The sequence below is a fragment of the Clarias gariepinus genome, chromosome 15 (genome assembly GCF_024256425.1).
Source record: "Clarias gariepinus isolate MV-2021 ecotype Netherlands chromosome 15, CGAR_prim_01v2, whole genome shotgun sequence".
In the NCBI taxonomy this organism is placed as follows: domain Eukaryota; kingdom Metazoa; phylum Chordata; class Actinopteri; order Siluriformes; family Clariidae; genus Clarias; species Clarias gariepinus.
Window position 1 is genome coordinate 5,670,115 of NC_071114.1, and position 61,677 is coordinate 5,731,791.

General features: G+C 41.1%; 1 protein-coding gene and 1 long non-coding RNA gene across 5 annotated transcripts; both read right to left on the reverse strand.

The window, feature by feature from the left end:
- Positions 1-236: 236 nt before the first annotated feature.
- LOC128543459 (uncharacterized) lies at positions 237-1,644 on the reverse strand. Its single transcript, XR_008365721.1, has 4 exons — positions 1,347-1,644; positions 1,062-1,159; positions 830-976; positions 237-695 (listed from the first exon to the last, which is right to left on the reverse strand). It is a non-coding gene; the product is annotated as an uncharacterized LOC128543459 (long non-coding RNA).
- Positions 1,645-10,730: 9,086 nt separating this feature from the next.
- Positions 10,731-51,183, reverse strand: LOC128542565 (serine/threonine-protein kinase Nek7-like). 4 transcript variants are annotated; one of them, XM_053512476.1, is made up of 11 exons: positions 51,018-51,183; positions 50,022-50,083; positions 41,625-41,706; positions 38,849-38,980; positions 37,407-37,469; positions 34,442-34,552; positions 31,660-31,768; positions 29,843-29,941; positions 26,061-26,155; positions 17,533-17,646; positions 10,731-10,858 (listed from the first exon to the last, which is right to left on the reverse strand). In XM_053512476.1, the coding sequence occupies exons 3-11, from the start codon at positions 41,676-41,678 to the stop codon at positions 10,748-10,750; spliced, it is 888 nt and encodes a 295-aa protein (XP_053368451.1). In that variant the 5' UTR covers positions 41,679-41,706; positions 50,022-50,083; positions 51,018-51,183; the 3' UTR covers positions 10,731-10,747. The 4 variants fall into 4 exon arrangements, with proteins under 4 accessions (XP_053368451.1, XP_053368450.1, XP_053368452.1 ...); XM_053512475.1 differs by lacking the exon at positions 50,022-50,083; XM_053512477.1 differs by lacking the exons at positions 50,022-50,083; positions 51,018-51,183 and adding an exon at positions 42,496-42,629.
- Positions 51,184-61,677: the final 10,494 nt, after the last annotated feature.

Below are 61,677 nucleotides of genomic sequence, written 5' to 3' on the forward strand. Positions count from 1 at the left end.
CAATAACCCCTGGTCTAGAGAACAAAATAGGTGAAGTAATATTTATTTTGGTAATATTTATGTTTTGTTAATGATAAATTCTTTGCACCCATCAATAATTTACAGAATTGTAAAGTAGTGTTTCATAATTTTTGTTAGAAATTAACAAATGATTTCCACAGAACATAAAATTTTAATTCAAAATTTATTTATTTCTAGTCTATATATATATATATATATATATATATATATATATATTAAAGGACAACAATTACAGTAAAGTAAAATATTTTTAACACAGTCTTCTGTTTTGGATGCATCTACTTCTATGGTTACTAAATCACCTACCTACAATAAATAAATAAAAAAAGAGGCCCTGAAAAACTGAAAATGCATAAATCAGGTGATCGTAAATAATAAAATAATAATAAAAAAAAGCAAATAGTTTTGGTTTTTAAAAAGGGTTGAAAAAATGAAACTTAGATGTTGCTGGTGTGCACTTCTCTGTGGTATGATGATCCAAGTGTCTGTCTCATCCCCGCTGTAAAGGCGTTCCGCATTCGTAGGGTTTTCACAGACGTCCACTCCTTCACTCTGTTCAGTCTATTGGGAGGAGCATCATCCTGATCTGCAACGGCAGGTGGAGGATCTTGCCATCGGCCTTGCTGGCTCCAATGCAGCAGAACTACTGCTCGACCAACACCATACAAAAACACCTGTAAAGGAATAAAAGATACAATTTGAAAATGATATTAGACATGATGACAGTGGGGTGGCACAAAAACTGGCATTAACGGTTGTCTGACAATCAGGATTTGCTTACAAAAGACAAAAAATTATAATTTCATACCAGGCTGAAGGGCACAAATAAAATAAGCACAGGTATCTGTAGTGTAATTGGCAGATCTTTCAGTAAGGCCCTGAGAAACGCGCTAATGCCTTGTCCTATATGCATCAGAGGATCTGTAAAAAGGGTGGTGAGGGTAACAGTGATAACCTGTCAAAACAAGAGTGAAACAGGTCAAGCAAGCCTACGAAAATTTGTCATGAGCTGATGATCGTAGCAGTAAGACATTATAAACCTTGGTCGGAGGCACTTGCAGAATTGGATGCACAGTCAGGAGCTCAAAGTATTCCTTACAAGGATCATCCTGTAAAGTCAATGTGGTCCGAAACTAGTCTGAAATGATATAGGGTTACTAAGTCTTTATACATTTAATTTCAATTTACTTTTCCAGGTAAGGATCATAGTGGCAGCAGGCTGAGAAGGTCAGTCCAGAGTCCAGACTGCTCACTAACTCCCAGCCACTGATGGAAAGTTGCAAACCAAATAAAGTTTTAACACATGGTGAGCTCCAAGACCTTACCTTTGAAATCATCCCACCAGCCATTTTTCTGCCCTCCAGTGCATTTATCCATCATATTTTCCCACTTAAGCATTTTGGCCTGGTGTTCAGCAAGGGCTGTCTATCGAGAACATCAAATCCACATAAAAAATTAGTGACACAGTTTTAAAGCACAGTTCAGTTTTACACCCCCTCACACCCTTCGCTTTTCCTCATTAAGGCTCCTCCACGCCCGCTTGACCACCATGGACTCTACAGCCTTTAGCCACATTGCTCCTCATCTCTGGAATTCCATAACTACAGGGGTGGGTGAAAAGTAACTAGGCATTAAAACTTGGTAATAAAGTATATATTTTTAAAATGTACTTTAATACATAGAAAAATGTAAGTAAATCTACATTTTAACATAGGTTTTGGTGGCATTAACCAGTTTCTTTAAACGGCCAGGGATGGAATGCATGGGGGGGGGTGCTCCAGAGATATTACAAGTTCAAAAGCCATTAAATATTGCACAGTAAATTTTTACTCACCATGGAGACTCTCCAACCACATTTAATTTATGTCTTAAAACACATTTATACAGAAGTATACCGTGGAACCTTGGATTACGAGTAACGTGATTTACTAGTGTTCCGCAAGACGAGCAAAATTTTGAAAAACATTTTAACTTGAAAAATGAGCATTGTCTTGGTTTACGAGTATCATGTATAATGTATGCGTTTCTTGTTTTGACGGCGAGCGTCACATGATCACAACTGAGCCAGTGGTTTTTCTCTCACTTGCGCTGCGAAATGTGGATAATCGCCTCCCCTGCTGGATCTTAGTGCTCCTCTCTTACAGGTATAATTAACATCCGTGCACACGTGTACTGTTTACTATAACACTGTGACCTTGTGTGTGTGAAACATATTTTATTTTGTGTTTGTAACCATGTTTGTACAGCGTGCGTGTGTGCTTACTAACGGAATTACTGCTGTAAGGTAAGGGGAAAAAATGAACCTGCACGTTACCTTTAAAAAGAATCGCGACAGAGCGGAGTTTCTGTGTAAGGCAGAGAGTGTTCGTCTGTATCTGTGTGTAAAGCCAAGAAGAGGAGGGTGTGTGAGGGTGGCTGTAAAGGCGAGTGTGTGTGTGTGTGTGTGTGCGTGCGTGCATAATGTAGTGTAATTTGACACTAGCTCCTTCACTGACAGTAACACACACACACACTCACCTTTAGAGACCCCCTCCCACCGGCTTCGCACCTATACTCACAAACACACACACACACACACACACACACACAAACTCTCTGCCTTACACAGAAACTCCGCTCTGTCATGATTCTTTTCAAAGGTAAAGTGGAGGTTTATTAATTTTTTTGGTTGCTTTTTTTGTTTTTTTTTACCTTACAGCAGTGATTTGGTTAGTATATCCTCGCGCGAGTGTGACTAGCTAATTTTTCCGATAAAACAGTTTCTCCGTTACTGTGTGTGTGCATGCACATTACACACATTTACATTTACATTTAGGCATTTGGCAGACGCTCTTATCCAGAGCGACTTACAAAAAGTGCTTTAATGTTTACAACATTGGATACATACTTACACTGGGTTAACTAGGTAAATAACTAAGTACCATTAGTCCAACACATCTGAGTTTTTTTTTTGTTTTTTTTTAGCGGGGGGGGGGGGGGGTGGGGTAGTCCAAGTACTGGAGAAACAGATGCGTCTTGAGTCGTCGTTTAAAGATAGTCAAAGTCTCTGATGTACGGACATCTAGAGGAAGTTCATTCAACCACCTAGGTGCCAGAACAGAAAAGAGCCTGGATGAATGCCGCCCTCGATCCCTGAGAGATGGTGGGATGAGGCGAGCAGTGCTGGAGGATCGGAGGGAACGTGGTGCAGTTCGTGGTGTAATTAGCGCAGAGAGGTAAGTGGGTGCTGGGCCATTTTTAGCTTTGTAGGCAAGCATCAGTGTTTTGAATTTGATGCGGGCAGCTACAGGAAGCCAGTGCAGGGAGGGGAGGAGTGGGGTGGTGTGGGAAAACTTGGGAAGGTTAAAAACGAGTCGTGCTGCTGCATTCTGGATCAGTTGCAGAGGACGAATCGTGGACAAAGGCAGGCCTGCCAGGAGTGAGTTGCAGTAGTCCAGTCTTGAAATAACAAGGGACTGAACAAGCACCTGAGTAGCCTGTGAAGAAAGAAATGGGCGAATTCTTCTGATATTGTAAAGAAGAAATCGACAAGAGCGAGTAAGGTTAGCGATGTGTGGGGAAAATGACAGATGATTGTCCACGGTTACCCCGAGATTGCGGACAGTGGTTGAGGGAGTGATTTGGTTGTTGTCCATGGATATCACAAGGTCTTGACCTGGAGATGAGTCACAAGGGATAAACAACAGTTCGGTTTCACTCACACACACACACACAATACGAGCCCGCTTCCGGAATGAATTATGCTTGTAATCCGAGGTTCCACTGTAAATGTATTTTTGATTTTAAAATGATTATAAATTAATTTTTGATTTTTAAATAATTTGATGTTCCATTTATACAGAAGTATAAATGTATATAAAAACAGTTTATCTGATTTTAGGTGATAGCTCTATGTCAACACTATGACATCAGCCCTATGTCGTCAGTGTGTGAGGGCCCTCTTGTTTTCCTATGGATTTTATTCCCCACCATTTGGGGCTTTTTGGGGTCGTAACATGATCAAAAACTCATGAAAATTGGCAGACAGGTTGGGATCTGCTGCCATTAGGATGCCTGAGAGTCAGTTATTTTGTGCAAATCATATTGTGTGACAGCATAGTATGATGCTTTTTTTCCCCAGCAACTGCAGCAGAGCTTTTTGAAGGTCTAAACATAAAATTCCCTTTTTTTTTAAATTATGTCATAATGGTATTGGGATATCCCATTTAAATGCATGTGCCCACTGTCTTTCTGGTGCGTCCAGGTGGCAATGGTGCAGGCTGCTTGGGCCCAATCATCATTGCAACCATATTCAAATTGTTTTACTTTTTACTACTTGGTGTCATAAATTTAGTTCTTGTTTGAATTTTGGACAGCAACTTTGGGTGATTATAAAGGCATCTATATACACTGGGGCAAAAAAAGTATTTAGTTAGCCACCAATTGTGCAAGTTCTCCAACTTAAAAAGATGAGAGAGGCCTGTAATTTTCATCATAGGTATACCTCAACTATGAGAAACACAGACTTGTAACAACGTCTTCAAGAGGCTCTTCTGTTCTCCACTCGTTACCTGTGTTAATGGCATCTGTTTGAATTCGTTATCAGTATAAAAGACACCTGTCCACAACCTCAAATGGCCAAGACCAAAGAGCCGTCAAAGGTCACCAGAAACAAAATCGAAGACCTGCACCAGGCTAAAAAGACTGAATCTGCAATAGGTGTGAAGAAATCAAATTCAAATTCAAATTCAAATGTTATTTGTCACATACACAAACATACACAGTACGAAATGTAGTGAAATGTATTATACGACTGCTATTGACCCTAAAAGAGAATTAAAGTTTACAAATAAAAAAATAAATATAAATAAAAGAATACGATAAAAAATTAAATAAAAAAATTAAATTAAACTAGGAAAAAATAGAACTAAAAATAAAAATAGAAATGTGCTAGAAAAAAATGGAACTAAAAATAAAAATAGAAATATGATATGCATAAAAATAGAAATATACTGTACATAGAAATATGATGTGCATAAAAATAGAAATATACTGTACAAATTGAAATATACTGTACTGGTGTGCAAATATGCATAGAAGAAAGTGTCTTTGTGCAGAGGTTATTAAAGTGTCTTTGTGCACTGGTCCAGGATGTAAACTTAAACATGTGGTGTAGTTGTGAAGGTAGGTGTGCAAAGTTATTAAAGTGTCTTTGTGCAATGGTCCAGGATGTATATGTACAAAATGTAGTGTAGATATGAAGGAAGGTGAGCGTGTAATTGTCCATAGTGTTCATGGATGTAAAAGGATTGATAGATTTGATCAATTATGGAAAGATTGTGTTAGTTCGTGGTTGTGGTTGAGAGACCTTATCGCCTGCGGGAAGAAGCTCCTCCTTAGTCTCTCTGTGTTGGCCTTCAAGGAGCGGAATCGCTTCCCAGACCGCAACAGAGTAAACAGTCCGTTATTGGGGTGGCTAAGGTCCTTCACGATCTTCCTGGCCTTGGTCAAGCACCGCTTGCTGTAGATCGAGTGCAGGTCAGGGAGCTCGATGCGGATGATGCGCTCAGCTGATCGCACCACCCTCTGTAGAGCTCGTCTGTCCTGCATGGTGCTGTTCCCGAACCAGGTCGTGATATTTCCCGTCAGGATGCTCTCTATGGTGCAGGAGTAGAAATTCCTGAGCACCTTGGAGGGCAGTCTAAAGTCTCTCAAGCGTCTGAGGTGGTAGAGACGCTGCCGGGCCTTTTTTACCACGGTGTTGATGTGACAGGACCATGCCAGGTCCTGCGTGATGTGAACACCGAGGTATCTGAAGCTGTCCACTCTCTCCACTGGGTTCCTGTTGATGACGGGGGTCTGGTAGTTCCTCACCTGCTTTGTACTGAAGTCCACTATCAGCTCCCTTGTCTTACTGACGTTCAGGAGAAGATTGTTCCTCTGGCACCAGTTCTCCAGATTTCCAACCTCCTCCAGGTAGGCCGTCTCATCGTTGTTCGTGATCAGGCCCACCACAACAGTGTCGTCAGCAAACTTGATGATGGTGGTGGAGTTGGTAGTGGCCACGCAGTCGTGGGTGTACAGAGAGTACAGCAGGGGGCTCAGAACACAACCCTGGGGGCTCCAGTGCTGAGAGTAAGGGAGGCTGAGACATGTCCGCCCATCCTTACTGCCTGTGGTCTGCCAGTCAGAAAATTGGAGATCCACTGACACATGGATGAGCTGAGTCCCAGGTGTTTCAACTTGGTGGTAAGTGTGGAGGGAATTATGGTATTAAATGCAGAGCTGTAGTCGATGAAGAGCATTTTCACATAATTCCCCCTCCGAGTGTCCAGGTGAGTGAGAGATGTATGGAGGAGATGAGAGATTGCATCATCCGTGGAACGGTTTGGACGATAAGCGAACAGTAGTGGGTCCAGTGTGTCTGGTAGTAAAGAAATGATGAAGTCTCTGACCAGGCGTTCAAAGCACTTCATCACTACTGAGGTGAGGGCTACAGGGCGATAATCATTGAGGGAAGCAGGATGAGGTTTCTTTGGGACAGGAACAATGATGGACTCTTTAAAGCATATGGGGATCACCGACTGAGATAAAGAGATGTTGAATATCTCGGTGAACACAGGTGCTAGCTGATCTGCGCAGACTCTGAGAATACGGCCTGAGATGCCGTCTGGTCCTGCTGCTTTCCTGGTGTTCACTCTCTTGAAGGCTCTCCTCACGTCATGCTCGGTGATGACGAACGCGCTTCCGGTGCTGGCAGTGACTTCCTGTCTGCAGCCGTTAGCGCCGCTAGCATTAGCATTGCTAGCGTCTTTAGCTGCAGCCTCGAAGCAAGCATAGAAAGTGTTCAGCTCGTCTGCCAGAGACACGTCTGCGTTCATCATACCGGATGTTGGTGCTTTATAATTTGTTATTGTCCTTAGTCCCTGCCCCTGCTCTGTTGGAGTTGTGACTCTAGTTTCCTCCCGTAGCGCAGATTCGCCTCTTTCACTGCCTTCCGGACGCTGTATGACGCAGCCTTGTACGGTTCCATGTCCACCGACGCGTAGGCAGCGATGTGAGATTTCAGAGCGTCGCGGATGGTTTTATCCACCCACGGCTTCTGGTTGGGAAACGTTCTAATAGTCTTTTTTTCCACGGTATCATCCGCTAGTTTTCCAATTAATCCCACAACCGCTTCCGTAAACACGCTGACGTCATCATCGGAGCTGTTTCTGAACATGTCCTAGTCTGTGTCCTTTCGCCCCTGGTGGGGCAAGTGATGTGCTGATAAAAGTTTGGCGCTGCGCGTTTGAGGTTGGCACTGTTAAAGTCCCCCGCTACAATAAGCGCAGCGTCCCGGTGTTGTGATTGTTGCCGTGTGAGTACCTCATACAGCTCGCATAAGGCAGTGTCTGTGTCCGCTTGTGGTGGAATATTACCGGCACTGATTATGACCGATGTAAACTCCCGAGGTAGATAAAAAGGACGACACATGATGGACAGTAGTTCCAGATTTGGTGTGCAGGAGCGTGTGAGAGGAACAACGCTCGCGCTGTTGCACCAGCTGCTGTTCACTATTAAATACACACCGCCTCCCCTTGACTTCCCCGAGTCCCGTGTCCTGTCCATGCGATGAACCGAGAACAACTTGGCCGGCTGGATGGCGTGGTCCGGCAACGCTGGGTTCAGCCATGTCTCGGTGAAGCAGAGGAGATTGCAGTCCCGAATGTCTCTCTGGAACTTTATCCTGGCCCTGAGGTCATCGAGCTTGTTTACCAGTGACTGGACGTTGGAGAGCAGGATGCTAGGCAGAGGTGTGTGGTGTGCATGGGCTCTCAGCCTGTTCCTGACGCCGGCTCGTTTTCCTCGGGGCCGCCGCTTTGCGTCGCGTCCTTTGTTGTCCCTCAGGATCTCACTCGGCCAGCTCGGATCCGGAGTTAAAAACGTCGAATTGTGAGTGCATTGTACACCAATAGAAACAAGAGTGTCTCTATCATAACTAATGTACTCCATGGTGGTAATTTTGCCGGTTTTAAAACGCTGTAAACTAACTTAAAAAACAAAAACAAAGAAAAGGTGGTCGGAGCAGTCGTGACGGCAGCCGACCTCACCGGCGTCATCTTGAAAATCTGATGTTAAGTATGTTTCCCTTTCTGTTGTTAAAGTCCCAAAGAAGAGGCTGGAGGAAGCTCCCTAACAAAGGCTAAACAACTTTAATCCTCTGATTATCAATCCTCTTGTTATAGCAGATACTTTATTATACAAAACAGGATAATATTATTAGTCACATGGATGTTTACTTTATTATACTCCAAGGGAAAATACAGGCAACAGCAGTGAATTGCATTAACGTAATTAGTTGATTAGTTTAAATATTTATAATGTGATCAAACTATAGTGGTAAAGAAATTTGCAATTAAGTAATTATGCAATTAAGTAACATTGCGGTATTCCTGTTGTTTGCCAAAACCAGGTTCGTAGCAATAAAACCAGCGCACCTTCATGTCTTACCACTAGATGGGTGTGTGTAACTTATCCGAGTAACAGTCTGAATGAAATTTCCTCCATAGCACCAGAGTCTGCTGAAAGTTTGCCAAACCATCATTGTACACAGCCAATATTCACTTTTAGCCCGTAGGAGGGAATAAATAACCTGGCGCAGCCCCCGACAAGCCCCATATCAATTCCCCCACTTAGGTTTTCCCCACTAAGGGAGCAAATTCCTGTGATGAAATTGAACTGTACTCCTCCTGGAATTCATTAGAATAAGAGAGCTGGGGTTCCACGCCTATAGAAGGCCAAAGGGGGAATTATCTAAACGAAGTCCCGCGGGCGTGGCGCAGAGCAAAGAGCCCAGGGATAACGCTCTGGGGCTAGCGGGTGGTGTTTGTCAAAAGGATACAAATGAACCCACCTGATTGCGGGATAACGTCAGCGCGGCACCAGGCGCGGTTGAAGTGAGGGCATGAGAAAGAAGTGTAAAGAAAAAAACACGTTTAATTTTCCACAAGCAAATTAAAAAGAACAGGAAATAATCCACCAGCTTCTTATGCCGTAAAAGAAGTTCCATTTTTATTTTGCTTTTTAGTTAACATAGAAAGAATTCATATGGAGTTAGACATCAAGAACAAAACAACTAAACAAAAGAAGATAAATAACAGGTGTTTTTTTTTTGGTCGCAATGTTTTTTTGTTTTTTTTTTAGTTTGTTTGTTTGCTTTATTTGGTGTACACAAACACTGAGGCGTGTCCGACAGCGCAGAATCCTGCGAAACCTTTTTTAAAACGGCCTTTGACAAAGGGTCGACGAAAAGTGCATCGAAAGCGCTCGCGAGACAGACAAACGTGACGTCGTGTAAAATGGCTGAAACGCTCGGGATTCCTGTAGGAACGACGAGTTTCGTACTAACCGAGACGCGCGAGTCGACTGATCTGCGAGTCTACCTCCTACTGAGCTGAATGGCTTTCAAGATGGAAATACCTGCTGCTTAGAAACGAGCCCAAACAAACCTCTGCGGGAAAAAAAACAAAACAACTAAACGAAACTAAAAAACAGTCGTCAACTAATTAGGCTGAAAACAGATCTCGCTCCTTATTAGGTACTGCAGGGCGAGCTCGGGGTCTCAGAAAAGGCACTTAAGGTTTACACTGAGGGTACGGTGCCTGAGATCAATGCACCGATCAAGTCGAAAGAAGAAAAAGAAGGTATTACAAAGAAAAAATAATAATAAAATGGTGCAATGTGCATTTGCATTGTGATCATTCACATAAAGATCGCCTAGCTGATAGACTTTTTTTTTTTATTATTATAATTTTTTAATTATATAAGTGTTCCTTCATCAGTCCTGGTCCATAACTGCATCGAAAAATATTCCATGGTTCAGCTTTAAGCTCTTCACTGAGACACAGGTTTTACTCGTAAACTATATACAAGGCTTGGATTTTTATGAGTCATAAAACGTATTCGGGAGGTTCGGGCAGGCAGAAGTGTTTTAAAAATGATGAACGACACCTAGATTGTTCCCTTGTTTCTTAAAAAAAAAAAAAAAAGTGCACGCTAAAGGCACACTGGATCAGATAGAAATGGCATGAATCCGCATGATGACTTCATTCTCTTTTAATAGAACGACTGTAGAAAAGATAATTCTCTAATTCTCAACTCACTCAGGGAAAAAGATTTTCTTTTTTAGGGGAACGTGAGATATACCAAGGGAGACTTCACATTCAGCAATCAGGGGTGTTGCAGCGTTTGTACCAAACCCCCCGCCCCCCCAAAAAAAGAGAGATTTAAGGCTTCGGGTTTGCTCTGTGTGTAAGGCGAATTCTGTTCGGAAATAAAATAAAAGCCACGTATATATCCCCTTTTTTATGCATAGTTAATCTTTACACTCTATTGTAGAAATCTTTGGTTGGAAAGTTGTGCATGTACAAGTGTGTGCGAAAGTGTGTGTGAGTAGCACTATAAGTACACCTACTGTGACTCGGCGCCGGCATCGCCGCCGCACAGAAGTCGAATTAACAGTCACTAATGACGTGAGGACTCGTTAAAGCCACCCTTTTGGATTAAAGCTCCTCGTAAAAAGTAAAGAAGCGATCGTGATCGTGATTGTGTAACATGAACCGATGGCGCCATCAAGGATTTCTTTATTCTTTCTTTCTTTTTTTTTCTTTTTTAAAAATCCCTTAAAATAAAAAATACAAAATGGCTGGCGAACACCATCCGAGAAGAGTGTGTTACAGACAGGAGGAGACGAGGGAGGATGGATTCAGTTGGTCAGAGTCAGATCGTGCATGTGCTTGGCGATCTCGTACACGTAGGTGATGTCAGGCCGCTTCTCCGGATCCAGATTGATGCACATATCTACCAGCTTCCTCAGCTGAGTCGGGAGGGGAAGAAAAAGAGGAGAAATGATATAAGTGAAGGATGACGATGCTGAGGTAAGGGTACACTTAAACATCGCACATGCGTCACATCCTGTCACATGACTGATTTAATTAAATGAAATGCAAAAACAACAGAAATACACACACACACACACACACACACACACACACACACACACACACACAACTGGCACACATATAAACTCACACCACACTGACCAGGCACACACACAAACACACAGACACTTTATATATACATATATACAAACGCACACACACATACACACATTATATATATATACCTCCTAGTGGCCTCTGATCAGGGTTGTGTCACTATACTTGTGTTACTCGACCTCAGTGCAGCTTTTGACACTACTGATCATGGTATTCTCCTTCACAGATTAGAAAATGTAGTAGGAATTAAGGGAACGGCCCTCTTATGGCTCAGATCCTATTTGACTGATCGTTATCAGTTTGTAGATTTAGATGGTGACCATTCCTCATGTTCTCAAGTTGAGTTTGGTGTTCCACAGGGTTCTGTTTTAGGCCCACTGCTTTTTTCCCTTTACATGCTTCCTCTAGGTAACATAATTCGTAAACATGGTATTAGTTTTCATTGTTATGCTGATGACACACAAGTATACGTTTCAGCAAAACCAGATGAGAAAAACCAGCTTACTAAAGTTGAGCAATGTGTGCAGGACATAAGAGATTGGATGTTAATTAATTTCCTTCTGCTTAATCCTGATAAAACAGAAGTTCTAGTTATACGACCACAAGCAGCTAGAAGTAAGCTTTCTGATCACACTGTGATTTTAAATGGCCTTTCTGTTACATCAAGTGCAACAGTAAAAGACCTCGGTGTGATTATAGATTCAAGCCTTTCATTTGAAGCACATGTAGATAATACTACCAGGATAGCATTCTTTCACCTCAGAAATATTGCCAAGATAAGAAATATATTGTTACTAAACGATGCAGAAAAACTAGTTCATGCTTTTATCACATCTAGGTTGGATTATTGTAACGCCTTACTGTCTGCTTGTTTTAACTAGGTGCTTAAACAAGCTTCAATTAGTCCAGAATGCAGCAGCGAGAGTCCTCACTCGAACCAGAAGATATGAGCACATCACCCCTATCTTATCTACATTGCATTGGCTTCCTGTGAAATTTCGCATTGATTTTAAAATACTACTCTTGACGTATAAAGCATTAAATGGTCTCGCGCCGCAGTATCTGAGTGAACTGCTAGTGTCTTACGATCCGCCACGCCTCCTTCGATCAAAGGATGCAGGCTGCTTGTCAGTACCGCGTATTATTAAAACTACAGCAGGGGGCAGAGCTTTTTCTTACAAAGCCCCAAAGTTATGGAATAGTCTTCCAAATAGTGTTCGGGACTCAGACACAGTCTCAGTGTTTAAGTCCAGGCTAAAAACCTATTTATTTAGCCAAGCATTTTTATAAATAGATTAGCCTTAGGTAAAGGAGCAGATCTGGGGGACTCATGGACGTAGAGTATTAGATAACCTGGTATGTTTGGATGCTGTCTTCCTCACTCTCATTGATCACTTAGGTTTGTTGACGGTAAGGTGATTGGTTGCCTTACATCTCTGGAAGCCCTCATGTTTGTGTTTCCTTCTGGCTCTCCCTTTTTAGTTATGCTGTCATAGTTAGTCCTGCCGGAGTCTCTGCTTGCACTCTGCACTAAATATAAATTCACTTTTTACATTGTTCGACTGTGACCATACCTAACTGTTATTTCTCCATCTCTTTGCTCTCTCCTTTTCTGCTCTCTCCTCTCTCTCTCTCTCTCCTTCTTCCTCTACCTATCTCTCTGTCGAGCTATACATGTCGCTCCTGAGCTGCCAGTGATCCAGACCCCCTCTGCCCGCTGGACCTCTCTAACTCATCCTGAAGTCCTGCTTCTGGTTGGAGATCTCATCACATGGATGCCCCCGTGTGGTCTGCCTGGAATGCGTGTGGTGACTGGGGTTGGTTCCACTTTTCCATGAAGGTGGTCCTGTCCTGTCCACTGATGCAGACAGCTGTTCTCTGAGGACCTGTGACTTCAGTCGCTCAATAGTTCAGGACTGGAATTTTTCACAGTCTACCTGAGCCTCCAGGAACAAACTGGACTTTAATCTTACACATCTCCTCCTATACTGAACTTTCAGTCTCGCATATTATTATGCACATCAATCCCTGCTATCTGTTTCACCCAGATGAGGATGGGTTCCCTGTTGAGTCTGGTTCCTCTCAAGGTTTCTTCCTATTACCATCTCAGGGAGTTTTTCCTTGCCACTGTCGCCGTCGTCCTAGGCTTGCTCATCAGGGACAATCATATAATTTTGATTCATACACATTCACATTTCATACAAACTTAATTCTTTTGATTGTGTAAAGCTGCTTTGTGATGATGTAAATCCTTAAAAGCGCTATACAAATAAAATTTAATTGAATTGAATTGAATAAAAAAACGTCACGGTATTTTTATTTCCAGACCACAGATCTGGTAGAAGCACACAATAACAGGTCAGCTAGACAAGCCTGAACGTCTGAGCAGACTGAACTACAGCACGGTGTGTTTGGTTACTCAGACTTCTTACTGTTATAGCCTTAAAGTACCCACAAAATCCGGCTCGCTTTATTTATTCAGGTATAAAAGAACTGACGCATAATTGACCGTCATGTAATTTAAAGGAACCCTATTATTTGCTAAATTTACGTCCGTTGTTTGGAAACTTTCATTTGGGTTTCCAGTGTGTGGACACAAAAATCCTGTTTATGTTCTTTTTTTTCATTTCTGTAATCAATGTAGTTTAAACAAGCCAATTAGATATCCCCCTATTGTGACATCATATAAGAAGATCCTCGCCCACTCATTTACATAGACACTGAAACAGCATATCTGGAAGAGGAGTAAAGCTGATGGATGGAAGAAATTAAAAGCTGCTTTATCTGAGAGCTTTATCTATGTCCGCTTGAGCATTAACACACACACACACACACACACACACACACACACACACACACACACACACACTTCGGAGAAGCTTTGAGACCTGGTTTAAGGAAACAGTAACCTTAAAAACAGCCGTCATCAACAATATTTTGCCATTTTTCATTTTGTAAACTACTGTGTATATACTGTAAAGAACGACTTTCTCATCTAAAGTAAATCAAATCATCATTCATAGTTTCTTACACTCAGTGTTATCAGTGTTATTAGAGATGGCGAAAGATCTATTGAGTGATATATCGTATTTCAGGTATCGTCACACAATCTTTTTTTTATTATTATTCATTTTTAACAACATGTACTCTATGTATAACATATACTCTATGTTCACATTTCAGGTGGTACAATGTTTCAGTTGCTCTATAATCCCCAAAACTATCCACACGTTGGCAGGCAGCATAGCGACTCTTGTGGTACGAGCTTACGAATTATCTATTTATTTTATAATTTAGATTGTTTAAAGTTGTAACAAAATGTAAAATAAATTAGGATATTTATAAAATCAGGATAGTTGATAAGGAACTTTAATCTTTGGTATACTTAAGCATAGAGCCAAAATGAAAAAAAAAATAATAATAATGATAATAATTATAATAATAATAATCACTGTTTTCATTAAACAGCTTCATATATTTGACTACAACATGAAATTAATTGAAGGATACTATTACTGTAATTATTTAGTATTTTTAACTTCTTCTTCTTCTTCTTCTTCTTTGTCTTTCGGCTGTTCCCGTTCAGGGGTCGCCACAGCGAATCATCTGCCTCCATCTAACCCTATCCTCTGCATCCTCTCCTCTCACACCAACTAACCTTATGTCCTCTCTCACTGCATCCATAAATCTCCTCTTTGGTCTTCCTCTAGACCTCCTGCCTGGCAGTTCCAACCTCAGCATCCTTCTACCGATATATTCACAATCTCTCCTCTGAACATGCCCAAACCACCTCAATCTGGCCTCTCTGACTTTATCTCCAAAACATCTAACGTGGGTTGCCCCTCTGATGAACTCATTCTTAATCCTATCCATCCTTGTCACTCCCAAAGAGAACCTCAACATCTTCAGCTCTGCTACCTCCAACTCTGCCTCCTGTCTTTTCTTCAGCGGCACTGTCTCTAAGCCGTAGAGCATCGCTGGTCTCACCACTGTCCTGTACACCTTTCCTTTCATTCTCGCTGATACTCTTTTATCGCACAACACACCTGACACTTTTCTCCACCCATTCCAACCTGCCTGTACCCGCCTCTTCACCTCCTTTCCACACTCTCCATTGCTCTGGACCGTTGACCCCAAGTACTTAAAATCCTGCACCTTCTTTACCTCTGCTCCCTGTAGCCTCACCGATCCTCCTGGGTCCCTCTCATTTACACACATGTATTCCGTCTTGCTGCGGCTAACCTTCATTCCTCTGCTTTCCAGAGCATACCTCCACCTCTCCAAATTTTCCTCCACCTGTTCCCTGCTCTCGCTACAGAGCACAATGTCATCTGCAAACATCATAGTCCATGGGGACTCCTGTCTTACCTCATCTGTCATCCTGTCCATCACCAGAGCAAACAAAAAGGGGCTTAGAGCCGATCCTTGATGCAGACCCACCTCCACCTTAAACTCTTCTGTCACACCTACAGCACATCTTACCACTGTCTTACAGCTCTCATACATGTCCTGCACCACTCTAACATACTTTAGTATTTAGTATTTTTAACTCACCATGCAATTACTAATTGCACAGATTATATTGCATTAAATGTGTGCTTTATTCTCCAAAATAATAAAAAAAAAATAATAATAACCATAATTCATAATCATTATCATCATCATCATAATAATACAATGCAATGATGATAATAATACGAGTGCTGCTGCTGCCCCTAGAGGCATCAAACCTGAACTACACCCCATCGACTAATAGAGAGCCGTGCACTCTTACATTCCCATTAACGTGTTTCTGTTAAACAACTTGTTAAATATATAGATCCAAATTGTTTTTTTTTTCCCATAATAAACGTAATTATTGGATAATGATTCGTTTACATTTTTTAACTATTCATTCTGGGTTTATGATTCCTATCCAATTATCAAAAGTCAAGAGTTCGCTTCCTGGTTGTTTCTACAAAAATCTGCAGTCAGGAGTCTAGAGAGCTCTGTCGGGGATGACTGATGGCACACTCGTACTTTTACATCAATCATGGGCATAACGCGAGTGGAAGGAGGCAGATAGCGCTTTTCTCCTAGCGTGTTATACACCAGCCCCCATATGAACTTTTTATTTAATCAAAAAGATGCGGTCGGCTGGAGAAAGTGTCCCTGAGGAAGCACGGGACAGCAGTGGCGACCGGCCCATAGGGGGCGCTGGGGCACCGCCCTCCCTGATAAGAGGGGCTAAAAATGTAAAATATATTTTTTACAAATTAAGTTTTTAAATTCGGTTTACCCACCAGTATGTGCCTACATGCGATATGAATAACATATACAACATTTCCCACCTAGTGACATTCATTCAACAGTGAATTTCCACAGACAGACTTGTATCGTTTCTGTCATGGGGCGCTGAGAAAAAGCGCCCCTGAGTGCAGCCAAATAGCCAGTCATGTAGCTGTTGCTAGGGTAAATTAATAAATATGCGGCCAATCAGGTTCTCAGAATTTTATAGTCTTGGGGCGCTGGAAATTCTGCCCCAAGCCGCAGAAAATACCGCGAGATTTAAGTTTTTTTTTCTTTTGAGGCGCGGCCAATCAGAGAGAGGCGCGGTCAATCAGAGTAATGATGGCGAACTTAACGAGCAAAGAGCAGTTTCCACCAAATTCGGTGAGATCCTTATTAATATACCCGTTTTAGACTGTTGTGTTAAATTGCATTTTTAAAACTGTTTTTCTTTGTGTGAACCACTTTGAGATGCAACTTTGCTTGAAAGGTGATCCAGCTGATCATACCCTTTGATGTTGATTATTGTATTTGATACTCTCTTAAGAATGCATGGCGTATTATACAATGGAAATTTGTTCATTTACTTTATCTGTGAAACTGGTGATTTTGAGGAGGAGATTAAATCATTACTGTTAATTGTAATCATCGTCTGACTGTTGATTTTAATTCTTATATTGGACTAAGCAAAGAAATATTTTGTCACATCAGCCCCACCAGGAAAAATTTTCACCAGCCGCCACTGCGGGACAGTCTTCACCCTGGACGCTTGGTAGCTGTTGACTCGATGGGAGAGCGTCCTGTTAGAGCGATGAGTTGGGAAACGACTACAAAGCAAATTAGGGACAAAATCTTGGGAGAAAATTACTCATGCTTAAAGGCTTTTTGCAAACAAAGTCTCTTTTGTGTTGCTGTGTCTGTAGAAAAAGAACTAATTTGAGGTTTCTGATGATATCTCTCCAAACAGAAAGAAAAATTTCCATAATATGACATCAGGAAATTCAAAAGTGGAGTCTGTGCTGGTGCGCTTTTACCTGTGGTTACAAAAGCAAGTCTGAGAACCACCATCTGTGATTTACGCTTTCTTTATCTGGATTACAATTTCCTTAGAAAACCGGTTTCTGTTCACTGCCATTATTTTCTTGTCGTTGCGGAAGTTTCTTTACTCTGATGCATTTTGCACACGAACCGTAACATGAGTGAAGTCTGATCTGAAACGTCTCACCTCTTCCGAGTAGTGATCAGATGGCAGAGGAGGGTAGTCGCACTGCTCGATCTTTTTACACACCGAGTACAGGTTCATCTTGTCCCCGTAGAATGGACTCTGAAGAGCAGCCATCTGAGAGTCGGGGAAAAACAGAAAGCAGTAAGAAACCTCAATAAGCATGGAGAGTACTGTACATGCACTGTACAGGTCAGCCTTTGTTGTGCAACATGAATAGATTATATAGTGGCACTGACGGAAGGCTTGTTACAAATGCCAGGTGTGTGTAGCGGTAGTATTAGCAGTAGACTCGGCCACTCGGCCTCCAGTCGAAAAGATTAATCCAGTTAAACAATGTTTGATTAAAACAATACATTTTAAATGTCACTTCTTTTTCCATATCATTGAGCAAAATGAAAAAATTTAATCAACAGATTTGCAGTTTTAATCTAAAACACAAGCCATCCATCCATCCATCTATCCAACAACCTCTTTAATCCAACTAGGGCCGTGGAGGCCAATAATGAACACTGCATTTATTCCCTTTTTGTACAACCGTGGGACGTCCTCCGGTCAACATTCACACATTATGGGCAATTTGGGAACGCCATTTAGGACTATTCCGGCTAAGGCTAGTCTTCGGACCGTGAGAGGAAACTGGAGTACCCGGAGGAAACCCACCCGGAGAGAACAGGCAAACTCTATGCACACAGATCCGACGCAGGATTCGAACCCGGGACATGAAGGTACAAGGCGTTAATCAGTGCTAACCACTAAGCCACTGAGCCGCCAAAACACAAGGCATTGTCATAACATTTAAAACTAAAACCTCGCTGCCATCTCGTTTTCATTAACTTGGTAGTTCAGGATTAATACTAAAACAGTAACATTAAAATTAGCAAAAAATAAAAATAAATAACTGAAAACGTGCAAAGAAACTTGAAATTTGGTGCGTCTTGCCATGTTCCCCAATTGTTGACAAAACTGACAACTACAATTAGGTGTGCATGCAGCGTCAAATAAAAAAATAATTAATTAATTAATTAAAGTTTATAAATTTCACAAACTTTTACATAAATTTAGATTTTTATCATCAAACTCATTTTAATGTCTATAATTTGGCTACACATTGGGCGGGGCTCAATTTATGATACACAATTTATGATACACAATTTATGAATAGTTTTTAATTCTATACAAAATTGTATTCATAACATATAATAAAGCATCAGTTGAATACAGTACACACATACATGAGAACGAAATTCAATGACTTAAATACACAAACTGCTCTGAATAAATAATTAACCTTAACCTAAACGAAAGCGGTTGTGGTTTTGTCGTATAACATTCTCAGACATACACCCTCTCGATCTTTCTAGTCTCTCTCACACGCACACACGCGCACGCACACAATGGAAGCACGGCCGCTCAATCTTCATCAAGCGGTAGCTGACAGACTGGCTGGAGTTCTGCTACAGTAAATAATAGACCTCGCTGAAGGACGGCTCCGGGGTTGATGAAGATATCAGGCAGCTGAGACGCAGCGTGCTGAACACATGGCGCTAAAGGTTTGTATCATGGGTTCACTTTGCCTGCACCATCACAATCTTATTTTATATTCATAATCGATTGAGTTCTTCAATTATTTAGCTAAACTTGCGTTAAGCACCACACCCACACAGAAATACATGTGACTGCGCGCACACACACACACACACACACACACACACACACACACCTGGGTGCATTTAAAAACAAACTGTCATGGCCACACACTGGGGGCAGAAACACAACAACCCCGGCCACCAGGGAAATGTGAGCATCAGTGACCATGTAAAGATCTCGAGTGGAATAAAAACCATAACTCAGACTTAATTAATATCGCTTTTTTTTGTCCCCCATGCATATAAATGATCTGCCCCCACCTGAAAGAAAAAAAAAAAAAAGAAAAAAAAGTTGACCCTACATGGCCCAAATAACACATACACACAGATTCTCAAGTTCAACCTTCATTCTTTACGGAACCAGAGAAAACAGATTTGTATCCGTGAGTCATATTATTATTATTATTATTACTGGGGAATAAAAAGTGCAACATTTTTGTGTTGGTAAAAAAAAAAAAATCCAGATTTTCAGCTTCATTAAGATAACGAGGCAAAGCTGAGATCTGCAAAGGCAGCAGAAATCTCCATCCTCATAAACCGCAGCACTCTCTCAGCTTGTTTATTTAACACCATACATTCTACGGTCATGTTCATTTATTAAAAATATCAAATTTAACCCTGAATGAAAGGAATATTTTATATCCGATGTTACCGAGGCAGACGATATCAGACCAGCGGACCGATTAGATTTCCTTAACCTTCATAACGTCATACATATCATATATCAAACTGTATGTCACATATTATATCTCCTTTGTCCATTTTTCTGGACGCGAGCTTCGGAATCTTCAACGAGGCAAGCTGACTGGCACGTCATACTGGTTTCCAGTCTGAAAACTTACTTCACTCTGCTGAAACACAACATGCTTGTTTGTTTGTTTGTGGAACAAGATTCAGCCAGTGGACTGAAAACTGAGACAGTCAAAGAATCCCGTCTTTAAAAGTTAAAGCTCAGTTTGAGGTAACTGTAAGTAAGAGGAAGTAACAGTTGCATGTTTGTTCATGGATGGACTACTGAAATAAGTGTTTATACGGGCGTACACACTGTTGTGTTCATGTCTTTGGTAACATTTATCTTGTAGCTCTGGTCTAAAAGATTTGCTTAAAAGAACAGAATGGGTTCTTTAGTTTGATCTTCAGATTAGGGATAGGGTCCGACACATCGGGCGACAGATACTTCCTCACCCTGGAGATATACATGTTGTTTTTGTGGCAGCTACTACAGCTGCTTTTCCTACAGGGGGTCAGATTGCCACCTCGTTGCCCGATTTGAACACTTGGGGGTGAAGGACCTTGCTTAAGGGTCCAACAGGGGCACCCCGGGGCTCAAACCGGAAACCTCCTGATCAGCACCTTAACCACCAAGCTACCCCTGCTCCCTGATGTTCGGATTACTAGTTTAGAATGAAAAACAACTTCTCCATTACTGTACTTAAGCTCCCCAGTGGTAAGTACAGAAGAGGTCTGCTGCAGTAACCAGAGTTCAAGTTCCATAGAAAGACCAGAGTTCCATGAGTCCATTGGTTTGTGGGGTAGTGGAACCTCAGGCTGTTAAGGCTTTCTGAGTTACCAAAAAGAAGGTCTGCGGTTCAAGCCTCAACTCCTCCAAGATGCTGCCCTTGAGCAAGGCCCTTAACCTTGTCTTCTCCAGGGTGCCGCATCACTGCTGACCCTGCACTTTCTACAGTAGCAAGCTGGTATGAGTGAAAAAAGATTTCACCGTGCAGTAATTTATTTTTATTAACTGTTTTATGTAGCTGTACCTCCCCTTAGTATTTTCCCTAGGTGATACTTTTTTTACTTCTACTCGCTACGTTTTAATGAAAGCCTGTACTGTACTTTTACTCCCCTTCATTTTAAACTCGACACTCCTTACTTTTCAGAAGATAATCACACAAAAGTGCATTGACTTTATGCCGTCACTCACACCGTGTCATGTCTGAGCTCTACCCCACGTGGGAAGAACAGAAACACAACAATTCCACCAGTCCAAGTTTACAGAAATGACTGGCAGGTCATTATAAAAGCACAGACTGGTTAAGCATACTAAGTGATAGATGGTTGCCTGGGCAACAGATCCTGCCCGCTTGTATTCTGTGTCCTTGCAGTATGCCCATGTTTAATGGCGTAGACTGCTTGCATTTTACAGGACAGCGATTATGGCAACTAGCTAAGCTGGGGTAAGGAAAGACACTTACGGTGCTCCCCGAAATACGTTTAAGTGATGTTGCATCTTGACCCCATCACTCTTTATTAGGCTTATCAACAGAATCAATTACAATTGTGTTTAAAATAGATTAAAATAATGTTTGTTAGTAACTCGGTCAGTAAGATATCCCAAAAAATCTATTTCTTTGTAGAGAATTTTTTTTTCTTACATTTCAGAGCATGTATTTAGAATATTGGCGGCAGTGTGGCTTAGTGGTTAGAACTGTCGCCTTGCACCTCCAGGGTTCAGGTTCGATTCCTGCCTTGGAGTGTGTGCGTGAAGTTTGCATGTTCTCCTGATGCTTGGTGGGTTTCCTCCGGGTTCTCCGGTTTCCCTTCAAAGTCCAAAGACATGCAGATTAGGGGAATTAGCGTTCCCAAATTGTCCATAGTGTGTGAATGTTGACCGGAGATCCTACCATAGTTGTAAAAATAGGAATAAATACAATGGTCACTATTGGTCTCCATGGGCCCTAGTTTGACTACAGAGGTTCCTGGATGGATGAATAGATAGATGGATAGATGAATGGATGGATGGATAGATGGATGGATGGATGGATGGATGGATGGATGGACTTCAACACGTGTAAAAATTAGGAGTGGTTTCCCTACTTGTAGTGGAGTACTTGTACCTGGGTTGAGTACTTCTCACATACATGTACTAATCCCCCACAGTGTTTTAGTGATCCAAATTTTAATTGAAAGAAGAAAAAAAAAAACTTAAATTAAAAAGTAAGAATGATTTTTATGGCGTGCAGGTTACTCTTGTTAAGAAATCATTTTAGACGTTTGAGCATTAATTATAAACGTCTGAGCCGTGAGCTTTTTGCCAGTGTTTGCTCTCCGTAGGTCTCGATTTATATTAATATAAATTCCAAACGTCCCAAACACAGTTAGTAGTTAAAGATTTACAAGCACTTTAAAAAGCCAGGCCAGACCATGAGAGCACAGATCCAGTAATCTGAACACTGTCTGTACTTAATAGAGACTGGAGACAGTAGGTGGAGGACAAACCAACGGGGCCATATGGTGAGCCTGAGTCGACCCTTTTATTTCAGGCATCATAAAACCCAACACTGAAACCCGGAGCGTGGACTCCCGTGGAGACGAGGGAGGAAGGATGCTGTGACATAATATATAATCTCATATCTCAGCGCGCTCGGGATGAAATGGTAGGCTTGTCGAAGAGAATTTGTTGAACGGTCCGTTCTGTAGGATGAGTGAGGCATGTTCGTGTGTAGGATTATTAGACCAGGGATTTGGCATTTTGCTCTTGTAGCCGATCCACGCCAGGGGAGATGTTTTTCCGCTTACCACGTTTTTGAAGAGCGCTTAGTTGAATTACCATAACTTCCTGTCAGCTCCAACCGGTCTGCGGACTTTCTTTCTGACCTCGCGAATTAACAAGGTGTTGTTGCCCGCAGAACTGCTATTTATTGCACCATTCTGGTTCGAGTGTTTCAGAAACTGCTGTGTGTGAAAATCCCAAGAGATCAGCAGTTTCTGAAACACACACACACACACACACACACACACACACACACACACACACACACACACACAAATACACACATATGCACACATATGCACACATATGCACACATAGGCACACATAGGCACACATAGGCACACATAGGCACACAAACACACACCAGCCCTCTCCAACCATGCCAAATCACAGAGATAACATTTCTCCTCATTGCGATGTTTGAAACTCCTGACCCATTTACTGATTGGATAATTGCATAAATGTGCACGGCCACTTCATAAACACACTCCTGCAATTATCCAATTAGCCAATGCTTCATCCGTAATCTATCAATTATCCATTATAGCCTTGTTATATATTGTATATAATAGTCATTCAGAAGTAAAACAGAACCGTCAGCTGAAAGGGTGAGAGAGAGAAAGTGAGCAACAGCGAGAGAGAGAGGGGGTGTGAGTGGATTGGGATACAATGCATGTGTGTGACAGAGACAGAGAGAGAGAGAGAGAGAGAGAGAGAGAGAGATGGATAAAATGTTTGGGGGGAAATAAAGGAAGAAATAGGGATGTTGGGATGAGAGACAAGGATCCGAGAGTGTTATAGTGAGACGAGAGAAATCTGAAAGTGTGTGTGGAAGAGAAAGAGAGAAAGCATGAGAGAGAGAGAGAGAGAGAGAGAGAGAGAGAGAGAGAGAGAGAGAAAAAGATTAAGAAAGAGAGAGCTGGGAGTAATTGGGCGAAATAGAGAGAGATTTGCAAGTGTTAGGGTGTGTGTGTGAGAGAGAGAGAGAGAGAGAGAGAGAGAGATCTGACCGTGTTGGACTAAGAGATATGTCTAAGAGTGATTGAGTGAGACAGAGAGTGAGATTTAAAAGTGTTGGGGTGAGGGATCTGAGACTGTTGGGGTGAAAGAGAGTATGATAAAGAGTGATAGAGAGGGTGATAAGAGTGCTGGGGTGAGGAAGAGATACAAGAGTGTTGGAACGAGAGACAGAGAGAGATCTGAGAATGTTAAGGTGAGAGTGTGAAAATGTTCCCAGGTGGATTTCAGCTGTGTGTGAAACACTGCTTCGGCAGACACTATGATAGTTTCCTACTGAAGACGTTGAAATAATGGAAATATTAATCCACGCTTGGCTGAAGCTCTGATGGTATTGACGGAGCTGCAACCCAAAGCGCAGACCCTTCATCTTCTCCTTGTTCATCCTCATCAACTGACCAAATAAATGAGCTCCAGCAGAGAAGCGGCATCAAACAGAATAACTAATGCAGATTGGAGGAATACAATGCGCAGGTATTGATGGTCTGAAACCAAGACCCCGTGACCCCGAAACCCCAAGGCAGAGGGGCTGAACGATTTAGACTTTCAAAAGGCAGAATTTATTGGTGTTCTGGTGGATCTTCACACAAAGAAGATCAATGGAACTCAATGGAAGGTGGCGCAAGTCTGCAAATTAGCGCTTCTGCTGTTTGGAGTTGCAGCGGGTTGTGGCATGGCAATCTTGTATTCGGAGCCTAACAAGACAAAGAATCTGGGTCACAAAATACTTTGGGGAGAACACTAGGGGGGGAAATTTGTTAAAAAAAAAAAAAAAAAAAAAAAAGGGACATGTGTGTGTGTGTCAGGAGCCACGCTGCGTGCTGCAAGTTCGCCTCTGACGACTTCAGCGTCGGCATCAAGCTCAGCGCCAGCGGGTTTGCCCATCATCAGACCTGTCACTCAAGCAGATGTCAAGTCATTGCCTCCCAGCGTTCTCCCTCAGGTCATGTGACCCGAAAGACTCAAGGACAAGATGAGAGAATGCTTAATTTTTGGGTTTCGGAGTGTTGGGAGCAATGTGTTCGGGGCTGGCTTCAGTGGATGCTTAAAGAGATCACAGCTCTTCCCTGCTGCACTTGGCTGACCCATGGCACAGTGTCGGCCCCGGTGCATTGTGGGAGACTAATTAGCGGCAAGGAGTGCGGTCTCCAAGCGGCGCTGAACTCGGGTGGATGTTTTTCAGCCCCAGGCACTTTGGGAGGAGCGGCTACTGGTGAGATCCCCAACATGGATTTAACCAAAAAAAAAAAAAAAAAAAAGACAAGGGGGATTCTGGGAAGAATGGGTGCTGGACTAACAGTGTGTCTATTTCTAGTCTCTGTGTGTGTGCGTGTGTGTGTGTGTGTGTGTGTGTGTGTGTATTATATATATATATATATATATATATATATATATATATATATATATATATATATGAAAATTATATGTTATAATTTGATAGACAAAAGGAAGGTGCATTCAAGTCAAAACAGGACTTCATGAAATATCTCGATAAATAATGTTTTGATATTTTCATCTGTAAAATAACATTAGCAAAAAAACAAAAAAACCCCACTTATTTTTAAATCAGTAGAAACCCCTTCGTATAATATCTAATCTTTAATCTACGAGGGGTTGTTCAAATCAAACTGGGACTTGTGATGAAATATCTCATGAATGAAGCGCGGAAAAGTGATTGACATTTAAAGAAGCAGAGTACAGTGATGAGACATCCTCCGTACAGTCCTGACCTCGCTCCAAGCCCTTCATAAATATTGGGGGAATTCAAGGAGTTTCTGGGAGGCCAGCATTTTAGACATGAAGCAGGAAGTTTGATCATGGCCTCGGTGTACTGAGAAAAGTTCCTACCTTGATGGTATCCAAGTACTGGGATGAGTGCATTAGTGTAGCAGGAGATTATATAAAGAAATAAAGGGAGTCTTTACAATATATATATTTATATATGTAATATCTAAAAAGCAATACTTTACAAAGTCTCTATACTGTGACACAAACCTGGTGATGTAGTGGACAGACTCTGTATATATACACACAGTATGAAAGAAACATTTATCTCGGTTCAGAAACACTGTTGACCTTTTGCGCAGCTTCCAAAACCTCAATCCGCGGCATGCTTTCTTCAGGCCTAATCAAAGCAGGCAGCATCATTTAAGAGACGTCTTATCTAAAACACATGTCAACGTCATCCGCATTACGTTTCCAACATTCAAACACACTCCAGGTTTCCCCGTACAGGGATGCTTCGGCGGCAGACAATTAATTTTTTTTTAGGCTGCAACAGAACTCTATCGCCAACTTACTGGAATAAAGAAAAAAAAGAAGGGGGGGTTGTGGGTGTAGGAGTGGGGAGAAAAGTTTCTATACGTTACCTCGTACAGCAGACAGCCTAGCGACCAGATGTCAGATTCAATGTTATATCCGTTTTCGTGTATCCTCTCGGGAGACATGTAATAAGGGGTGCCCACTGAATCAGAAAAGAGAGGGAGAGAGGGAGAGAGAGATAGAGAGAGAGAGGAGGAAAAGCAAAAATTAGAGAGGCTCGTCTGGTTTGCTAAGTGAGGAATCGTACAGGCGAGAGAGTCACCCATGGATGCTTCATTGATGATGGGGGAACTCGGGTTGTGAAGAAAGAGCAAAAACAAGAGAGAAAGAGAGAGAGAGAGAGCTGAAAGAGACCCTGACTCAACACAGCAAGCAGTGACAGAAACAAACTCGTGTCCTAAGAAATCCGGCTTCCCTAAAACAACCTGACTGATGGTGATGAGATCAGAGTTGAAGAATTGCTCAGACTTTGGTTGCTGAATGCTATCAAGGGATTTTCGTAGACGTTTTTAATCTGCTTTCCATACAGCGATTAAAAAACTTAAACGACAGATGATTTAATGATGCACTGAAACCACAACTGCACAAACCCTCTGTGACTCTGGGATCGCTGCTCGTCACCTCCTTGGCAGGAGCAGGAGTAAACGCTGATTAATCCAGAAATGTGGGAACGGATGGAACAAAAGTGAGTCACACCTGCAATGCAGCTGTCAATCAAATCAGCGACTCCCATAATCATGCACAGCTTATAAGCTTAATACAATTTTAACTAACGAGTAACATCAAAATTCACCCCCTGTACAGTCGTCATGGGAAATCTATCTACGGAGACCAAAACTGTTTGTTTCTTAAGTTTTAACTTGGAGCTCTATGGGGATTGACTCACTTTTAAAGCCTAGTGGTCATTTGAGAAACTGCACGTTCATATTTAACCTTACCTTACAGATGATACTAAATACTCTAAAATGAATTGCTGTTACATGCTCACCCAGCTAAAGAACCGCTCACTGTTTTCCCACCTCAACCTCCATGTTTCACTCCTCTTCCGAATAGGCCGTTTCAGTTTTTATGTAAATGCGCTACTGATGAGACATGACCCTTCAGAACAACACCTCTTCCTAAATGAGGTCACAATAGGGAACGGAAATTTAGATGGCTTGTTTAAACCACAAAAGGATGAAAAGCAGGGATTACTTTTTTGTTAGGACATACAGTAGACTGTCTAAACATGAATAAAGTGCATTTTGCATAACCGGTCCCTTTTAATCAGCCAAACCTGAAAAAGACTAACTTGGGAGTCATATTTGCTTGTAGATGATGAATAAATGTAGTTAAAAACAACACTATTTTTATAAATATCAAAACTCTTATATAAACAATTCTCGAATAAACCTCCATGATCTGACACCAGACCCCAAATTTCACATCACAGCCGTTTGGTTTCCATAATCTCCGCGTGTACGGTAAAGTGAACCAGAATCCAGAATCATCCGTGCAATGCTGCATTTTAGCTCAAAGGAAACATGACCGCTTTAAAAGGAAAACCGTCTTTTTCATCTCAACTGTTTTCCAAAATGATTTTTTCGGAGCGTCCAGCGGCTCATGTGCAGTGCTGATGTACAGCCGAGCGATAGGTACCTCAGCATACAAAACGCTCCGCCTAATGAATTTTCACCTTAAGAAATGAAATTTTGCAAGAAATTTGCTTCGGCATGCGAGCGGACGAACTGAACACCGGCTAAATTGCGCGTACGTCCGGAAGCCGTTTAAAACGTGTTTGCGCCAGTGGAAAGCCAAGCTAATGGAGTTTACATATTTTTTCGTCTGTTTTGTTTTTGCATTTTGTGCAAGATTTAGTAAAGACACAGAACCATGGGTCCTGAGAATGTTAGCAAAGACGGCAGGAAGAAGAAAACAGAGCCGCTTTCAGTTTGGTTTTTAAAGCAGCTGGTGCCAAGAGGAATCATAAATTAATGTTAAGTGAGGTTTAATGTCTATTTATTTCATATTTTACTTAATGTAAAAAAAAATTCCTAAACTGGAGCGGATTATATGCATTTACATTGTTTACTATGGAAAAATGCGTTTCGCAATATGAAATCCCACTTTAAGAACTCGCCTCCGGAACAGATTTGATTCGTAAGCCGAGGCACCGCTCAGTAGATACTGCTATCAGGTTTTTTTTTTTTTTTTTTTATCGATATTCGAGTTTCCACTTAATCTTGATTTCACGGTTCGAGCTGCTGTTCATGCTGGGTTACATTGTGTCCACCTCTTTGCCACACCTGCCTGCGATTGGCTAATACTGCTGTGATTGACAAGCCATGGAGAGAGAGAGAGAGAGAGAGAGAGAGACACACACACACGCGCGCGCACGCACGCACGCACGCACACAGCTCCTTGGCTTTGTTTGGATCTGTGGGCTGGGGAGCTGCACGGAGACGGAGTTAAAAGGATGCGGCTCGACTTCTGAGGGAGAGAACTGACAGGCCCATCCGGAGCTCCATCCCGCACGCATCGCACTGTTCTATCACGGTGGTTTGTCTCATTACAGCCCGAACTGTCAAGCCACTATTCCTCTGACATCCTACCCCGACCTTCAGGAAACCAGGGAGAGAGAAGGAGAGAGAGAAAGAGAGAGAGAGAATGAGACAAGAGAGAGCATAAAAGAGAGAAAGGGAGAGAGAGAGAGAGAGAGAAAAAGAGAAAGAGAGAATGAGACAAGAGAGAGTGTGAAATAGAAAAAGGAAGAGACAGAGAAGGAGAGAGAGGGAGAAAAAGAGAGAGAGAGAAGAGCGAGAGAGTGAAAGAGAGAAAGCAAGAGAGAAGAAGTAAGTAAAGACAGAATGAGGAGAGAGAGAGTAAAAGGGAGAGAGAAAGAAGGAGAAAAAAAAGGAAAGAGAGAGAGAGAGAAAGAAATGAGATGGATAAGAGAAATAGAGCAAAAGAAATTAGGAGAAAGAGGAGAATGGGAGAGAAAGAGACCAGAGATGGAGAAGAGATGGAAAGATAGAAAGAATATTTTTTTCATTCATCTGTCGATTGTCTACAAAAAAAAGAAAGAAAGAAGAAAAAAAAAACGAGACAAATAGATCGAGCGGTGCTACAAAAGGGAAGACGTCATTCAGGAGCTGTATATGCTTACTCTGAATTTCTCACATTTATATAAATAACATTATTAAAAAAATATATATAATAAAAAATGTAGACACTAGAGTGAGTGTAGAAATCCCTTTCCATGTTCACACCAAAACACTCGGGCGTATTTAAGTAAAACCAGAGACCGATGGTGATGGTGCTGCGTAAATCTTCTCATGCAAGGACAAACGTCACGGCTTCCCAACACGTGGTGTCCTAGACAAACTGTCTGCCGTTAAAAGGCTAATTCTCTCTCTCTCTCTCTCTCTCCTCCCCCTCCCTCTTCCACTCATTTACACTTCTCTCCCTTCACGATCGCTGGCTCTGGCTAGAACTCATGCGTGAGGAGATGTGGCACAGGGGTCAGGGCAACAGGAAGGCCCTTAGTGCTCAATGAAATGAATACAGATCCTGAAATGCTTTGCTCCCAACCGGCCCCGGGGGCAGGCGGGAAGTGGCGCTTTATAACCGACACATGGTTCTGCTCGCAGCCGGGCCTAATGAAACACGCCGGCCTGCTCTGCAGCGTTTCCACTCGACCTCAGGTTTCAGAGACAGAGCAGAGGCTTTCGGGTTCTCTTTATTTCAAGTCAGAAAGAGAAAAAGAGAGAGAGAGAGAGAGAGATGGACAGCGAAGACAGAAGATTCTGCTGCTTAAAATAGAGACAGGAGAATAAGAAGGAGTGCTCACCTAGAAGGTGCGCGGGGATTTTGGAGCTGAAGAAGCCGCTCAAGTAGCATAGTTTTACCACTCCGGTAGCAGTGATGAAGACGTTGGCCGGTTTAATATCTTTAAAAAGAAACGAAAGATAAATGGAACAGCTTAGGGAGCGGCAGGACAAAGAAACATGGCCTGTACAAAACTAAATCAGGAAAAGGAAGCAGGCACGGGATATAAATCACCTTTAATAGACTGGGAGAGCAGTGTTAGACATCTCATTTTAAGGGCAGTGTGTTATGTGTGTGTGTGTGCACGTCTGTGGAAGTGTGTGTGTGTGCACGTCACATTATCAGAACCCTATGCTTGTAGGAACACTGTACCGTTTCAAGTTTAACACCTCAGGACATGAGGCGTCACGGCAATAACAAACACACACATATGTTCGGACGCCGAGGTGCGATCTCGAGGACGAGACGCACGCTTTCTTTTTAAGAGTGTGTATCTTTCCAAACGCAGTGTTGTAACGGGATAAATAATTGAAGCACACATTAAAAGAAATGAGATCGACCTGGGAATTTTTGTCCGTCTACATAAACATTTCCACCTACTGTGTTGGAACACAAAAAAAAGCGGAAAATATGGGCTTGTTTTTTTTAATTTTTTTAAATTAATTAATTTTTATAACTGAATGCACCCCATTTTAAGCTTTTATGTTTTATATTAAGCTCTTTTATAGAATTAGATAATTAAATAGCTAGACAGACATACACTCCTAGACAAAAGTTTGGACACACCACCTAACGCCATGGTCCGTTCCTAATTTTTATTTCTTTCAACACTGTAAAAACATCCAAAATACACAATCATCTCCTTTGAACAGTTGATATTGAGATGTATATCTGCTACTTCTGCTCTGTAAAGCTTCAAAACGGCTCTAATCTGAGGTGCTGGTTGTTAATTAGTGATTTCTGAGGCTGGTGATTCTAAATGAACTTCTCCTCTGCAGCAGAGCTCAGTTTTGGTTTAGCTTTCCTGGAAAGGTCTTCATGAGAGACAGTTTCATCATGGACCTTCATGGGTTTCGCTAATGCACTCGACACAATACTGTTCTTGCAAGAACTGTTCCAGAACAGCAGACCTTAATGTCTAAAAATAACTAAATGTGGCTTAAATGTCTAATGACGTGTGTGTTAATTGATTGTTCTGATAATTAACTACTGTTCTAGAATGTAGGGGAAAAAATATATATATTACTTTAAACATGTAATTCTAAAACATAAAAGCTTAAACTAGAATGCATTCACTTAAACAATGTTAATCTATGTGCAAATATGTATCCTTTAAATTACAAACAAAGTTAAAATGACTTTGATGCCCTTAAATCAAAACAATGACATCACTTCCACTGTACTGTATATACAGATGATCCCTGCGCTCTCGTTTTCTTGTTCCTGAATGTCAAGACAAATTTTTAAACTGCTCGGCAAATCTTTACTACAGTCACAAACCCTTGATCTTCTCGCTATCCTACACTTTTCTGAGACGGAAATAATTAAGAACTCGTTAACAACACAAATAAAAAAGCTGGACGTGCTCGGCAGACTCGCGCGCTTTCTGTTTTTTATGGCACCGTCGGCACTAAATCCTCACTCCAGACGCTCACATAACTTCAGCTCGGATTACGTGGAAGGTGCAGTAAAATTATTATTTTATTTTTTATTTTTTTTTAAGTGTTTAGACGAAACGTTCGGAAATCTATGATTTACGTTTAAAAAAAAAATTGATTCAGAAAAAGAGAGAGAAGTCTGGATCTCTGTCGATCCTGTGTGTCCTGCGTGTTTCAGTACCTCTGTGCATGACACGTCGGGAGTGCATGTGCTCCAGCGCGCTGCACAGCTGAACAAAGTACTTCCATACAGTCTTTTCAGGAATCAGCCTCCTCTGTTTCTTGAAATGCTACAAAAAAAAGACAAAAAACAAAAAAAAAATCTTATTAAGAGAATCCTCAAAAGCATTTGTGATATTAAGTGAGAAGATCTGGGGAGCAAGTCGGAGGTTTCAGCCCAGATCAGATGTGTGCATTTGAGTACAGGTTGGTGGTTGTTGGAAAATTTTGAGGTAGAACCATATATGGACTCGAGGGCGCGCATATTTTTCGTGTAAATAGCAGCAGTTTGTAAAGTGTAAAACATTACTGTTAGTAATTCATGAGTACCTGAGTAGCTAACGATAACGTCCTACAATTCTTAATCCACATTTAAGTACTGCCCTGGCATTATTCCATGAAGGGCGTTCAAGTCAAACTGGGACTTGTGTGGGGTTTGCACCTGTGCAAACTTTTTAAAGAAGGCCCGTGAATGCAGTCGTCCCGGTGAACGTACATCGAGTGGAACGCCTGATCCTTAAAATAAATAAATAAATAATAATCGATGGAAAACTTGTCATCAACATCATTCGCACGTTACAGGAACTCGGCTGTGAGTTATTGCCACGTCCCACGTAAAGTCCTGATCACGCTCCACACTTTTCCACATGTTTAAAAGGAGTTCCTGGGGCGGTTCAGACGTGAAACAGGCAGTCGGATCACGGCTCCAGCGTACTGAAAATCCTTTCTACTTTGATGGTGTCCAAGCTTTAGTAAAACACTGGGATAAGTGCATTAGTGTATCAGGGGATTATATCGGTAAATAAAGGCAGTCCTGGTTTGACTAGAACACTTGTATGTTTTTTCAGGATTTTTAAATTTTTTTGGCAAGGCTTCTGATAAACCCATTAACGCCATTTTCAATTCAATTTTTTCAATTCAATTTTATTTATATAGCGCTTTTAACAATGGTCATTATCCCAAAGCAGCTTCACAAGAAAAAAAATGAAAGATTTTTTTTTTTTTTTTTTTAAGAAAGAAAAGAAAAGAAAATATTTGGAAGTGTGTATGTGTGAGAAAAATGTGTCTAGATAATAATTAAATGAATGAATGATGAATGAAATGTCTCATTTCACATGCAATCCCCATGCTTTTAGCACCGCGGCACTACAGGGGGACAGGAGGTAAAGTGGTCAAGAGCCCGGATTTAAAATGCTTAATCAAATAAAAATAAAGCTTATTTAAGCGAAACTGCACTAATTATCCGAGCTTTTTGTTGTGCTGACTGAAGTCACCATCGTGTCAGGTGAGCGTCCTCGAGTTTGCTCCGGTAAATATGATCCGGATCTGGGTATGTTAGTATTATTATTATTATTATATTATTCTCATCATGGACTAAATGATCGAAACGCAGTCTCGAGCTCAGGATACCGCGACCCAAACAAAGGCTGGTGGATCTATTCTTCTCCGGTCCTTCATATTTGCATATCAGAGGCTTGTTTGATGTTAATGGGGGGGAATATGGCGGCCCCGTCGCGCCTTTAACAAGCAAACACGGCGCATGCAATATTCCGTTAGTGCATGCAAATAAAGCGGGATGTGGGGGGGAGGGGGGGTGTCGTCTAAAATCAGGAAGTGGACTCAAAAAGAATAAAAAATGGTAATTTTTTTAGATATATACACACACACACACGCGTCTGGTGTCTGTTTTACATACGACGTCATTTCGGTCGTATTTACTCACAGCAGGTCCGGCGTCCCTGATCTTGTTTACCAAACAAATAAAATTCATGAATGAAGGGAAGATGAAAAGTAAACAATTTGTGAGTAGAGCGAGGAAGCTGACTCGCTCCGTACATCCGTCTGAAAAAAGAAAGACGTCAATAAGCTAACACCCTCGTGAGACTAATTGTCTCTGTCCTCTCATTTCGCCGCTCCCGAGTTGCCCCAAGTCGATGTATGCAACTTCATGCAACTTTGTATCCACCTGTAAGACTTTAAAACCAACACTCACGACGACGAGTAGTCTCTTAAAACTTTCCTCCGCCGTCACAACGTCCTTAACAATTCTTCATCTTTAGGAATCTGGAAGACTGGCAACCAAAACGGGTTTAAATGTTTCTAAAAGGAAGATTAGACCACGATCAAATGGTTGGCACGGTTGCCGCTAGTCCTCAAGACGTACACACAGGGATGCCATGGGAGACAAGAATGTTTGGCAAAGACGGGGCAATCAATCCGTGTTTATTCTCACCAGAGTCGAAGGTCAGAACAGTGAAAAGACTAGAGATAGCACACGTACGCGAGTCTCAGGAGCATTTCAAAATAAGAGCACACGAAATCGGTCTTTTGTATTCCTAATATTCCATATTGTAATAGATCTACGACAGGCGTTCAAATCAAACCGGGACCTGTGATGAAACCTCTTAATGAATGACGAAGACTTCAAGCGCAGTAGGAAAAACATCTGAAAGGTTCAAAGGTTTTAAAGAAGGCCGTACGTTCGTGAACGACGATGCCGGTCGAAGGGCCTCGGAGCCCACTGCAGTCGTTCTTCCCGTAACCATTCAGAGCGTAGAAGACCTGAAAATTTAAAATGAACAAATAACTTGTCGCACTACATACTGCACTCTTTTTCGTTCAGATGTAACAGATGCGTTCCTCACCGTGTGCTACCGTACGCTCGACTCCTTCCTTTCATGCTTTAGCGCTGAGAATGTAAACGTTCAGGAGGGAAAAGGAAAGATGCTGACGCACAGCCGTACCTTAATCATACGTGAAAGGTTTCCGGCATCGGCCAGCTCCAGCACTATATTTAGCTCATTCTCCTCGATGAATGACGCGTGACATTTAATTACGTTAGGATGGTTGAGTTGCTGTGAAGACAGACAGAAAGACAGAGATACAGAGAAAGAGAGAGAGAGAGAGAATCGAATCAGTGAATGTTAAATATCAACACAAGAACAAAGAAATTAGGCTCTTGTTATTAAATAAATAAATAAATAAATAAATAAATAAACAATTAAGCTAGCAATCGAGGTCCGCCGATGACGTGACGAGCCAGGTGGCAGCAGAAGCGGCAGCGGAGCATAGCGTAATCGCCATCCTCTACTTCTTTTTCCTGTTGGTTGGGCAATAAGCATGGAGGATGACGGAAACAGACAGGACGGAAAGGAGAAAGAAAAAAAACAACAACACAGAAATAAAGAACGGCCCCATTTTAGAGGCTGTGGAGGGCGAGCCAGGACGGAGCGTTATTAAAAAAATCTTCCCGCTCCAAGCTGATATACACGTGCATTTCCATTACGGTTCATTGATTAGATGTATTTATGGACCGCACGGAAGCCGCGGGAGCATCATCCTGCAGCGCTGTGTTTCCTTTAACATGCTGAGCGCTGTAATTTCACCGCCGCCTCGCAACAAGAGACGTCTGGTTTACGACTTGCCGTTTATAAGGATCCGGTTATGTTACGGTAAAAGCGGATTTTTTGAAATCTCGTGCTCTGAAAATCCTTAGGGTAGAAGAAGTTGGACAATAATAATAATAATAATAATAATATTCTTAATTAGAAACACAGGAAACACATATTACTGTACTTGAAGAAAAAAAAAGCTGCTTAGAGCAAAGAAACTGAAAACTGGGTCAGTTTAGCCAGTCTTACTTACTAGACTGATCTCTGTCGTTTGTTTTTCTTTCCTTCCTTCCCTTAATTCTTGCTTTGCTGTTAGAATACAAGCTTTCTCATTTTCGCCAAAACGACAATTTAAAGGCGACCTGTTATTTTAGTCAGATGCAGACATTACAAAAAACATAAAACATTTTTACATTGGTTAAGGATTAATAAACCAATAGAATATATATAGCTAGCGGGTAACAGCTAACTGTGTACTGCTAACCTAGCCTTTTTTAGCTCTTAATGAAATCTATCTATAACCCAATCTATACTGATGATGTCATCGTGAATTAGCGATCTTCCATACTATTCTTTTTCCTATTTTGTTATTTTTTAGAAATTTGATGTAAAAAGCCCAAAGAATCAAGTTCAAAATGCTTGATATGGTCTCCAACATTGACGTTTCTGGTCCCTGCCATTTGATTGGCTAAGAAAAATGCCCTTCCTTGAAGAGATGTTCGAGAGAGCGGTTCATTAAAAGATACAGACACTGAAATGGTGTGTTTGGAAAAGGAGTGAAAGAGAGTCAAGCTGCCGGAATGCAAGATCTGAGCTGAAACTCTAAGCTGAAATTTAATTAATGTATAAAAAATAAATATACTTACAAATAAAAGTATAAATTTACATTTGTCAGATGCCCTTATCCAGAGCGACTTACATTTCTATCTCATTATACATCTAATCAGTTGAGAGTTGAGGGTCTTGCTCAAGGGCCCAACGTTGCCAATGCCTTAACCACTGAGCTACCCTAATTTCACCCCGATATATAATTAACTTCATTCATTGATTCATCTTCTGTACCTCTAATCCTGTATACAGGGTTGCGTGAGGGGGGTGGAGCTTGTGGTGGGGGGGATGCTCCTGGAGACTATCCCAGGGCCCGAGGTGGGGTACACCTGGACAGGGTGTCAATCCATCGCAGGGCACACACACTCGCACACTGACACTAAGGATCAATTTGGGAATGCCAGTTAAACTAATTTGCTTGTCTTTAGACTGTAGGAGAAAACTGGAGTATTCGGTATAATAACTGTATCGGGACTGAGATCAAGCGAGAATTACTAAATGGAATAGATGTACCGGCCATGTTGATTAACAAGGGAGTGTACAGGAAACTCTGACTGGTATTCATACTCTAAAGCCCTAAATGCTGAGATAAAATATATCTGTGTCCTATGATATAAAGAAGGGTCTTCTTCGCACACTTTGGTGTATTTGTAAATCCGCCTGACAGAATCAATTAACCCGCAATTAATGCGCCAATTTTTTCACCACAGCCTCGCAGGTTTGGAAGCTCGAGTGACTTTTGAAGCAACGCTGAATCGTTGCACCAAATTTCGTAACCATGGACGATATGTATCTACACATCCCATTCCCTCAGGTCCGGCCAAACGCGAGAACACTGCAGCGAGAGATACCGCCACTGTGCCTCTGTGTGAGCTGATCTGACGAGACGGTGAGACAAAACAGTGCACCGAGACGCCTCAGATCACCCGGACGCTCACCCTTATTGGACCTGTCATTAACGTGCTAGTTAGCTTTTGCGTCGGGGCCAGACGCAGCCTGTCTGAGGCGGTTTGATGAAGGCAAACATTGTGCTTAAAAACATGGCAGAAGATGTGAGGCAAAGGATGCGCAACATCAAAGGGCACGTGAGGGAGGGCGCAAAAAATTTCCACACTGTTGCTCTGATGCAGACCCCCCCCCACCCCCCCTCCATTGCTAAACATTAGAAGAAAAAAAAGGATTTAAAAAGAAAAATATATATATATAGATTTGGCATTGAGAAAAAAAAAAGTCAATCTCAGCCTGGAGGAACGACATGAAGAACCCGTGATCTGTTCTTGACTTACAGAGAGAGACAAGGAACAAGACAGAAAATAGAGAGAGTAAAAGAGCGAGCGAGAGAGAGCAATGCGTCTGGTGGTGCAGATCAATTGTTTTCTCTCCCTCTATGTCTAGCCGTTTCACTGTTATAAGGTCTCAGCAGAGGCATCTTTAGAAAAGTGTAATAGCAGCACATGGCATCGCTCTCTCCCCTTCTCTGGTTTCTTACCTTCAGGAGATCTATCTCTTTGATGCAATCTTGCCGGGCTTTGGCATCCATCAGTTCGAATATCTATCAAAAGGTCAAAAGGGTAAGAGGGGAGAGGGAGGAAAAGAAAAAGGGAGAGCATTAATGGCATTTGGAAGAAAAAGAAATGAGATAAACAAACAAAAAAGAAACAAGCACCAACGGGGCACGGTGGTAAATGGTGGCATGAGCAGGTGCTACTCAGCAACGTCATGGTGCTTGAAGCATGCCAATACGACCATCTAAATCGCCTCCTTCGGCCAATCGCAAGAGGGAGCTTGAGACAGCACGGTCACACTGAACCCAAAGTACGCCAAATTCTATACGGCATCTTAATGGGTTCAACAGTTCAGAGTACTTCCGGGACGACGCTGAATCAGCCCACCAACTTTCACAACCGGTCAGGACTTTTTCTTTGTAGAAAGAAAAAATATAGTCGTTTTAGTGCTTAAACTCATAACACTGACTATAGAAGTGAAGTACAGAACCTACTCACAGGTTAATTATAATAACTCAGGAAATACTTGAAAAAATAAAAACCTTGCCTTACTCATCATAAATTACTGAGGTGAATTTTTTTCTTCCCAATATACAAAACTATTGGAAGAATTTCAGGTCTTTCTGAGATGCGGTTAAGGTTTAAAATTTGACAAAACCTGGCAACCCTGGATACGAACGAAAGCGAATCGTAAATTAGCAGTGTTTAAATTTCTTACGATCTATTGCTCAAGTTCCGCTGCCTTATATATTGCTAAGAGGCTGAACGGATTCTCTGGCTGAGGAAGAAGCACTGATTGGCTAACATTTTATATGTAATTAAGCAAATAACCAATCAAAGATGGGACTGAAATCTTTTAACCAATTTTAACACAGAAGGTGGGGGGGATTTTATTGGAAAAGGTATGAAGCTTAACCTAAAATCAATATCTTCCTCTTTTTCTTTCTTCTGTTATATTCCTGGCAGACTAAGTGCTTCTACGCAGAACCACTTCGATTACATCACCAACTACGCATAACACCCAGCAGGTAGCGAAATTCCTGCTTCAAATTCCGCACATCAATGTGGTTAGACAATGCCACACCATGCAGAAATGTAAGGAGAGTAAAAGTACCGATATGTGCTGTACGTTTGAGCGGGGTTAAAGTAAAAAGTATCGTCGAATAAAACTACTCAAGTGAAGTAGAACATGAAATGTAGAGATATGAAATATGCACGCAAGTACGGCTAAATAACTGAAGGATGTTTTAAATATTTAATTGATTAACCTAATTTGTATAACCTGACAATTTCGCTTAATCGCTTAAAAAAACAACAACTGGAAATCATTCAATTAGGATTTAAACCTACACAGGGACTTAAAGGGATACTTAACATATCCTTAAAAAATTAACAAATGATGGATAAGATCAAAGAGTTTACTTACCTGAACTTTTTTCAAAGCGACTGGAGTGTTGTCCATTAAGTACTTCGCCTGATAGACCTCGCTAAACTGCCCCCGTCCAATCTTCTTTTCAAAGTAGTAATTGGCTAAGCTGTTGTAGCCCATTTCCGGCTTCTGTTATAAAACCAAACAAAAAAAAAAAAACACAAAATAAATTCCCGGCTTTGACTATGGAGGAATAATTGAGACCACATTCACACCAGATAAAAAGGCATAATGTATGGCTGTCAAAACATTGTGGTGATGATAATCTGCCAACGTTATAGAAATTGTGACTTTTTTTATATTTATTTGACAATATTAATAACAAACCGATGGCCTGAGCCATTACCACTGGAGCACTAAGGGGCATGCTGTTGATGCTAGTAAATACATAACTGCCAGTGCAACAAACGCCATATTACAGAAAATAATTAGGGAGCCAAGAAGTGGGCCGTGGTGGATCAGGAGGCTAAGGCTTTGGGCTGTTAATCGGAGGATCTGGGTATCCTTGTTCCCCCTGGGGCCACGGCCTCGGTAGGTTGGCACACCCCCTACTACCCAGGCACTGCATGCAGTGCCGATCCCAATCGCGATCAGACAAGGAGTTGCGTCAGCAAGGACATCAGGCGTAAAAAGTTGTTTGCGGATCGAATGGAGGGTTACACACTCTGTGTGCGGGAAGCTGTTGTGTTCGCGAATCTCCGATCAGAATTCTAAACGCTGTTACAAACATAAGGAGCTATGGACGCTGTCGGCTTGGCAGGTGGATGTTATTTGGCATAAACGCCCCAAGTTTAAAATGTTGTTGTTTTGAGGTTGTGTTTGCAACATGGTCTTTGAGTCATTCGTTTAACGTTATTTCAACATCATTCTAATTTTCAAACCCTAATGTCATCGCAACTGTCGTTACAACAGTCACCCAATGCCCGCTCTCGACCTGTTAGGAGACTTTATTCTTGTGGCAAACCACCATGATTATTTCTTATAGAGCTGCTGCAAAATTAAAGCGCTAAGCAACAGTCATTATTAGCCCTCTGGCTATGTTACAAGAGGGAGAAAAAAAAATCCTACGTTGACCTTTACTGTTTCCATGTCGCCCTGCGAAGGCTAGAGAAATGAGAAGCGGCACAAAAGAAAACATGAGCGGCTATGCAGGGCAGACCACAGGAACACACTTAACCTCGCACGTCACGAGGAAAAAACACCCCTGTGATCCATTTTGATCCATTATAGTTTTAAAAATGCACAGAATTTGGAATCTAATCTTACCTAAAACCATTTCCTTTATCTGAAATGGGCAGGGTATTTCTTTTTTTAAACCATGCACCTCGAAAAGAATTTCATTATATATTCATGCCTCCTGGTGTTCGGGAGTTTACGACAAAAGCCGGCATGCTTCCTAAGAGCTCGTGGTGATAGCTACAACTAAAGAGCAAACCGCTTTTATATGTCGCACTGACAGCTATATAAGCCGTCTGCTGAATCTACAGCATATGACTATGCGAAGCACCAGGGCTCGGAAGAAAACGCACAATGTAGCTAAGTGCCCAAGCGGCTTAATGCTAGAAGGATGGATATAGATCAAGGGGCAGCCAATTTAAGCATTTCATTGTTTTGGTTTGACAGCTTTAAAAGGGAGGGAAAAAGGCGAGAGCTGAATTCCATCGATTCCAAGATGGCGCCGGTGAGGTCGGCTGCCGTCACGACTGCTCCGACCACCTTTTCTTTGTTTTTGTTCTTTAAGTTAGTTTACAGCGTTTTAAAACCAGTTAAATTACCACCATGGAGTACATTAGTTACCTACGTCACCACAGGTTTGCCTGCCTTTACGGCGTGAATAAAGGTGGCTTTAGCCAGGACACGAGAGGGTGTGATATCCCATACAATATGTGTTGTACCTCGTTCCTTTCCTTCAGGGAACAGAGGTTATAGTCATAACCAATAACCATTCATTGTTTAAAGAGAATAAGAGTAACTGCGAATGAGGAACAAAGAGCGAAAGAGAGAGAGAGAGAGAGAGAGAGAGAGAGAGACGAGCTTCAACACCTCTCTGTCTCCGGCGGTGCAATGAAGAAAAACACATGATAGCTTTTGTGTGCGGGAAGCGCTGCTTGTGCAGAGAGCAGAATCTCATTATCACTTCTCATCCGGCACGCAGGAGGAGCCGGAGCAGAGAGGATAGGAGATTTGGCGCGGTGCAGATGTGGAAAGGGGGCGAGTGGTGAGAGCGAGCCGGCGAGGGCGAAGTTCTCGGTAAAACAGGAAGAAGAAAAAGGGGGACGAACGGAACGAAGGACAGCACTAATCACAGCTCAATATCGCACGCTGATCATGACCTGTCTAACCAATCATGGCTTCTTGCTTTTCTTTATTCCGGCAGGTCGTTTAGAAAACTAACGACTCCCAAATGAGCCTGAATGTGGAATTGTTGAATCCTTGTTAAAAACATTTTGTTGAATTTAACAGGAATCACGTCAAACAGGTTTAGACGTCTCTAAGTGTGTGGGTGATTCATGCCAGACACATCGCAGTTCTGGCCTTGTGATGGCGTGTGTGTGTGTGTGGTGAAATCGTACACCAGGTCCGAGTCTAGTATTAGAGATTATTAGCGCAGGACGTCGGCCATGACTACGCCTTAACAACACGGGGACACACAGCACCTTTAACTTTTTTGGTAGTTTTCCCCCCCTCAGAAACAGCCCTTAATGGTCAAATCCTAATTCGATCCGCGCATCAAATGTGCATCAAGTGTGTGTGTGTGTGTAGGTGCACTTACCTGCGGTTGGAACACTGCTATGGGTGGCTGCTGGCCTTGTAGTTGGGCGTCCATGCTGACAGGCGCTCGGTGCCTTACACCCCTGTCAGAAAAAGAAACACACCAATAAATCACAAGAACAAGTCGCACTTCTCACCATTTCGCCGCTCGCGCTATGCTCGAGGTACGCCTGTGAATCTGGTAATAGAATTAGAGCAGCAATCACATGCTTCCAAGTAAATGGCTGTCTGGCGTCACCTTGTCGCAGAACCGTAGCCAGTGAGAACACGACACCTACTGTGATAATGAGACCTGTCATGGAGCCGCCGATCCTAAAAACTTGTCTGAGAAAAGGGAAGGGGAAAAAAAAAAAAAAAAAAAAAAAACTTATCCTTACGAGCACAACCCCATACATACAGTATACATATAAATGTGTGTATATATACACAGCTCGTTCTTGCTGTACCTTCTTGTACGAAACAAGTGCGTAAGTTCCCCTAAACACTTTCTGAACAGTGATTTGTTCGATCTTACACTCGTCCCCTGATTTAATCTCCTAATTCTGTTCGAATCCAACAAAAGACAATAAAACCTGGAAACGGTTAAACGTCTCGAGCGGAAAAAAAGGAATAAAATTAACTTTGCTTGGTGACAGAACAAATACAAAAGGCGGCGCCAGCGGCGGCGTGCTCGCGAGCTCGCGGCTGTAGATGGGCCTGTACACGGCAGCCATCAAAAATTTTAATGATCCGTCAGTTGTCACACGAGGGTGTTGCACGGCACGGGGAAGCTCAGTGCTCTGCCATAGCAAGCAAAGATATATGAAGAGAAAAAAACCTAACACACACACACCTTTATATATAAAAAAAAAGGCCATTTGCATGTTGCTCACCTCAGAGCGCATCCGCCCCCGCCATGTCGTCAGGAGTGTGGAGAGCATGAAGCTGGAGCCAAGTAAAATGCTTCATGCTGGAGAACGGAGCCATACAGCCCAAGCTGTCACCACGGCAAAATAAAACTTTCCTCATTCTTTTTTTTGTGAAGGTTTGAGTGGCAGGTTTAGGATGACACCGTGTCTTCGGCATTGTTTACTCGCAACTCTAGTTCCCGGGGTTAACCCTTTAAAAAAAAAAAAAATCAGACAGACAATTGACTTCGCAAGGGATGATTAACAAAGGGGCGAATTTTGCTTGCAATGTTTTTGAAGGATCCTCAGGACCTTCAGATGATTAACTAGAAGAGAAAAAAAAATAGTGTGTGAGGTGGCATTTTGGATCAGACATTCCTCAATACCATCACTCTCTCACACAATCTCTATACCGCTTGGCCCCTTGTTCAGGGTCACGAGAAGCCTGGAGCCTATCCGAGAGGAGCGTCCATGTGCACTCACACACTAAGGGCAATTTTGGGAACGCCAATGATGTCTTTGGATTATGGAAGAAAACCGGAGTAGCTGGAGAAGAGCCCCACCAAGCATGCGAAGAACACGCAAATTCAACCAACAAAAACCCCTAGGAAGGAATCAACCCTGACCCTGAAGACCAGAGGTGCCACAGTGTCACCAAGAAGCAGTTATGGTGAACCTTTCTATTTGGGGTACATCTTAGACAGGGTGCCAATCCATAGGGTGTACACCCACTCACACTACAGGCAATTTTGGGAACACCAATTAACCTAGAGCGCATGTCTTTGGATTGTGGAAGGAAACCCACCAGGCACGTGGAAAACATGCAAACTCTATGCACAAAGTCCTCTAGATGGGAATTAAACCCGGATCCTGGGGACAAGAGGCCACTGTGCCACCAAGAAGCAGGTATGGTCAAGTTTTCTAGACAGGGTACTCCCTGGACAGGGTGCCAATCCATAGGGTGTACACCCACTCACACAACAGGCAATTTTGGGAACACCAATTAACCTACACTACAAGAAACCCACCAAGTACAGGGAGAACATGCAAACTCCATGCACGCAGACTCCGAGGTGAGAAACATACCCAGACCCTGAAGGTGCGAGGCGACAATGCTACCCACTACGCCACTGTGCCTCCTTTACTAACATCAATAAAACCAGTAATCAAATGACCAGCTTATATTCCGCAGTATGCATGCACCAGCGCTTTGCACACAGACCACGAAAAAAAAAAAAGTCGAGCAGAAATAGTGGCTGTGCCTTTTACAAGAACTTTACTAATCAGGGGAAGCCTTAAGCTTTTTTTTTAAAAGAAAAAAACAGGAACACAAGCTTTCCCTCTTAATGAAAGTAAGACTGAGTCATACTACAGTCACCAAAAACTATATTTTTCTTATTTGCTTATACAAGTATAGTACATGTGTGGGGAAAAAAAAGGTTATCACCTCTTGTTAGATCTCATGAGGTTTAATAGTGAAGCCTCAGTGGCATGCGTGATCTGTTTTCCAAAGCTGAGGCAGATTTATTAGCCGATGTAATAAAGTAATGCGCAAAAACCCTTGCTACTGAAAAGCAACTCGCTTCTTTTTATTATTCTTCTACTTCTTATTTTGTCTCTGTACGTCACTGCTTTGCGGTTGTGCAACTCAGAAGTGAGTCAATGATTTGAAGCACAGAGAAAAAGAAAAGTAAACGATGGTGTGAACAAACCAACAGTTCAGAGGGTTGAAAAATGATCAAGCATGAGGAACATCATCTGATATCTTTACTGACTTTATACTGTATCAATCGGAACATTCTGAAGGAACCCCAATATTCATCCTAATAGGAAATGTGTGAAATGATCCAGCCCTATTGGAACGAGAGGGATAACCCGAGTGTTAGGGAAATCTTAGCCATGTGAACACCTGATCTAATTGTCTCTCAATTGGGAATTGATGTATTCTTTTGTTGTCCCACGAGGGGGGGGGGGGGGCATCAGGTGGGTGACGAGTTTCCAGAAAGGAAAATTTTGTTTTCATTTCTGATAGTTAAAACCCCTAAGAACCGACAGCTTTCTGCCCAGTCTTCACTTCATACTTCCATCCACTAGGTCTCTGGCTGAGGACGGAGCTCTGACTGGCTGGGATTTTACACGCAATAAAGCCTCTGACCAATCCCAGACAAGACCTAAGTACTAAGAACCCAAGTGTAGAATCACCATCCATGTACAAAGTTAAGTAGAATGATCTAATCAGAATTATTTCAATCAGACGTTATTTCGTTCAAACGTAGCTGGTGGTGAACTCAAGAACTCAGGACGGTCTCTTCAATCCCAGGTTCAGCAAATCAAGAAATCCGCTCAGGACAACAACAACATATCTGAATCCTGTCACAATAAACACAGGACGCGAGATTCACTTGCGTCAATAGCAAGGCCCCATATACTCACCTCTATTGTCCACCAGGTCACCTTCTGGTAAAGTAACCCGAGACAAATTCATGTCTAGACAATAAGATGAGCTCAGGATAGGATCGAGGCAGAGCTCAAAGCAGTGTTCCCACTTCCTGATATACAGTTTGTATTAACGACTGTGTGAACCCGTGCGTGTCCTGCAGTGGACCAAATGCTGTCCCGAAATGTCTCCATATATAGACACTTTTTTGTAAAACGCAACTTTATTTACAAAACATCTTCTACGTGATAGCAGTTTCTTTGTAAACACGCACACGTCTCTCATGCTCAAGACGAACCCGTGTTAACACATCTGGTGTGATTCATGTGATTGCACTTCGAACGTGTGACAGCTTCCTGATTCACCACGAGAATTTCAATAGATGCTTCTTTTGTCTGCCTGAATATAAAGCAAGTATGAACTAAGTGTTAACTTTCCCTTTTTAGGACACGCTGTAGTGTCACACCTAGATCCTCTAGAACACAGTTTAACAATATCTTTCTTATCAAACTGATCAAAAACAAAGATAATTTTTATGATATGAAGAGCTGATTAGTTACCGAGTCGCCAACAGTCGGCTTAGCCGTGTACTCAAAGTGCAAAAGGGGAAGAATAAAAACAAATAAATGTTAATCATTAATTGTTAATTAATGAATTGCTGTTGTGAGTTTAACCAGTGATGGTTTTTGTTTTGCATAATATTTCTCCGTAGTTCACATGCACCACAAGAGGGGATACCTACAGCTCAGTCCATTCGCAGTCTCAGAAGTATTTTTAACAGTCGTAATGCCTTGATGTTTAAGTCTTTTTTTATTATTATTCTTTCCATTAAACATTTTAATGCTTATATTTTGAGCATCCTGCAGAATCACCCACTGTTCTCCTCAGGACTTTTTGCACCTGCTTCTTTTTTGGCATGCCAAACCCGACAGCTTCCATTTTTTTATGTTTTCTTTTCTGGCAGACAAATATCTTTTTATAACTTTTAATTTTGTAATGGAATACTGATGTGTGAAAATCAGCAATGACTCAATACTTGAGATCTGGAACAAAGTCTTTACTCAAAAACACATGGTACCTTGGTGGACTTTTGCACAGAATTTAAATTCTTTTTTTTTTAGAAGTGACAGTAAATCAACATGGCTTTGGAAATAACCAAAGTGAAACTTCTTACCTTTATGTGCTATAATGTATAAACAACTATTAGCTTTAGCATCCTGACTATACCATTTTCTGTTTTTAAGGGAACAAAAACACTCATTTGAGTTGAGCTGTCTAGCATGTTGCTAACAAAACCCAAAACACAGGGGACGTCTCGTTTAAAATTCTGAAAAATCTGATCCTGGGTGGCGCATTAGCGCTAAGGATGAAACGCCGATTTGTATTGTTTAAACTTACTCATCTGACTTTCCAAACTTTGCAAATTCCGTATGTCTAAAGTGATATTTGATGGAGAGAGGGGCAGGGAACTGTTCATTTGGGTTTTTCTGACGTGTCAGAACCAAATGTAGAACCAAAGTTACCATTACTTTTAAAAAGCGTCAATTTTTCACGCTACCAGAACATAAAAAAATTATAACTCTCAAAATGCTCAAACTTTTATTATTATGCGAGTCACAAAGACAACCATAAAATATGTCATCACGTGTATTGGTGCTATTTCCTTGCCTATGTGACCCATTTCTTAATTTTTTGCTTTTTTTCCCCCCGAATTGAGTTTGTATGGTTAAACAAAGTTAGTTAAAATTGTTGAACTAAAATGCAGTTCATTATATTGCATATTTATGTTGTGCTAAATAAATAAATAAATAAAAGATATGTTCCTCTGTACTGCACAATCCTGATCCTCTATACTCTACAGATACAGTACAGGTGGAGTGGAGGGTTAGTAGCCTGGATCTCTGAAATTAAAGGGGTCATACAGGCCTACATGCACTTTTTTAAGCAGTTTGGACTGAACTTTGTGTTAGGAGAGTGCGTACACAACCACTCTACGGTGATAAAGAGCCGCCCAGTGGTTTTCTTTTAATTTATTACAAAAACATGCCCCTTCTGAAATCAGGCCAATCGCAAATGCCTGTCGATGTGACGCCTAGTGACCTAGGGTACCTACCTAGGGTACCTACCTAGGGTTAGGTATCTGAGCCACTGAGGACGCAGTGGCTGAATTTAGTTTTTGAAGCTAACGTCCCCGCCGATCTACCTAAATGCGTTCATGTTTGCGATAATCATTTTTCACCAGACTGCTTTATAAACGCGGGTCAATATAAAGCAGGTTTTACTAGGAAGCTGCTCCTAAAAAATGGATCTGTACTAACGCTTCGTGTTCCTGCTTCATCTTCACCTTCACCAGGCTCAGTAAGTTATTTATTTTCCTATGACTCTTTGCAGATCGCCTTTTCTAATAATCATGACGAATGCGGAGTGTAAGATAACTTACACTCTCATAGAACATGGTTATGGCTTCTTCTCTATGTACATCCGTTTCTATATAATCCCTAATCGCCCGTTTATATTAAACAATGCATTAAGGTGATTGTCTAGTTGCAAACTGTGTACGTAGTCGAAAAACTATATTATGCTTACCTTTGTTACGTTAGATGGTTTATAACGATGTCTGTCGAAGATTAAGAAGTCATGTAAACACATCAGTAAACACATCGCGTCCGTATCTCTCACAGTAAGCTTCATCGCCTTATGTTGTTGTTGCTCGCGGCAGCGTAACATCCCGTTAATTCATGCCCATGCAGTAATGAGAAAGACAAATCGAGTCGATGCATGTCCATTCTTTTAATTTCTGCGTTGTCAGGCAATATTACAAACTTCCGCGTAGGTTCCGTACTTAAATCAAACCAAAAATGACTGAAAAAAACAGGCTCAGGCTCTATATTCCAGCGTTTTCCAGTTTGGACTGCATTACTCACAAAGCACTGCGTTGTGGGCAATGCTTTGTGGGTAATGGAGTCCAAAGCATTGCCCGCACTGGACTACACTTCCGTGGCTATACCCCACGTGTGTTGTGAAGACACGCCCCACAGAACTAGGGGGGCGGGCTCAGCAGAGGTTATGAGCATTTAAATTAGCATGTACTGAAACAGGTTGCTGAGAACAGAGCTAGTTTTTACCAGGTAAAAGTAGTGTTTTTTTTTACACAATCCTTTTGAATTTTTAATTAACGTATAATACAAACTTTTCATTAGAACCCTAAAGCTCATATTAACATTTAATAAAAAATGGGATGTGTGGGACCTTTAATAGAACTATCAAATAAAAATATATATATACACACCAGAATACTTTGTAATAAAAATGTGTAATACTACATTTTATATTTTATACTTTTACACAGGTTCCCTATGCTTAATCTGATTTGATTTCAAAAATAATTTCATATATACACACACAAAAAAAAAAAAACCTTGTACGATCTGATATTTTTGGCCAGAGCTCCAAGCGGTGTGTGTGTGTGTGTGTGTGTGTGTGATACAAAACCACAAAACCTCTAATCATTTTAAAATCTATGTTGGATTACTGATACAACCTTACTTTTCCTGATTCCTGATTCATTTTTTTTTCTCAGCTATTAAAAGTCTATATACCAAATAGTAATAGCTCAATTAGACTAACGTCTTCCAGATTCAATGTCTCTAGAGGCATCTGACAAGGTTGGTCTGCTTCGCCTTACCTCTTTCTACTGGTAGCCCAGCTTTTGTCTGATCATATTAAATCAAGTAAAATAAACGACATCAATATATTGGGTAGAGAGCTTATTATATCTCAACTGGCGGACTATACCACTCTCTTTCTTAGAGGTGAAAATCAAGTCTTTGTTGCAATAAATACTATAGAAAAATTTTCCATGGCTTCTGGCTTAAGGCTGAATATCAATAATGTGAAATCATATCCATTAAGGACTGCACGAAATCTTCCATTTGTAGTATTCCAGTAAAAAAATAACTTGTTCACTTAGGTATCACAATTACCAAGGACCAACAAAAAAAAGGACTTCATATAACTTCGACCCTATTATTCAAAGAACTAAAAAAAAAATCTGAACCAATGGCTGTTATGGGATCTCTCTCACTCAGAGGCAGATCCCTACTGTCTAAGGCAGAAGGTTTATCACGGTTAACTTATCCAGCACTATCTTTGTATGTGGACAAAAAACATATTACTGAGATTGACAAGCTACTCTTTAATTTTTATGGAGAAATAGAACTCATCATGTAAAGAAATTTGTTCTAACAAATGACTATGAAAAGGGTGGATTAAACTTTATTGATTTCTGTCCTCTTAATAATACTTTTAAAGTAAATAGGTTAAAACACTTTTTTAAAAACCCTAACTCTATTTGGAATGTCATAACCCGTCATATTCTGTCAAAACTGGGTGGGTTGAGCTTTTTCTTAACATGTAATTACAATATTGATAAAGTCCCGATAAACATGTCATCCTTTCACTGCCAGGCCTTCCTTTTATGGTCTCTTATTTTCAAGCATAACTTTTCGCCCCAACAAATATTATATATGGAACAACAAAGACATCCTGTTTAAACACAAATCTTTATTTATTGATTACTGGTTTATTATTAACTTTATTTTTGTTGACCAATTATTTAACAGGACTGGTTGTCTTTACTCTTATAGTGAGTTTCTGGAAGAATATAAAAAAATTCCTGTGTCTCCTGGAGATTATGCCAAAGTCTTTGGAGCAATTTCCTCTGGAGTCTGCATATTATTTAGAGCTCAACCAAGATTGGACACACAACAACTAACCTTGTTATCACTGACTGACACCTGTAACAATGGAAAGAACAATAAACTATTTAGATCCTTATTTAAAACAGATATTGTCACAGTCCAATTGTGGTTCCATACTGAAATAAATTTGTGCAAAACATTGACTGAAAGAAGGTCTGGCTCTTACCCAGCCGAAACCTGCTGAACAATAAAATTAGAGAAATATGTGAAATAATTCATAAATTTTACCCGTCTAATGATCATATTATTAAAATAAATTAAAAAGATATTGATATAATGTGCACTTTTTGTTCTGTGAATATTGAAACAGTTACCCATCTGTTTTGGCACTGCCCCTTTGTCCAAAGTTTCCGGTCTGACATTTGTAATTTTATTGCTAAAAAAAATAGAGAAAGATTTTAAGTTATTTTAAAAGGATGTTCTTTTTGGCATTTATGACTTCAATAGAACTAAGACTATGCCTAATGAAACTTTTATTATTAATCTCATTATTCTGTTGGCAAAATATCACATTCATAAATGTAAGTTTACGCATTCAAAAACATCTTTTATTGCGTTTAACAATGAGGTCAAGCAATATGTCAACTCGATTAAGCACTCTCTTAATCAAAAGGCAAAAAAAAAAATTGTGAATGTTTGTAAACACTTTGATATGTTTTTGTAAACTAGTACTGCCCCTGGCAAAATGTGATGGGAGTCTTATTTATGTTTGTTTTGTTTATGTTAAAAAACTTGAAATGTTGAAAAATGTGCAATTTATTATTTTTATAATGAAGATTAATATTCTTGTAAATTGTGCAATTGTTGAATAAAGTAAAAAAAAAAAAAGTGCTGTGAACGAGTTAAAAGAAGTTTCTATAGCACGAAAGGTAGAGAGCTGGGGTATGTCAGTGTGACACTGAGACACACACACACACACACACACACACACTAACGTCCAAACTGACACACGCCTTAACTTACTGTAAACAAGTTTAAGGCAATATTTTAAGCCTTAAAATTCACGCTGATGAATTGCGCAAGTCACAGGTCACCCAGAACAGCTAGCAACGCACTCATGCTAACCAGCTAACTAGCCAGCTAGCTAGAGTTTCAGCTAAACTTCAGCTAAACTAAACCGTCTCTTTTATTCCCAAAAGTGTCAGCTTCATCTCCTCTAACTCCCCCCTCTGCTAGCGTTGCCTAGGAAACACGCGTTTCGGCTTCCCTCCCAGCCCTGACTTGAACGTTGTTAATTCGCAACTGAGCATTTAAACCATGTCATTAGCTAGCAGGTTAGCTTAGCTCGCTAACATTGCTGGTTCTCTTACCAGGAAGAGCCAGCCTAGCGTCCACACACACACTGCAACTGGAGCTCCGACTGGGAACGAGGAGGAAGAGGATGGTGGTGGTGGTGGTGGTGTTAAAATAATCCTGACTTCAATTTAGGATTGATTCACCAGCTGCCGAGCGACTGGTATCACTCACTCACTCACTCACACACACACACACACACACACACACACACACACACACACACACACACACACACATATATATATATATATATATATATATATATATATATATATATATATACACACTTAGACACGCGTGCGCGCGCACAGGCTGTAGTGGGTAGTCCCAGAAGTGTGTGTGTGTACAGAGAAACTTCTAGCTCACAATTCCTGATCTGAAAAAAAAAAACGCATTCTTCTTCTTCGTACCGGCATTTAAGGTGCATTTCCGCCACCTACTGTGCTGGAGTGTGGGCCAGGGAAAAAAAAAACTTTTACTTTATCTTCTTTCTATCTTTATAATAATTGATTGATTAAATCATTTTCATTTAACCAGTTTCTTTCAGAAACGTAAACAAAGCTCCAATTATCTGCTCTCCAATTTTAAAGAGATTTTCAAGGTTCAACATGTTTTCCCCAAACTTCTTTAATTCCTCTTTTAATTTTTTCCTTTGATTTCATATTTGACACATTCACTAATCACATGTTCTGCTGATTCCTCTCTCCTTTCACAATCACACATACCTGAAGGGTGCTTTTTCAATAAGTACATAGTTTTATTTAATCTCGTATGTCCTAATCTCAACCTCGAGATAATGCTACTTTCTCTAGTACATCGACCTGTAGGTTTAATTTTTTCTTACTTCTTGCATAATATTATATAGATGTCGCCCTTTCTTCCCTTCCTCCCATTGTCTCTGCCATGTCTTCATAATATTATTCTTTATTTTTGCTTTAACTTCAGCTTTACTTACTGCCACTTCCATAATTCTATCAAGTTTTAAAGCTAGTTTAGCCAACATATCTGCTGTTTCATTTCCATCAATCCCCCTACGACCTGGAATCCACAAGAATCTGGCCGCTGCATTAATATGTTGCAGTCTGTATACAGTTTCATATATTTCATAAACAATATCAAGTCTGTTATTAGATGATAAAGACTGAAGAGCCTGTAATGATGCTAGGCTATCAGAGCAAATCTTGTTAATTTTGCTTTTCTCTGCCCACTGTAATACCCTTAATATGGCTAACATTTCCACAGTAAATACTGTCAGATGATCAGAGAAGAAAACACATACCAGCATGCATACTACTATAACACACACACACACACACACACACACACACAGTTCACTGAAATATTACAAAAGGTGTTGGGTAGAAAGACAAGTGATTCTAATATGGAGTGAAATCTGAATCTGCAGAACCTCAGGTTGAACTTAAAATGGTCCAGGGGAAAAAGAAATATTAAAGATGTGAATTTGACAGAAATAGAATATATATATTTAGTTGAAAATTTACTCACTCACTCACTCATCGTTTATACAGATTTAGCATGTATACAGGGTTGTATGGGGCCTGCAGTCTATCCCAGGGGACTTAAAATAAGATAAGATATGCCTTTATTTGCCCAATAGTGAGGAAATTTCTATATTACACAACATAAAAACAAGCAAATATAAAGTACAGAAAAGTGTATAAATACAAAAAAGAAAGAAAAACAATTCAGTAGTTATACTTTTAAACAAATTGCACTAGGTAACAATACTGCAGTTTAAAATGATGTTATTGTACAAAATGTAAGATATTGTAACTATATTGTAAAATTTAATATCTTGTGACAACAGTAAAACTCTTCTTTGTCTTTCGGCTGTTCCCTTTCAGGGGTCGTCACAGCGAATCATCTGCCTCCATCTAACCCTATCCTCTGCATCCTCTTCTCTCACACCAACTAACTTCATGTCCTCTCTCTCTGCATCCATAAATCTCCTCTTTGGTCTTCCTCTAGACCTCCTGCCTGGCAGCTCCAACCTCAGCATCCTTCTACCGATATATTCACAATCTCTCCTCTGAACATGTCCAAACCACCTCAATCTGGCCTCTCTGACTTTATCTCCAAAACATCTAACGTGGGTTGTCCCTCTGATAAACTCATTCTTAATCCTATTCATCCTTGTCACTCCCAAGGAGAACCTCAACATCTTCAGCTCTGCTACCTCCAACTCTGCCTCCTGTCTTTTCTTCAGCGCCACTGTCTCTAAGCCGTAGAGCATCGCTGGTCTCACCACTGTCCTGTACACCTTTCCTTTCATTTTCGCTGGTACTCTTTTATCGCACAACACACCTGACACTTTTCTCCACCCATTCCAACCTGCCTGTACCCGCCTCTTCACCTTCTTTCCACACTCTCCGTTGCTCTGGACCGTTGACCCCAAGTACTTAAAATCCTGTACCTTCTTAACCTCTGCTCCCTGTAGCCTCACCGATCCTCCTGGGTCCCTTTCATTTACACACATGTATTCCGTCTTGCTGCGGCTAACCTTCATTCCTCTGCTTTCCAGAGCATACCTCTACCTCTCCAAATTTTCCTCCACCTGTTCCCTGCTCTCGCTACAGAGCACAATGTCATCTGCAAACATTATAGTCCATGGGGACTCCTGTCTTACCTCATCTGTCATCCTGTCCATCACCAGAGCAAACAAAAAGGGGCTTAGATCCGATCCTTGATGCAGACCCACCTCCACCTTGAACTCTTCTGTCACACCTACAGCACATCTTACCACTGTCTTACAGCTCTCATACATGTCCTGCACCACTCTAACATACTTCTCTGCCACTCCAGACTTCCTCATACAATACCACAATACTCCTCTCTTGGCACCCTGTCATACGCTTTCTCTAAATCTAAAAAGTGACAACAGTATAAAACATTAGAGTGAAACTGAATTCGTTCCCAAGTTCTGGTTCAACCCGATTTGGTCGTAGCCCAATTCAGTTTATTCCATAGAAACACATGTAAAATAGAATGAATCCATTCTTCGTCACTATGAACTATACAGTATTTCACTTTTGATGTATTTTGTTTATATCACAAAATATAACCGAAAGTATGAAAAAGTCGTAACTATACAACAATAATACAGCACTAAATATAAATATAAAATGTACAGAAAAGAGTGCACACTTCATTTTTACATGTTTTGGTAACGCACCTTTCTTTGAAAGACTCTGTGATGTGAAGGAATGAAGGAGAGGAAGATGGTATGGGTAGGAGTTTAGTGTTAGTGAGAGTCCCATTCCATAATAACACTCCTTCTCCTTCAGGGGTTTTCTCTCTTTTCTATGTTTCTTGGCCTCTGGTTTGTGTGTGGCAGCCGGTTTTCTATCCAGAGACATTTGTTTCCTCTGCGCCGCACACTTGCGCAACTGTGCTGCACAAAAAGGACACTGTGTTATCGTTCCTAAGGCGTAGTGCCCTACAGAGTTTTGTTCGGCTGCTCCTTCTCAGCAAAGGCTTAGGCGTCACTCCACTTCGCACAAAATTATTTGATCATGTGCGCGATCTATGACCGCGGACTGATCAAAACTGATACTGTGCGCCGCACTCATGCCTTTGTTCAGCTGATAGCGGCACCTTGGGATGAAGGTTTTTGGGTCGTATTCCAAGGAGGAGTTTGTAAACTGAGACAAATTTTAGGCAAATCTTTTAACTGTAAAGCGATTTGGTCATAATCTGGGGCGTTCATGAACCAAGGTTCCACTTTATATAGCAGTGTGCATTATGGAGACTGGTTCATCTGGACCATGGAGGTACAATCCGACAGCTGACCACTAAGCAAAAAAATTTCTTGTAGTTCAAAGGTTGCTTGTGTTACCTTAGATGTCCATAAACTTGACTTTGAGACCGCCTGGGGATCTGTGCACATGGAGTTTGCATGTTCTCCCCGTGCTTGATGGGTTTCCTCTGTTTTCCTTCCACATGAGGTCATAAAATAATTTTATATCTCACTCTCTCTTTATACCACTTATCCTGTACAGCCTCACTAGAGGCCTGGATCCTATCACCAGGGAACTCTGGGCACGTGGCAGAATACACCCTGAACGTGGTGTCAGTCCATCTGGGCACATAAGCAAAGAGAAGCACACTTGCTCACACACACGGGCAATTCAGGAACGCCAATTAGTCGAATCTTCATGTCTTAGGACTGTGGGAGGAACGTTCAAACTCCACACACACAGACCTGAAGGTGGATTCGAACTCTCGACCCTGAAGTTGCAAGACCACAGTGCAAACTGCTACAGCACCTTGAAATGTTAAAGATGAATTTTGTTCGCTAATATTTCTTGCCTGGAGTCGCATCCATACAAGTACACCTTTTGCTTTTTTGAAGTTAGCTTTTTAAACGCTTCAAAAATAGTATAAAGATGTGAATTTGATCGAAATGTTAAAAATATTAAGTTGCAAACTTACTCATCATGTGTACTTGTTTATCCTGTTACAGGATTGCGGGGGGCCTCGAGCCTATCCCAGGAGACTTGGGGCACAAGGCGGGGTACACTCTGGCCAAGGTGACAACTCATCACAGGGCATGCACACACACTAATTCACACACTCTGGGCAATTTTGAGAAAGCCAGTTAGCTTGACCTTCATGTCTTTGGACTGTCAGAGGAAACCGGAGTACCCGGAGAACACTCCACCAAGCATGAGAAGAACATGCAAACTCTACACACACTGACCCAAGGCGGGAATTCAATTGTGGACAGTGCTAATTACTATACCACCAAGGCGATGGAAATTTAGCAATACAAAAATTAGCTTGTGCTATACCTTAGAGGTCTGCAAATTTGAGGTCATGGTCCCCCTGGGGTCATTCAATTCTTTTAAAACTCACTCTTTCACTCATTTTCTATACCACTTAACCTGTAACGGGGCCAGGGATAGCTCAGTGGTTAAGGCATTGGACTACGGTTCGGAAGATCCCAGGTTCAAACCCCACAACCACCAAGTTGCCACTGTTGGGCTCTTGAGCGCGGCCCTTAACCCTCAACTGCTCAGATGTGTAATGAGATAAAAATGTAAGTCACTCTGGATAAAAGCGTCTGCCAAATGCCCAAATGTAACGGGTTGAAGCTTATCCCTGGGGACTCGGGGTATACCCTGAACCATCTCAGGGCACAAATGCGTGGCCATTTAGTCTCCACACACAGGTGTGAAGGTGGACTTGAACCATCAATCCTGGGGGTGCAAGATGACCCCCCACAATGCTTTCCACAATGCCACCATGTTGCTTATTTTACAACTTAATATTAGAACTTGAAGATAAGTTGAAGTTAAGTTTAAGATAAATTTTGTAGGCTAATATTTTCCTGTCTGAAGTCGCATCCAGATAAGGTACTTTTTGTCCATTCCGGTCTTTTACACCCTCCGGGCGTGTTCCACTAGTGTTGTCCATCAACAAAAATGGACATCAGTCTGTTTCCATTAGACAGAGCTGTGTCTCAAATTTCACACTTATGTATTATTCTAGATTACTACACTGTCAAAACATGCCAAACCACCCGGCGCTGATTTAACCCTAACTGTAAAGCCGTGTTCGCCAATAAGAAGCCTAAAAAAACAAACATAGAATACATACATAAGACTTTGCAGCGCCTGCTACAGAACTGCACTTTCCTTCGGGATTAATAAAGATTTGTCTTATCTTTGGTGTCAAACAAAGGACACACACCGCATGTAGACACACACCCTTACAAGCCAAAAACACTTTTTCTTCCCTGTCCACACATCAACATTAAAAAATTGAGTTTCTTAACATGACCCTAGAAGGAAGCATGACACAAGGTAACCGTTACATTTATCAGGTTTTTAGATACAAGAGTCGTCTGGAACAGCATGAGGATTCACCCTGGCCTTCCCTGTGGTGGGTGGATCTGTGGACTTGAAAGCCGTCGGTTGATAGTTAATGTAAACCCATGGCAGATATAGTTGTTGCTGTTGTTGCTTGAAGGCTCTGAACTTGAACAGTTCCAGAATTACTGCTTCAGGCATGAGCAAAACTTTTTTGTGAAAACTGCTGAGGACAGGACTTGAGGCAACAACAGTTTGCACGATCACTTACCTCAATTCACATGAAAATTGTTTCTTAAGCATTTTCAGTTGTCTGTAACGAGCATGTCTAATGCAAAACACTATAGAATTAAGTGAATGTATGACGTTAAGAACGTCTTTTAAATTGTAGTTGCAAGTTGACAATTTTATAAAGTGTGATTAAGGTCAACATCTCCTTATAGGAAGTTGGAAAGTTTCACAACATTACAATTTACACATCTATGTTAAACAAAACCATGTGTTTAGATATTTATGTCCTGACCACTGCAGACAGGGAACATCCCATAAAAGCTGCAATTTTGAAGTTGCTCTGACCCAAATGTCTGGCCATCACAATTTGGCCCTTCTCACAGTAAGCTACATTTTTAATATATTGTTACTATGGCGTCTAGAAGTGGGTGAGATATTTTAGGCAGTAAGTGAATCTTTTTTCTTAAAGGTGATGTGTTTAAAGCAGAAAATAGGCAAGCATAAGGATTTAAGTGACTTTGGGTTATATATATTTATGATGTATCTGTTGTTCATGTATATACTCCAAAACTGCAGCTCTTGTGGGATGTTCCTGGTCTGCGGTGATCAGGACATACCAAAAGTGATTCAAAGAAGAAAAAAAACAGTGAATTGGTGACAGGCCCATGGGTGGACAAGGCTCACTGATGCACATGAGGAGTGAAGGCTGGCCCATATAGTCCGATTCAATAGAAGCGCTAGTGTAGATCAAAGGTGTGAGAACACACACATCATTACTGTTATAGTGGCAAAATAAGGATCTACTCAATATTAGATCCGTGGTCATAATGTTATGGCTGATCATTGTATGTACTGGCCCTTTCAGTGTTAAATATCTCTGAGTTCTTGAGCAACAACTAGCAATATACAGGAAGTAGCAGCTGTGAGTTGATATGAGTTAAAGAGCTGTACAGAGTGCAAGACTCTCAGAAATTTGCTAGATTTCTTGTTAGGTTCTATACTTTAAACTAAAGTTGCTAAAGAATTACAAAAAAAAAAAGCCAAATCAAATGATGTTACTAAGTTGATAACACTGATAAAAACACTCATGCATTAGAATAAGTGTGTTTTGATTTTCCTTGTCAGAGAACCCAGAGGACACTCGGGGCATGATTCTGGAGCTGACAACATGCATGTCAGAAAAAAAAAAGGAATAGAATCAACAGCACTCAGTGTAATAATATTGTTTAATATCTCCTCTACCAGTATTTTTAATGTATATATTATATGCACATGATTTAACATCAACTATATTTTATGAAATTAAGTTATAAGCAACTATACAGAAATAAAAATTTTGAAGAGAAATTGAAAAATGATTCAACTCGTTATCCGTTTGTCCCTAATGAGCAAGCTGGAATCGATGGTGGCAAGAAAAAAACTCCCAGAGACGACATTAGAACAAAACCTTGAAAGGAATCAGACACGAAAGAGAAACCGTCCTCATTTGGGTGATACCTGATAGTACTCATTCCCTCTATAACTTTGTTCTATAAGGTCAAAAGGGCAGTTGTATAACAAGAACTACATTTCAGTTAACATAAACTTCCCCGAGACCAAGCAAGTCCAAAGTACCAAGCAAGTCCAAACCTTTTTTTATGAATACTATCGTAAAAAAAAAAAAAAAAAACGATCTCCGATCTGGAGGACAGAAGGGGTTATGAGGGGTTAAAATAGGGGAACAAAATGTATCCCATAGACATGAATTAACCTAAAACAAAAACATGAGAAAAAAAAAGAACATCTTGCGCACAGAAGTAAATAAAAATGAGGGAACAAATTGCATTTTGCGTGCACCTACAGAAAAAAGGGAGAATGTCTTATATGCTGTGAGCACAAATTAATCAAAGTAATAAAAGTAACTAGTTCAAGTACTTTTCCATTGCAGAAAATGAAAACCCCTTTGTGATTCCTCATGCATGTTGTTTTAGTCATGATCTTTATAATTATTCTACCATCATCACTCAGCGAAGTTTGGCCCATAATCTGTTAACTACTAATACCCCTATCTCACCTAAGCGGTTTCGTGCGGTGGCCGTAAGTACGGTACATCATGATTCACCGCGAGTTTTGACGCTGTGATTAGGTTTCCATTTTTTCCCGCATCGGCCCTCGCATAGTCAAACTGCATAGGTGAGAGGGGAATAACAAAAGGGGCAGGGCTTGTAGGACGACTTTCAACACACACAATAACAGAATCATTGCTGTCTGGCTCACGGATTACATAAATTGTCCGGATAATGGATTACATTTTCGAAAAAATAACTGAGTACTTAAATGACTTTGTAACGCGTTGCACCCAACACTGGCAAGGACCACTTTGAACTCATCTGTCACTAGTACTCTTAATCACTTGGATCTTAGGTGTGACCTACCTTACTCCAAAGGAGCCACAAGTTTGAGTTGTGTTTGTAAGGTGAGAACTTCCACTGTCAAGTTTGCCGAGTGATGCATGAGACCACTTCTAAGTTATCAGTGAATGAATCCAAAGATTTTATGTACCTATCTACTGTAGTATTGGAGGAGTAACTCTGCCAATAGATATAATACATTTTTAATAACAGCTGCTGCAAACCCACCAGCTGCCTATCTTAGTACAGGATAAGGGTAAATGTTCTCCAGGGTTGAAGAGGATCTAGGAACCAGCTAGGAAGAAATGATGTCCTGAAGCAGGGGGTTCAGTATAGTTCCTTTGGTGTCAGTCCCACTGTGTGCACCATGTTATTACACTAAATCTAAGCTTAGAATTGCGTCCAATGTTTGGAGGAGGTTCACCTAAAACCCAAGCATAAATGTATTGATCTTCAAAGGCTCTTTATGCCGACTACCCTGGTTACTAGCTGTAAAACCATGGTTCACCTTACTAACTGAAATATTCAACAATAGTTTATGTTTTTCATCAAGCAGACCCCACAACCCCCATCTGCTAATGATAGAAATGCTTTTGAAGTGGGGTCTTGGTGTTCTCTAAAAGGTGAATAACTGAAAGTATATAGCCTTCATCAAGAACCGGCCTCCAACATAGACAAATTATGTTGTCTGAAACCAGGAGTTCCTTGCCATTAATCTGTCCCTGGAGGCGTGGAGACATGGGCTGGATTTGTCTTATTATCCATCCACTGTGTTTGCAAATCACTGAAACCTAAAGGACATATGCCAAGTATAGCATCTTACTCAGTAGGCTAAGGTCCTTTAACTGAATACTCTTTTCATCAAGGTTCAATGACTACCAAATAATGCTGTTTCGCATAACCTATGCCAGACCCCACCGGGCAGCCCAGCAGCTTGGTTGTCCCATTTACTGCGTCCAGAAATATCATTTGCAGTAACTGATAATCCCAGACCACTGAACAAGCCAGCTAAGTGTATGTTCTAGAGGCTCTTCAGAGAGTAAGCTTATTAATTACTTACACAGGTCTCTAGCTACTGGGCATCCTGGGCTCTCAAGCATGCAACAGATGACAAAATGTTAGCAGCCTACATTTAACATCAAGTATAGAAATATATCCAGTCATGTACAGTTTATGTCCAATTTAGGAATTCTCATCAAATTTCCTCCCATGACTCTGGAACCACCACTAACAGGCTGTGTCTCACCTCTGGACTTTAGTATTGACTCAGGCAATATCATATTACCTTTGGGAATAGATCGGTTCTCTGAGGCATACTGAAACCTTGCAGGTTTTCCCACTACATACAAGAGAGCAGGGGTTGTATTTCTCATAGGTTTGTGCTGTTGTGCACACAATATAAGGGTTGATATGTGTTTTATGATGTGTCTGGGTGTGAACATTAGTATCTCACCTTTACTCATCCAAAAATCTGTTGGCTAGACTATAGCAGGAAATCAGTTGGGAAAACCCGTCTCATTCAATTTGTATGCAGGTCCTTCACCATGAGGGGGGTGACCCCAACTTAAGACAGAGCTACTCAGACATAGTCCAGATGCACAACACTCCCCCCAAGGTGCACGTGTGTACGTATACACAAACACATAAAACGATATTCTCACCTTCAAATCAGCTACTACAGTTACCTGATCTCATGACATGTCTGGGACTGACCATTTCAGTTGTCTTATCAAGACATTTTAGGATCTGTCCACCATATTGTACAGGAATAGAGTTCCATATTCCACAGGAATAGTTTTTCGAGGTGTCCATCAATTACACACACAATGTTTCTGTCCTCCTTGACCTCTGATCTGTGATGGTGTTCATGCTAATCTGTTGTTCTAGTAGTGATAGCTTCTACCAGCACCAGTCTGATTATAGCAAGGCTTTATTACTTTTGTTTACAGTTTAATTCCATCCTGTATTTGTATAACCTCCACTTTTAATGATTTTTTTAAATCTTATTTTGTAGTCTAACAGCATTGATTTCTCTGACTTTTAACTATTAGTTCTGCTTTTGAATAATTTTAACAACCAGAAATCAAGTTTAGCTTACATGTTGCATTTAATACACTGTTAATATAATTAACTTACCAGCTACTTAACAAGACTTTCATGATCTGATGTTGGTGGTTCCAAAGAAGGAGACCTGTCAAGAACTGTAGCCTCCAGGACTTGAG

What these genes read in the sequence shown, in the direction of transcription:
- LOC128542565 (XM_053512475.1), bottom strand. Translation starts at nt 41,678, where the DNA reads ATGGACGCCCAACTACAAGGCCAGCAGCCACCCATAGCAGTGTTCCAA. An exon ending in ACCTTTCACGTATGATTAAG is followed by an intron (nt 31,769 to 34,441) that starts GTACGGCTGTGC and finishes TTTTTTTTGTAG; the next exon opens with CATTTCAAGAAACAGAGGAG. An exon ending in CCGACGTGTCATGCACAGAG is followed by an intron (nt 29,942 to 31,659) that starts GTACTGAAACAC and finishes TTCTTTTTAAAG; the next exon opens with ATATTAAACCGGCCAACGTC.